Here is a 72,089-nt window from a genome sequence, read left to right as displayed (position 1 = left end):
GATTACAAAACACTTCACACAAGTCAGATCTAAACAACTGGAAAAATCTTAGTTGCTCATGGTTAGTGTAATAGGAAAAAATCAGATATTATATAGATATATATTTTAAGGTGTGGTCGCCAGGAATCAATAATTCAGATTGATTCCATAATTAAAATAGACCCAAGTCAGGATTGATTTTATGGTAGTTTATTTACAATTAGGAAGGTAGAAGGTAGGGAAATAGAGAGAGAGAGAGAAAGAGAGAGAGAGGCTGGTTCAGGCCGGCAGAGGCCCAGACGGAGAGTGTAACAGGGGACTTGGAAAGATGTAATATGGGGATTAGGAGAGTGTAATATGGGATTAGGTAGAATGTAATAAGGAAATTGGAAGGATATAATAGGGAGGATATAATAGGAGGCTGAAGCTAGGGTAATAACTGGTAGGATCAGGGAATAAGTCAAGGCAAGGGACCCAAGGCTGGAGGTAATCAAGGGAATAGGTAGTAGGGAAGGTAGTAGGGAAGTTAAGGCAATATATTGGATGAGGAAAGTTCAATGATGAAGGATGGTAGTTGAGGTGGTAGGAGAAATAAGGGAATGTCTGAGTTTAGGGAGTATAACACTGAGGTAACAAAGGTTGCCAGGGAGAGGATGAATTAATCTAAGAAGGCAAACAGCAGCAGGGAAATAGACTGATCCCTTCAAGTAAAGGACACTATACAGCCAAGTTAGAATCAGCCAAGACAGATTGAAATTGACTCCAGGCTTTAGTCAGTTTCACAGGAAGGGACTTGTATTGAAGTTACACTTCCTTCAAAATGGATACCCTCAGCTTCCCTCAAACCCAGAGAGTATGTTGTTTCTCTTCCTCTTCCTCCCTCTCTTACTAATTAACTAATGAAGTAGCCAAAAGTTCTTGTTTAAACACAAAGGGGTTTATTGTCTTCTAGGATAGATTGACAGGGTAAAGGATCAAGGAAGCCCTAAAAGCCGCTTAGAGAAACCTCAGGTGGGGGAAGGGAAGCAGGAATGTGAGACTGAGAAAGGACCTGCCTTTTCAGCTCTCAAGGTGATTTTGAAATCAAAAGGAATTAGGAAGTTGGATACAAAAACTCAATAGATAACTTGCTGCAAGGGTAGGACTAAACTCTCACAGATTTGAACTAACTCTCTGATTCACTCTCCTATTCACTCTTCTCAGACATTCAGGTAAGGGAAATGAAGGTAGGAAATAAGGTAGGGGAGTAGATTCAAAGGATTTAGCTAAATTAACAAATCTCAAAAAACTGCAAATCTAAGCTAGGTTTCAATCTCAAGAAGGAGCTCAGCTGGACCCTGGTTCCCTCCATGAGTTCCCAGGTCCAACTGAAACTCTTCCAAGATTCTAAAACCTCTTAACTGACATAAGAACTTCTGCAAAAGCAGTTATGCCCCCTCTCTACACCACAAGAGAGGGTTAAAAGGCTAATTAAACTAGGCTACAAGCCATAAGGCCTTAGCAATTAGAGAAGCAAGAAACCTACTTGAGGTAGAGAGTCTGGAAACGCCAAGGTAGGCCCAAGGAAGTCAGCCTAACTTACCCACGTGACAATTCAGAGGGGAAGCTACTTGAGGTCTCAGCTGAGATCCTTCAGCACCAAGTTCAAAGCCCAAACTCCCTCAACAGGAAATTACCATCATACTTTAAGAGATAGTGTCTTTTGTCACTTCCTGGGGGTCCACCTCTAATTCAAGTGGACAAATGGCAGCCTCGACACTGTTTTGGACTGCCCAAAGGGCAGTCCCTTGTTCTTGATGTGTTACTTATTGTCACATGTGGGTAACTAATCTCCCCTCCCCACTAAGGGAGGTGGGGATGACATTATCTCTGGTGGCTAGAGTTTTAACTATGAATGGGCTTGAGCTAATTCCATTTATACATTAGGAAGAGCTAGTATAATAAAAATGACAATTCTATCTAAATTAATTTACTTGCTCAGTGCCATACCAATCAAACCACCAAAAATTATTTTATAGAACTAAAAAAAATAATGACAAAATTTTCATCTGGACATGAACAAAAGGTCAAGAATATCAAGGGAATTAATGAAAAAATTGTCAAGGAAGGTGGTCTAGCATACTATAAAGCAGTAATCCTCAAAACAATCTGGTATTGGCTAAGAAATAGAATGGCAGATCAATGGAATAGATTAGATACACAACATACTGAAATAAATGACCATAGCCATCTAGTGTTTGATAAACCCAAAGATCCTAGCTTTTGGGATAAAAATTCGCTACTTAACAAAAACTTCTGGGAAAACTGGAAAACAGTGAGAAACCAATTTCTTATACTCTATACGGTAGAAAATATAGATAAATAAAGGTAATGGAGACAATGGGGACACCAGGGATATTATAATAAAACTAAGTAATTGTGGGTACACACACTGGGGTTAAGAGAGACTGGACCAGGATGGAAAGACCAGAGTTTACTGGATTCACACAGGAATGTCAGTTAGTCTTAACTGTCACTCAGCTTCCCCTAGGCCAGAGTCTAGAAACAAGCAGGCAAGGTAAGAGGGATTAACTGGTTTTAATTATGTACAACTAAAAAGTGGGATAGGGATGTCTACTCTAAAACCTTACATCTTAATGACAAAACCCACAGGGCAAAGGGAGGACTTATTCTACTCTTATCTAAGTGATCTAACTGGCAGAGCCTAAGGAGCAGTGGAGTCTCTAGAAGGCTGAATCAATCCTGGTGCCAGCCAGTCTTGAAACAGCACAGCTATGGATCAGAGGGGTGTCTTTGAGGGTTCTCACAGCTTTCCAAAGAGGTTCACAGGATGCCAAAATCCTAGGTGGTCCAAGATATCCAAGAAGAAAGAGTGTGCTTGAGAAACTGTCCACCAGGTCCCAAACTTCTCCTCTTCTTGGTGCAGCTCTGTTGTTGCTGGAAATCCACCTCCACTCAGGATCCCAAGGAAATCAGGAAGCAGGATCTGAAATCTCCCTGGGCTGGCAACAGTTTGCCCACCACTAATGGAGTCCTCTCTCAGGGCACACACACACTTCCTCCTCCTTCATTCTATCCTAGAATGCTCCAGCTCCAGCCTGCTAGATGAACCTTAATTCTTAATCAATAACTAATCTAATCTTCCTCACAACAATACCAAGATAAGGTCAAGATGGATATATGATTTAGACATAAAGGGTAATACCATAAGCAAGTATGGGGAGCACAGAATAGTATACTTGTCAGATGGAGAAGGGAAGAATTTATGACCAAACAAGAGATAGAAAACATTACAATATATAAAATGAGTAATTTTGATTATATTACATTAAAAAGGTTTTGTACAAACAAAACTAATGCAACCAAGATTAGAAGGGAAACAACAAATTGGGGAAAACACTTTTATAGCAAATTTCTCTGATAGAGATCTCATTTTTCAAATATATAGAAAACTGAGTAAAATGTATAAGAACGCAAGTCATTCCTCAATTGACAAATGGTCAAAGCTATCGATAATCATATGAAAAAAATCTTCTAAATCTCTCTTGATTAGAAAAATGCAAATTAAAATAATTCTGAATTACCACCTTACACCTATCAGATTGGACAAAATGAAAGTAAAGGGGATATGGCAAAATTGAGACACTAAGGCATTGTCGATGAAATTGTGAATTGATCCAACTATTCTGGAGGGCAATTTGGAACTAGGACCAAAGGAATATAAAACTGTACATACCCTTTGATCCTGTAATACCTCTACTAGGTATATACCGCAAAGATTCTAAAAAGGGAGGAGGGAAGCCTACTTGTACAAAAATATTTATAGCTGCTCTTTTTGTGGTGGCAAAGAATTGGAAATTGAAGAGTTGTCCATCAACTGGGGAATAGATGAACAAATATGTTGGTGATGGAATACTATTGTGCTATAAGAAATGATGAGCAAGGTGATTTCAAAAGCTGCAAAGACCTGCAAGAACTGATGCAGAGTGAAATAAGCAGAACTAGGAGAACATTGTATACACTAACAGCAATATTCTATGATGATCATCTGTGAAAGACTTAGCTACTCTCAACAATACAATGATCCAGGACAGTTCTGAAGGACTTATGACAAAGAATGCTTTCCACCTCTAGGGAAAGAACTGTGAAAGTCAGAATACAGATCAAAGCATACTATTTTCCACTTTAGTTTATTTGTGTTTTTATTTTGGGGTTTTGATCTTATGTGAGTATTCTCTTATACCAATATGGAAGTAAGTTTTGAATTATAATACATGTAAAACCCAGATCAAATTGCATGCCATCTCTGGGAGAGGAAAGGGAAGGGAGAGATGGAGACAATCTGGATCTTATAATTTCAGAAAACATATGTTGAAAATCATTATTACATGTAATTAGGAAAATAAAATATTAAAAAATAAAACAAAACATTAGGCTAAGAAGGGATACATAAGTTTCACCAGATTGCCAAAGAAGTCCATGACACACAAAAAAACCATTAAGAGCCACTTTCCCAGGCACAAAATTAGAGAGATCAATGAGGTAAAAGCAAGCCAAGGAGCTGAATGGAGAACTGGCATCATGGCTTCCTGGCTTTTAAATTGCCAATTAGCTGGGGAATTTTAGAGGGGATTTCCAATATTAACCCAGAATCATCAAACCTCACAAGAAAGAGTTTAGTTTCATATTACATGTGTAGTTTATTATATTCAAGCATTCACCTAACGTCTCTACATTCAATCAATTAAATGTTTATTAGGTACTAACTATATTCCAGGCACTGTGCTAAGCCCTTGCAGACCCAAAGACAAAGCAAAATGTCCCTGACCTCCAGAAGCTTACATTTCAATGACGTGACATGTTCATATGCAGATATATATGATGTAGGCTAAGAGTCTAAGTGGGGTGCATAAGAACCCCAAGAAGGCAAGGGCAGTTGAGGAAGGTTGGAACCAGGATATAAAAGGGGGAACCCCCAAACAGAGTTCACTCTGGGTTTGGGGAGCTGGGAGGAAAGAGGGTGGTGGAAACCAGTCACTCTTTAGCCTAATAAACCTCTGACCAGAAGAGCCTTGTGCTTTCAACCTTGTAGCCATTTGTGGTATCCTGTCCTCACTGAACCTGATTACTACTGCTGCTGAAAGATCTTATAGGCAGTTAGTTGATTCAGATCACCAAACTCTGATGACCTTTAGTCAACATCATCAATAATCCATCTAGAGTTTATTCAGTTACTTTATTTAGCTAAGAATAGTAGCTTTAGTGTAGGAAGGGAAAGAAGATCTCAGCCCTGTCTGGGTGAAGCCAGCCACTTGTCACAACTGATTATCAGAAGAGATTTCCCAATCCCTCTCATCTTCAAACTTCCCTTTCCCTTTGATCCCTCTTGTTATTAAAAGTAATAATATAACAAAGCCAGATAGCATTTGAATCCTTTAGCTGAGAAAATCATAGCTAATTGATTTACCTTGAGACATCCTCAATTACTGAATGTAGAACTGACAGTTGGGATTTCAAGGAGACAGCTGAAAGGGGCCATTCAAATTATATCAATAATCCTGAGCTGTGGACTTCATATTTTATCTAGAAACATCTTTTCCTGTGGAAATATACTTCCTCATAACCATTCCAGCTTGTAGAGGGAGTTTTACTCAGACCTCATAGGGAAGTCTCTGGCCCATTTACTTCAAGTAATTTCAACAGGCACTATATTTGACTGTTCTTCCACCCATCCCCCTCTTGAGGCTCCATGCCTTGCAGCCTGCCTGCTTGATTCTTACAATGACACATACAAAATAGACACCAAGTAACTTTAAAGGGGGAAGATTCTAGTATCTGAGAGGAACACAGTGATGGTGGTGGCAGAAGAGGCATCTTGCTGACAGTGGTCATTGAGCTAAGTAACACTTAGCTTCTTCTTACTTCTGAGGTAAGGTCTTTCAAGCATGGGAGCCAGTTAGTACAAAGGCATGAGATGGGAGATAGAAATGACAAGATTTTTTTGTCTTTCAATCTCTAGAGCCAGGTATAGTGTCTTGAATAGTGCTCAACATAGTAGAATCTTTAATAAATATTCTTTAAATTGAATGGCCCATATTTAAGACAGTAAACTCAGGTGATCAAATCTAATATATTCCTAGCACTATGGAGAATAGCCCCTCCTAGGCTAGAAATTTGGTATTGTTTTTCTGTTGAGGTCCTCCCATTGGAGAACTAACTCTCCCCTCATTCCTAAGGGAGAGAGAGGAGATATAGCCAGAAGCAACCAGAGGATTTTCATACCCCAGCTTCTAGTGGCTTGAGTGAAAACAGACACGAAGAGGTGGCTGGGATCACTTAAAAATAAAAGCATCCACTAGGGTGGGAAGCAGCTTTGCTCAAGACTAAGAATAGAGGAGTAAAAGACTGGGATTACAGAAGCCATGGAAACAGGAGTAAAGCTTCAGGAATGATGTCACAAATGTTGGATTCTGGGACCAAGAGGAATGCCTAGGCGGATCTTGGTTTTGCTGAACTTACCCAGAGGAACAGCCAAGATGATGATTCTATTTCCCCTTCTCTCTTTCCCTTCCCAAAGCTTAACTATTTAATATAGTTTTCTTTAAAAGTTAATATTAAAATAAATCTGTGGTTACCCATTGCATTGCTGATTTGTATGTTTTAATGCTAAAAGACAGCTGAGGGAGAAGTAATGGTTGGTGAACCATAGAGTGAAAGAGATCTAATTACTGCTGGGATTGATTCACATTTGTATAGCTTTCCCAAAGCAAGGAAAAATATTGTCTTAGACATAAAATGAACCTAGCAGTTTCTGGGTAGGAAGAAGGTTGTGAGCAAGTTGGGAGTTGGTATAAATTGGTATTAGCTTTGGGAAGCTTTTCTTCTCATTGTTTCTACCCAAAGTTGGTTTGAAAAGAAAGCCAAGCCATACCTGAGGGTGAAGTCAAATGAGTGGGCTAGAAAGTCATAACCACAGATGGACTAGGAAAGAGTGGCATCTGTGTTATTGAAAATTTGGGGCCTTTGAACTACATTTCCCAAGAGCCCACTGGCTTCCTATCATTATGCGCTGACTAGACAGGGGGATAAAATTGAAGGGTCTGGTGTTGCTAGGTCTTTTTTCCTTCCTATGGCAGCTTGGAGCTGGGAATGTGGGCTGTTTAAACAGGTAGATTAGCCATGGCACATGGGTTTTATTTTGTTACTTATTTATTCCTTTACTTCTAGTGATTACTAATAAATCTTATAAAAAACACAGTATTTTTAAAAATATTATTTTATATTCATTTTAATTTTTACACATCCAAGTACCCCCCACTTCCCCACTGCTATATTAGATCATTGCTATATTTGGAAATAAATTAATCAACCTCCTTTAATCCAAAAGTATCCATTCATTTCACTCTGTACTGTAATATGTTTTTCTGGAAAAAGCATTGGACTTAAGTCAGTAGAGGCCTGGGTTCATTTACTAGCTGTAGGACTAATCATTCTTTAAAGAAGTTTTATTGGTGATAAATGTTGGAGGGGATGTGGCAAAACTGGGACATTAATGCATTGTCAGTGGAGCTGTGAACTGATCCAACCATTCTGGAGGGTACTTTGGAACTAGGCCCAAAGGGATATAAAACTGTGCAAATTCTTTGAACCTGTAATACCACCACTGAGTCTATGTCTCAAAGGGATAATAAAAAAGGGGAAAAGATGTACTTGTACAAAAATATAGCAGTTATTTTTGTAGTGGCAAAGAATTGGAAATTGAGGGGATGTTCATTAATTGGGGAATGGCTGAGCAAATTGTGGTACATGTTGGTGATAGAATACTACTGTGCTATCAGAAATGATAAGCAGGATGATTTCCACAAAGATTTTGGAAAGATCTATGTGTAGTAGAGCTAAATAAAAAGAGCCAGGAGAACATTGTACACAGTAACAGCAATATTGTATGATGATCAACTGTGAAAACTTGGTTGTTCTCAGCAATGCAGTGATCTGGGACAATCCTGAAAGACTCATGACAGAGAATGCTATCTACCTCCCGAGAAAGAACTATTGAGTTGGATGGATGTGGATCAAAGCATACTTTCATATCAGAGTATTAACATGTTTTATTTTGGGTTTTTTTTTTCTGAGTGTGCTCTTACAACAATGACCAATATAGAAGTGTGTTTTGCATGATAATGAAAATAAAATTTGAAAAAAGTTCTTATTGGTTTTTTTATATCACCATAATTTCCTTTAGTTATTTCTCCCCTCCCAGAGAGTGATTCGTATAACAAATATCATTTAAAGACCAGAAAAAGGAAAAAATCAGTATAACTAATTAATACATTGAAAAAGTATGAAAATTTGTGCAATGTACACCACTTATGAGCCTCCCACCTCTGCAAAGAGGTAGAGTGGGATTCTTATCTATTTCTTTGTGCTATACTTGTTCTTTATAATTTTGCAAGATTTATTTTTTAATTTTTTGTTGTTCTTTCCATTTACATTGTTGTAGTCATTCTGCCTATTTTTTCTTGCTCATTTATTTCACTCTCCATCAGTTCAAGTAAATCTTTCTATGATTCTCTGTATTTATCACATTAATCATTTCTTATAGTCCAGTAATATTCCATGATACTTATGTGCAACAAATTTGTTTAGCCTCCCCCCCCCCCTTTTTTTAAACCCTTACCTTCTTAGAATCATTACTATGTATTGGTTTCAAGGCAGAAGAGTGGTTAGAGCTAGGCAACGGGGGGTTAAGTGACTTGCTCAAAGTCACACAGCTGGGGTCAAATTTGAACCCAGGACTTCCTGTTTCCAGGCCTAGCTCTCTTTTGTTTAGGGTTTTTTTTTTCATCTGATGGGCATCCACTTTTTTTCTAATTCTTTATCACAAAAAGCACTGCTATAAATATTTTTATGTATGGAGACTTTCTTATCAATAGTCTCCTTTGGAATCTCTGAGTCAAAGGGTGACATTTTAATTACTTTATTTGCATAATTCCAAAATGCTTTCCCAGTGGTTGTGCCAAGTCAAATCACCAACTATGCACTAGTGGGCCATGATCCCTCCAGCATTGATTATTCTTATCTTTTGTTATCTTTTATACTTTGCAGGGTGTGAGATGAAACTTTAGTGTTGTTTTGATTTGCACCTTTCTCATAATTAGTGATTTGGAATGTTCTTAATAGTTTATACTTCTTTTGAGAACTGCTTGTTCACATCTTTTGACTATTTATCAATTGAGGAATAGCTTTTGTGCTCAATTATTTTAACCTCAGTTACCTCATTTATAAAATGGGGCTAATAACATCTGTTGTACCTATCCCAAAGTATTGCCTTTGCGGAACAAGTGAAAATGTACTTTGCAAATCTTAAAAGTTCTACATGTCAGCTATCATTATTATGCTCTTTTTTTTTCATTCTTGCAACTCAGTATTTTTCATATTGTAGACAACAGAGGAAGCAAGTGACTTTGTGGCCCAGATGTACAGCAAAAGACTCTAACACTAAATTCATTTTCCAAACTGTAGGTTCATACCTCTGAGGGACTAAATACTGTTGGACATTTTCAAGTACAACTAACTGCCCCAGCAGTATATCTTTTTTTTAATTAAAAAAAGTTTAAATGAAAGTAAAGAAAGCAACCCTAACAGTGAATTTGCTCCAACCAACAGTGAAGGCTGCACAGGGATTACTTAATATGATATTCACAAAGAAGGTGTATGGGGGTGAGTATTGATGGTGTGGCAGGTGTTTATCAGGACTCCCACCTGTGTAAATGGAATTAGCTCATCCTCATTCATTCTTTAGACTTTAGCCACCAGAAATAATGTCACCCTACCCAATTTAGAATTAAGTGGGGAGGGGGAGATCTGTGACCCACATGTCACTATCGTGACAAATCAAAAACAAGTGACTGCTCCCTGGGCAGCCCAAAACAGTGTTGAGGCTTTTGTCCATGTGAAACTGGAGGTGGACACAGAAAGTGACGAAAGATGCTATCTTTTAAATATGATGATAACTTCCTGTGGAAGATTTTTGGCACTTTGAACTTGGTGTTGAAGGATCTCTGGTGAGACTTCAGACTGCTTCCCCTTGAATTGTCATGTGGGTAAGTTAGGCTGACTCTCTTTCTCTTCCTTTGACATTTCTGGAGGCTCTAGCCTCAAGGAGGCCTTTCTTCTTAGAGGAGGCCTTGTGGCTAGAAGCCTTGTTTAATTAACCTCTGTGCCCCCTCTGCTGGGGCCTCTGCTTGGGGCCAGAGTTTTTCTCTCATTTTCCCTACCTTCAACCTTCCTAAGTGTAAATAAACAACCATAAAAGTCATCCTGACTTGGGTCTCAGTTAGCCCACCCCCACACCCCAGGGAAGACCTATGAGGGAATAAACTCAAAGAGGTTCCCAAACTGGCAAAGCTATTGTGGGAATGTTAAAGGAAGGTGTTGGGGTTCAGTTGTGACCCTAGTGGGTTGGATCCAACCCTCAGAGCCAAGAGCCAAGAGCCAAGCCTCCCCACTCCTTAAGTTCAAGTAGCTTTACCCTTCAAGATGGTGTTTGTTATTAGTTTTCCCCTCAGCCACAAGATCAATCTTCTTCCTCTCAAAGTAACAGCCCCAAGCTACCACTAATAAACTAATTAAGATTTATTATAAGGATAAGGGAATTCAGAATAACAGGGTAAGAGTTATTTGTGGATTTTGAACTGGAATAACTTTTCTATCAACTATGAACCCCACAAGAGAGCAGTTCTGGTTTCTTCTGTAGCTTGGACTCAGAAACTAACTCTCCCTCTCCTCACAATATCCTATCCTAACACTAGCTAACAAACAGGGGAATAACTGAAAGGGGTACAAGATGGATCAAGGAAGGATTCCCCAAGTGCCTGCTTCCACCGGAGTCTGGGCACTATGGCCAATTATGGAGCACAACTCTCGGTTTCTTCTTCATTGGCAATGAAGTCAGTAGAAAAGTTTAGTTGTTGAAATCTCCAGAATGCTCCTGAATTTTGGGTTCAGAAGAGCTAAATTCCTGTCCAGATCCTCCTGGCCACCCACAACCACCAACCCCAAGCCCACCAGAGAGATTTAATGTCTTCTCAGCAATTTTTGGCAGTTGCCTTCTCCTCAGAATCTTCACGGGAAAAACCCCTTCTTCATTTGCCCCTCCCAAATGGAACTTCCTCAGGCTTCCATGGGGTCAGCTTCAATCCACTTCCCAGATGTGATCCTTGATTTACCCCCAATTCCACACTTACAGAGGTCAAATTTTAGTCCATTAATGTTTCATTTTGACATGAGAATGATCTATCAGCCATTTCAGTGTAGGTTCAAGACACAGATGAGTTATGTTGTCACACTGTTTGCTGCACTTTAACGTGAATTTATATAAACAACATAAAATGTGAAGCATTAAACAACCTATATGGAAGTGAGCAGTTCTATAAAATCCATTATATTTCTCATTTATTTTGGTAAAAATAATATAAGACTTCCCCCAAACCTTGTAACTTCTAAAAAATAAAATTGAAATGACTCCAGAATGGTTATGGCTGAGATGAATATGGTGAGCAATCATAGCTTCAGAATTCTTTTGGTGAAGCAAGTCTTCTAGCTCATGGTGGAAAAATACCAGCCTAGATATATGGGCTAACATTTTCAGATATGGCCCGTTGTAGGGATTAAATTTATGGTTGGACTAAATATAAGAGGATGTGGTCGTCGATTTAAAAATTAATACAGCTCAAGTCAAAATGACTTTTTTTTTAAACCCTTAACTTCTGTGTATTGGCTCCTTGGTGGAAGAGTGGTAAGGGTGGGCATTGGGGGACAAGTGACTTGCCCAGGGTCACACAGCTGGGAAGCGTCTGAGGCTGGATTCCAACCTAGGACCTCCCGTCTCTAGGCCTGACTCTCAATCCACTGAGCTACCCAGCTGCCCAAAATGACTTTTTAGCAGCTTTATTTACAAAAAAGAGGGAAAGAGTGAAAATAGAGAAATGTAAAAGGAGGGTAGGGAAGATATCTGCCCTAACACACTAAATATTTGCTTCGGGTCCTAGTTTCACTGCGGCAGGGCTTGTTAACCCCAGCCAGAGGGCCTAGTGATGAATTAAGCAAGTTTCACCCACATGGTCTCCTCTGAGAGGGAGGTCTCTCCAGTGCTAAATCTCTCCAGAAGCCAGGAAAGGAGGGTCAGCTTTTTTACTCACCCAATCTGAAGTCCAAAGGGAGAAGATCCAAGAGCAATCTTACCAGAAGCAGTTCAAGTCACCAGCCCCAGGTCCTTCATGCTGAAGATTCAGGCTGAAGACCGAAGATGAAGACCTCTTGGGCAGGAAGTTCATCATCTTTTATAGTCCCTTTTTTATGTCCCTTCCTCCACTTTACGGGGACAATTGCAGTCTTTAAATTTGCTTAACACTGCCCAGAGGGCAGTCAGTTGCTTCTGGAGGTATATCTCACTTTAGTAAGTGGTTTGTGAACCTCCACAACTTAATGTTAAGTAGGGGTGTCTTTGCTTTTGGTTGATTAAATTTAAAATTAGGCAAGGGGAAAGTCAATCCCATTTTCACACAGTATTGATTCATTTGCTTAACTTCATACCTCCTTACTATAAGGGGGATTCAGGGGGACTCTACGGTGGGATGTCATTGTAAAGCAATGTTAAAAAAGAGCATCAATAAAACATTAAAAGAGTGGTCATCATCATTTGAAAATTTTCAACAATTTCACATTTAACTGTCAAACATTCATTGTCTCTAATTTCAAAAAGTGAAATAATATCCCTAAGTAATAGATAAATATTTGGCAATTTGAAAAAAAATTCACTGCAGCAGCTAAAACTAAAAAAAAAACAAAAGCAATGAAAGACTAGAGAGAGAATATAAATGGCAAAAAATATGAACATAAAATGAAAGCCAAAATCTAGAAATGATGACCCTCTGTATTAATCACTGAGACACACTAATAACGGAGAGAAAACATTCCTATTTGTTATGTGTGGCTGTTCTAACTGCAAACATCATTAAACCCAATAAATTGAAATGACATCTTGAAAATGTACTTATGATATAGGCAAGGTAAGTTAATTTTTCCAGGGAAAAATTTGATGCTTTCAATAAGCAGAAGCATTTTTTAAAAACCCTTAAGTCAGTGACATGAAATGGATTGCTTTTTTCTTATAATGTTGTTTAAACAATTATTAACATGTCAAAAGCCTCACTGAGAAGAAATAGTGCTCCTTGCATACTTATTGGTATGGTCAGGATGATGGTTGGTCAAACAGCTTGACTTATGATAGGAAGGAGAATTGTCTATATTTCTGAAGACCTTGATGATAATTAACTAAAATCCTACTATTTTTATAAGTGTATGAAGCAATCAAAGAAGTGAAAGATGCTTGATTACATATGGTATGCTGAAGAAGAAGACTTGGTATTTTATAAACTTTTTTTATAAACTATTAATGGCAATAGATTAAGGAATTTTAAATATCATTGACAGATCTTTTCATGAAAATGATTATATTGGAGAACTGAATTGTACTTTGCATTAATTGAGCTCAACTCATTTTAGGAAGAAACATGATCTTTAAGAATGTGCTAAAAAGATGGCAACTTGTATAGTTTGGATATTGAATACTTCACAGTTTCTGGACTGAAAAATCAAAGTGAGAGGTTGGATAAATTTTCTAATCAATTTGACAAAAAAATACAAATTGTAAGTAAATGTAATTATAAAAATTACATGTATATACAAGTTGTTTCCTCTTTAATATAAGCTCCTGGAGGGCAGGGACTGTTTCATTTATGTCTTTGTGTCACCAGTGCTTAATGCAAAGCCTAGAACATAGCAGATAGATAGTAAATGCTTATTAATTGAATGATTAATTGAATTGTGGGGATATAAGCATGATCATTTTTTCTTATCCCAAAGTGTTTGGAGGATGTTCTGAAGCAAATTCATTTGATAATAATTTCCTCCTAAAATGTGTGTGATATTTCTGAAACACTGAGTACTCAGGAAAAATGAAACAAAACAGCAATGTTCTAAAATCTGATCCAGAAAGATAAAATTATTGCATTTATGAAAGAGTGGAATTGTGGGTAATAAGTATATAAAAGAGTATTCTTATATATTTTATCACTAAAAATATTTGCCATGAAAGAAGAAAGCAAAGACTTTATTAGTCACTCGTCTGATCTACAAAAGCAATTCTTGTTTTATTAAAGACCTAAATATTACTATTATGAGTATATAAGGATCCTATTTGCCATGGACAATTATGGTAGTTATTTCATCTGAAGAAGAACAGTTAACAGACTTGTTATAGCACCCTGATGTACATCTTTGATTCTAAAAATCTTATTATTTGGCCACAAGTGAATAAAGAATTCTGATTAATCAAAGTGATACAAATTTTAGTACTATTTGTAACTTCTTGCACAAAAAGGGGTTCTTTGCTGAAGTTGAAACTAATAAGTAGCAATGTCATCAATGAAATCAATATTGAGAAACTCTATGATGAAAAACAAGCCCAGTCATCTCATTAGTATTAGTCATGATTATTTTCACTTGTGATAAATTATTTATCAATAAATATATATGTATATTGTTATCTTAAATATTCAAAGTGTATAAAATTATAGTAAAATTCTTAATTTTATTTGAATAAAATACATGCCAACAAACTTATTTGCATAGATTGATTTATGAAGTATTGTGAGGGGGCAATATTTTTTGGGGAAAAATTTCTACACAAAATTTGGAAAACACTTCTTACTGTAGGCTCAACTCTCACCATTGTTTCCAGTGGATGTCATTTATGGCTAACACAATCCAGATATTATATCCCTAGCTTGCTCCTTCAGAAACTGGAAGATGCTTTAATAAGAAAAAGCCCTAAGCCAGACACTCAAAAGAACAAGCAGTGGAGTGCATCATCCTACAGTCAGTTCCCCATGGAAATCGAACTCTCAAACAATTATCACACAGAACAAGAAATGAAATAGAATTTACATTCCCCTCTGAAACTTTATTATAACAAATGAATCCAGCAGGCAAGGAACACAATCATTGAGTTTACAGCAATAAAGAGAGAGGGAAGGGAAAAAAGAAGGCAGAATAATTTAAAGATTTTGGAAAATCACTGACCATGTAGAAATTGTGAATCCAGTAATGCCAAAGCTGGGGATTACTCTTACTGATCTCTAAACACCTGGAAGGTCCTTCTCACAACTGACTTCAAACCTGGCAGAAAATATTCCAGACTAAAACTAACAATTCTCTCAAATTTTCCATGTCCTTCCCTAAGTTCTTTGCTTTTTGTGTGATTACACAACTGACATTTACCATAGAGAAGTAGAGAGGAGATGACACAGATGGCCTCGCTTGGCTCTACTGGGGCATATCTGTATACCAGCTGGATATGAATTAGTGCCTGTAAGTTGTAGGTAAACAATAATTTAAATTTACTTTTTCCCCTTTGTTTACAGTATAAAGAAACAGACCTTCAGAACAAGAAAGGTCATAATTGGATTCCCTCAGAGAAAATGTATCAAAGTTTCAAGTTGAGAAAAAGTTGTCATTGATTAATCCAGGAAGAAAGATTCTCTCATTTCACTCACCCATCCTTAATACCCATCAACCGGACAGTTTTTCTTACAAGAAAAAATAATCATAAGAAAATGAGGTAGCTCTTCTAGGGAGGAACACTGCACACTGAGAGAAACTTCCCTTCTTAGTTTTGTTCTCAGTCATTCTTTCTCTCAAACTCTACCTTGCCTGTACCAAGGAGTGTTTAGAGAAGACATTGGAAAACAGAGGCAGCCTGAGATCAAGGTGAGATGATAGAAGGGTGGATGATAGATGGATGCCACACAAAAATTATTCCAGGGAAATTTAAAGTCTGGGTCTCAATTGTGAGTTCCAGGGAATAAAAAGTTCAGGGAACATAAGTTTATTTATTTCAGAAACCAACATTCCACTTAAAAAGGCAAGAAAGTGAAAATTCAAGGCCTCTGTGAAAGCTTTTAAGACATGAAAGTTTCCAATTTGTTCCTGAAGAAGTTCAAAATTTCTTCTGTTAACTTCCTATTGGTAACAAGGCTCAGGACCATTTAAAAAGTTGCTTTACTAACTATAACACTATCTAATTACAATTATTCTTTCACTGTATGCATTTTTTTTTGGTCTTTACCCAGAACAGATTGTCCCAATGGCCACTTATTGTCTGATGGGTGAATGATTTAAGTAAAGGACTTCCTGTTGTGTGATTAAATTTGGTGACTCAATTTTATAATAAAGGGCATTATTTTTTCTTAAAATAAGTTAGATTTAAAAGTGCCATGCTGCTATAATGTAGTTTGTCCCAAATAGGTAAAATGAGGTCAGCTGCCACTGAGATAGAGATTATCTTATATAAAACTTGGAAAAAAGAAAAAGTTGGCTTTCTTTCTCAGGGCACTTGCTAGGTCCTAGTACTTTAATACTGATTTTCATAGACTCAGGTTCCTTAATTAAAGTCATCTTTCCCCCCAACCTCTACTGGCTCTGGAATATTTTTCTCAAGAATGAAACTGGGGGGAATTAGATGCTGGAACTGTCCATATACCTGCAGTAGGAAGTGAACTGTATAGCCTGAATAGAATTTAAGATAATGACTGCTTTTCACCACCAGGTGCCAATGTGGAAACATATTATAGCACAAACACCACTAACAGAAGCCAGGTCCATTTCAGCAACTACAAAGAAATCCTTTACTTGTTCTACCCTGAATCTGATCTTTTTCCTCTGGCAGCTACCCAATCAGGACACACATCTCTCATTGCAGCAAAAAAGAATCTTTAAAAAAAAATCATTAAAATAAAAGTCTAAAGTCCTCTCATTTGTATAAAACCAAAGTAATGACACAGCTTACACATTCTAGCCATTTGGCTATGCTCCATGAAAAAGTCTTTTTGTCCTGTTTCAAATAAATTCTATTCCTTCATATTTTACACTCCCAATCCTGGTCTCTGGGAGGAGAAAGTGTCCATCTAGAGTGAAGGCCATGATATAGGTAGCAATTTTGCCATTATCTTCCTCTGATTTCAGGGCCACAATGATTTGGTCATCTGTGTTAGGAATGAATTTAAAGGAAGAGAAGCCATGTGTTGGGGTTATTTCCCCAATATGGTTCACAGAGATGTCTCCAAAGTCTTGAGCAGAGTGGAGGAGAAGGTTGGTACCCTTGTGTTCATCTTCCTTTTCATTGTAACGTTCATGGCTGGCCCGACGGGGCAAGAAGAACCATCGCTGCAATGTGTCACTCCAACAAGCGGACTCATGAATTAGGTAGCCTAGGGACACACATAAAGGCATATGGAGTTAAAGTCAATGAAAGAGGTAAATGGATTCTGGGCTCTGTCTATATAACCTAGCAACTGAATGCTGTTCCCTACATCTCCTCCTTCTTGCCATTAAAAGCTACCTACACTCATATCAGCTGCCAGTTCCCTGATTGCAGAGGAATAAATGTCTGAATATGGAATCCAAACTTTCCTTGGACACAAGTATGACTTTTTTCACAGGTTCAAAGACCATTTTGTTACTGTACTAATTTGAGTATTTTTCCATTAGCCCCAGCTTTATGTCACATTTTTTTCAGGAAGATTTTATACTTTGGCTTTGTTCTTAATTACCCAGGGCAATAAAGAGCAGGGAAAAGAGGACAATTTAAATTTTAAAATCATATTATTTTAGTCATTAGTTTGAATGATCCCCCCCAAAGCAGCTAACCCCATAAATCTAGAATTTTCCTTTTGTTCTATTCCCATATGTTATTGGAGGTGTGGAGAAGCAAGGAAAGAGTTGTGAGGAGGGAAATAGGGATAAGAGAGATCCTAATTTGTGATGTGGGAGAACAGGCTGCAGTGAGATACTGGAAAAGCAGCCCTAGATCAGGCTGTGGAGATAGATTACCAGTCTAGGAAGTTTGTAAAAGAGGATCATTACATTCATTTTTACAGACAGAAAAAGAGTCAAGTAACTTGCCTAAAGAAATAAAAGGGATCAATAGCAGTTGGCCAGAACTCAAGTGTATCCTAACTTCAATCCCAGAGACCTCCAAAACATAATGAATGAATGGAGCATTTACTAAGGGCTTACCATGTGCATATACAAACAGAAAAGATAGTCACTGCCTCCAAGAGCTCACATTCTAACAGGGGAGACAAAATGCATGGAAGCTGAAATATTGGATGAAAAAGTGCAGTGGCCCTTAAGGTGCAGAGACAAAGTAGATGGTAATGCCTCTTCTTTACCATCATTTACACTGATAAAATCATCGTTTCTGATGTAAAATCACTTGATGCTGGGTTGGAAGCATCATTATTCAAAAAGCTCTTGGGTTAGGGGGTAGAGTTTGGGTAGAGACAGCTCCTGGGCTGTCTCCATCAAGGTCTTAGAAAAGATGGTGATCAAGGTGGTGGTGCTTTGATCTACTTCATACACAGTACCTCCTATCTCTACCCCTGAAAATTCAACTAGAGCTAGGCTGGCTTGCCTTTGCTGTTTGTGATATTTGATGGGAAGGGTTGGCCCCTTATCCACAGGGGTTGCTTTCCTGAACAATGGCTGGGAAAACTAAGCTGGAAGCAAGACCAAAGGTTGAGGGAGGAGGTCTATCACTCCTGGGGCTCCTGCAGATCTAAGCACTGGTGGTAGCTGGCTATTAGCTGTTTTTCATGGCCCCTTTTCAGAAATGATGGGTAAGGAGTTTGTGCTGGATGTACGTCCAATGGCCTAGGAAACACCACTATTCCCAAGGCTTTTGGGTTCAGGGCCCTGGGCTATTTCCATCAAGGTCTGAGGGAAGATGGTGCTCAAGGTAGTGGAGGTGGTTGAACTTGGCCCAGTTCTTCTGCCTCCTGTCTCTCCCTTAGGGTGCCTTCCTTCAGGTAGGTTTCTCTGTAGGTAGTGGCTGGCTCCTCATCCTCAGGAGCAGTTTCTCCAGACAGTGGCCGTGAGGGTTGGGTCAGAAGCAGAACTAATGGTCTTGGTGTGTGTTAGTGGCAGTTGGCAAATAATGCTGATAAGTAAATAAGGACAGATAAGGAAAGTAAGCCCTTTCTCCACAATGATTTCTCCCTTCATTGGTGGCTATGGGGGATACTGCTATTCCTAGGGCTCTTAGGGTCCTGGACTGTCTCTACCATGAGGAAAAAAGGTCTTGGGAATTATATTAAATGCATTCCAATGTCTATGAAAAACCAGATATGTTTAAGCATGAAGTTGCTGAGTTCAGATTATTATTTATTAGTTAAAACAAGATCACAAAAGACTTAAAAGGAAATCAGCTTTATAGAATGGATAATGAAATAGGAAATGAGAAAATTTATTTTATGGGGAAAAGATTTTCAAACAATCCCTACCAACTTCATTGACATATAACAAGACAATGGTCCTGGGTACCTACTTAAAAACATTTTGGCAAAGAAATCAAATAATTATTTTGGCTGGGATCACAGAAAGAAGCTACAGTTTTCTTTTTGGCCTTCTGGCTATCCGATCCAATTCAATTCAGAAGGAAACTCCTAGAATATCTTACCTGGGGGGCGAATCCCAGCTGCATCTCTCAAAGCATTGTAGTTAGATACCCAGTTTTCATGATATACATTGCCTTTGTAGCCAATCACCTTCACCCACTCAGGGTTTTCATTCATCACTTCACCAGTAGTGGTGGTCCACTCCTTGCCCAGGCCTCCAACATACAGATGCTCATCTTTCACAGCCAACCATTCTGCTTTAAAACCTAGAGACAATGACATTCAGCGTTATAGTATCTCTATTGAGCTAAGTAAGTTGCCTTTTAAATATTTACTTATTGTTCTAATAAGGCAAATTCCCTTGATCTTAAGGAGCCATTAGTATTAAGAAGTCCACAGAAATAATAGTTTTCCGTTTATTTCTATGGACTTCTTAGTAAACTTGGAACGAGTGGCTAAAAGGAGAATAATCCCTTCTGGTTCTAGCATATACTGATCTCAGTCCCTTTCTTCCTTTCTTGATGCCTCTCAATATATGACTATTAGATGGACAGAAGCACCTTCCAAAATGGTCTACTGCAATCTGTTCTTGGAACACCAACTAAATGTGTTTATTTATACATATACATTATACATCTATTTAATACATATATGTAATATGCATACACACATATCCTGATTGCCTGAATTCCATGTTTTGTTGGCTGGCCACTGGGTGGCACAGTGAAAACAGTGAACCCAGATACTTAGTAGCTGTGTGATCCTAGGCAAATCATTTTATCTTTCTTAGCTTCAGTTTCCTCATCTGTAAAATGGGAATAATAACAACATCTGCCCATCATAGGCTTGTTCTGTGGATTAATAAAGAGATAATGGTATTTTGTAAGTCTTAAATTGCTATGTAATGCTAGCTATGATGATAATATTGGGGCAGGTAGGTGGTGCAGTTGAAAGATAATCTGCCTGAGTTCAAGTCTGTTCTCAGATACTAACTAGCTATATGACCCTGGGCAATTTCACTCAATCCTGTTTGTCACAGCTTCCTCATCTATAAAATAATCTGGAGAAGGCAGTGGCAAACCACTCTAGTAGCATGGCCAAGGAAACCCCAAATGGGGTCACAAAGAGTTGAACACAACTGAAAAAAAAAAACACAACTGAATGACAATGACAATGAGGTTACTATCTCTTGCAAAAAGGTCACTAATAGCCTGTGGTCTACCACAGTCATTAGAAGAAAATCTTCACAACTTGTAGGCACACTTTACTCATCTCAATATCAAACAAAGCTCCCATTCTCTTTATATAGCTGCCTAAGCTTAAAGATAGGCCTCACTCCTGACAATTTCTTTACTTTCTGACCTAGCCAGGAAAGAGGTGGCAGGCATTGCCACACTTTTCAAACTGAATACCTGTCCTGAACCTTGAGCAAACATAGAAAGGATTTTATGTCCTGAACAGTATACCTGCTACACTGCTTATCACAAAGTCTTTTCATTACAATTGATTTAAATCTGGAGCTGCTCCCATAGAGTTTAACAGATACAGAATTAGAGTCAAGTTGAGTCTGCATGTATGAAATGAACATGTTCCCAATACCCTTCTGCTAAGTCTTTCTTTCCTACAACAGAATAAAGAACCTTTCCCTGTTGTCTTATTCTTTTATTCATTTCATGAACCAGCTTGCTTCCCTCCAGTTTCTTTGTCTAGTCTTCTGAAATTAATCTCTTTTTTAGGGAAGATAAATATACATACACACACATATATATACACACACACGCGCGCGCACACATACATATGCATATATATATATTTTAGGAAACATGGTCACAGAGCTATCATTCATTTTATGGAAGTTCAATTTTAACTAGATAGGATTATAGGATCATAGGATCATAAATTAAGAGCAGGGAATGATCTTTAAGATCATTAGTCCTTATGAAAAAGAATGCTCTCTGCATTCAGATGAAGAACTGTGGGAGTAGAAACACAGAAGAAAAACAACTGCTTGAACACATGGGTTGATGGGGATATGATTTGGGATGCAGACTCTAAATGACCACCCCAGTGCAACTATCAATAATATGGAAATAGGTCTTGATCAATGATACATGTAAAACCCAGTGGAACTGCTTATTGGCTATGGGAAGTGGGGGAAAGGGTTTGGAGGGGAGGGAAAGAACATGAATCATGTAACCATGGAAAAATATTCTAAAAAAAAAAAAAAAAAAAAAGGATCATTAGTCCTTAATCAAAGTCTTTAAAGATCATCTAGTACAATCCTCTCATTTTTGGGGTGAAGAAAATGAGGCTTAGGGTGTGACTTGTTCAAGGTCACACAGATAGTAAGCACTGAGAGAAGATTTAATCCATGTCTTTGGATTCCAGAAGCAATGAATGCTCTTTCCACTGTAACAGATGTCTCCCTATAACAGGATCTAAGATTTTATAAACATAATACATATATGTGTGTGTGTGAGAGAGAGAGAGATACATATATTTTTTGGTGGGCATAGAAAGGAAAGAAACAAGCCTCTTACTTACACAAGGACAGGATGGGGGAAAGATCTTGCAACGTATCTAAGAACAATTGAAGCCCTAACCTGAGAACCAATTTAAAACTTTGTTTTTAGGCATATGTGGCACTTCCTGGTTTAGATGGTGGCAGAGTAAAAAGCAGCTGCTTAATCTCTCCTAACCGAAACATATAGGACTTCTCAAGAAGACAAAAAAACAAATCCAGAGGAGCGAAGGGACCCCACAATAGGGCACAGCATTGGAGGTACGTGGAATCGGGGCATTTCCATGCTATAAAGGGGTGAAAGAGCTCTCACTAAAACGAGAGCTGAGCAACCCCTTCCCCACCCCACCTACAGTGCCAAAGCCAGCCCAAAAGAGCTAGAGCAAGTTTGGGGCATGCATTAAGTCCTTGGCAGTTACCTGGGGTCACCTGGGCCTGCTCCTGAGAGCAGCAAGACTTAAGACCCCAAGAGGCTAAAGAACGCACAGACTGTGAACAAAGACCCTGAGAACAGGCACGAGTGCGGGCTCAGACACAAGCCCAGACACAAATCCTGAGTGCAGGTGAGGACTCGGATCTTGAGCGCAGGCGCGGACCTTGAGTGGGGACCCACTGCAGAGGGGTGCATGACTGTGGAAGCAGCTCCCTGAGACTGTTAAAGGAGCCTCAGGCAGAGGAACAAGCAAGGGGATCACCAAGGGGCTTGACCTTGAGAACAACTAGACCTGAGACCTCAGGAGCCTAAAGAGCGCAGACAGACCCGGAGTGTGAGGATGAACCTGAGAGGGCGAAGGTTAACAATGGCAAGCCAGAGACAAGAACCCGAAAAGAGAAAGATCATCAAGAAGAAATCTGTAACACTTGACAACTTTTACACAGATAAAATCCAGACAACAGAGCAAACAGCAGAGGAGAACAAACAAGTGATCATATCCAAACCTTCCCAAAATAATGAAAACTGGCCACAAGATATTGAAGAGTTCAAATCTGAGATGATGAGAAAGATGGAAGAGATCTGGCAAGAAAATAACAGTTTGGAAGGCAGAATTTTGCAATTGGAAAGTGAGGCTCAGGAATCAAATAAACTGATAAGCAAATTGAACACCAGAAATGACCAGACTGAAAAGGAAAACCAGTCCCTAAAGGCTAGAATTGAGCAATTAGAAGCTAATGATCTCTCAAGACAGAAAGAACAAATAAAACAAAGTCAAAAGACTGATAAAATAGAAGGAAACATGAAATAATTCAACGAGAAAGTGACAGACCAAGAAAACAGGTCTAGAAGAGACAATCTGAGAATCATTGGTCTTCCTGAAAAAGCAGAAATTAATAGAAATTTGGACTCCATACTAAAAGAAATTATTCAGCAAAACTGCCCTGAAGTTCTGCAACAAGAGGGCAATATAGACATTGAAAGGATCCATAGATCATCCTCTACACTAGACCCTGAAAAGACAACTCCCAGGAATATAATAGCCAAATTCAGAAGCTTCCAAATAAAAGAAAAAATTTTACAAGAAGCCAAAAAGAGACAATTCAGATATCAAGGAGCACCAATCAGGATCACACAGGATCTGGAAGCCTCCACACTAGAAGACTGCAAGGCTTGGAATATGATATTCAGAAAGGCAAGAGAACTGGGTCTACAACCAAGGATCACCTACCCATCAAAACTGACTACATACATCCAGGGGAAAGTTTGGGCATTCAACAAGATAGAAGATTTCCAAGTATTTGCACAGAAAAGACCAGGACTAAATGGAAAGTTTGATATCCAACCACAAAAATCAAGAGAAACATGAAAAGGTAAATAAGAATCAGAGGGGAAAGAAAGAAAACTCTTATTTTTAAAATTTGCCTCTTTGGGGCAGCTGGGTAGCTCAGTGGATTGAGAGCCAGGCCTAGAGACAGGAGGTCCTAGGTTCAAATCCGGCCTCAGACACTTCCCAGCTGTGTGACCCTGGGCAAGTCACTTGACCCCCATTGCCTACCCTTACCAACTCTTCTACCTATAAGTCAATACACAGAAGTTAAGGGTTTAAAATTAAAAAAAAAATTTGCCTCTTTAAGGGCTTCAATATGATCTAATTATTGGTATTCCTATGTGGAGAAATGTTATGTATAATACTCTGTAAGGAACTCTAGTCACTATTATGGTATTCACTATTATAGTAATTAGAAGAATTACTCATAGGGAGAGGTTGGAATACTAAATGGTCTAAGATGATATGGGGGTGGGAAAGAAGGAGGTGAATAGTAGAGGACACCAAGAGAAATGTGGGAAGCCAATAAGAGAATAGATAAAAATCTGAGACTCCTCTTTTGACCCCTTTTGTGATCCTTGTGATTTCTTCTTGAAAAGTATTATGGCCTTACTGAAAAGCTTTAAGTTCCTATCAAGCCTGAATTTAAAGGGTTAACACTTAACACAGCAAGGAATGCTGCTGTTATAGCTAAGGCCAAGATACTCCCCAACTTGGCTTTCTGATAAGAACCTAGTCAAAATTCAGTCTTGACCTTGGTCTATTCTGAAGCCAATGTTTTGTGTTTTGATGTGACATAATTTGTAACTTCTGCGCATCTGCAAAGTTTCAGGGGGGTTCTTTTGTGTGAAATGAGTCTTGAAATATATATAATAAACTCCATGCTCCTGGAGCCAGAGCTGGAAGCATGAAGTAAAAGACATTTCCTTTGTCCTGTCCTTATTTCCTTATCAACTAAACTGTCCTTATCAGAGATGATAAAGAGATCTTCACAGAGAAACTTGAATGAATAAGAAAAACAGGATATTCTATTACACACAAAGAGGGCATGGGAAGGGGAAGAGATGAATACTATTATAAGAAGGAGAGGAAGAGAGCATTAAGAGGTAATATTTAAACCTTACTCTCAGTGTAATTAACCCTGAGAGGGAAGAGTAACTTCAGCCATTGGGATATAAAACTCTATCTAATCCTACTGAGAAAGTCAGAAGGAATAAACCAAGGGGAGCAGGGGAGTGGGGAGGTCAAAAAAGGGAGGGGAGAAGAAGGTGGAGGGAATTCATTAGGAATTCATTAGGCCTTAAAAATAAAAATAGGGGAGTAATAAGGGAGGGGGTAGAAAGGGAAGTAAAATCAAGGGAGGGGACAAGGGTTACTGGCACAAAGCAAACCACTGGTTTAAAAGGAAATAGTGTAAGAAGAAGAGGTAGAACTAGGAGATGATACCAAAATGTCAGCAAATACACAACTGATAATTATAACTCTGAATGTGAATGGGATGAACTCGCCCATAAAAAGGAAGCAAATAGCAGAGTGGATTAGAAACCAAAATCCTACCATATGTTGTCTACAAGAAACACATATGAGGTGGTGGACATACACAGGTTTAAGGTAAAGGGCTTGAGCAAAATCCTTTGGGCCTCAAATGAGAAAAAGAAGGCAGGAGTGGCAATTATGATTTCAGATAAAGCCAAAGTAAAAATAGATATGATTAAAAAAGACAGGGAAGGTCATTACATCCTGATTAAAGGCAGTATAGACAATGAGGAAATAACATTGCTCAATATGTATGCACCAAATGGCATAGCAACCAGATTCGTAAAGGAGAAACTGGCAGAGCTCAAGAAGGAAATAGATAGTAAAACCATACTAGTGGGAGATCTAAATATCCCTCTTTCAGATCTAGATAAATCAAACCAAAAAATAAATAAGAAAGAGGTAAGAGAGATGAATGAAGTCCTAGAAAAATTAGATTTAATAGATATGTGGAGAAAAATAAATAGGAACAAAAAGGAATACACCTTCTTTTCAGCTGCACATGGTACATTCACAAAGATTGACCATGTAATAGGGCATAGAAACATTGCAAACAAATGCAAAAAAGCAGAAATAATAAATGTAACCTTCTCAGATCATAATACAATAAAAATAATAATTAGTAATGGCACCTGGACAGGCAAATCAAAAACTAATTGGAAATTAAATAATATGATTCTCCAAAATCAGCTCAAAGAAGAAATCATAGAAACAATCAACAATTTCATTGAAGAGAATGACAATGAAGAGACATCCTACCAAACTCTGTGGGATGCAGCCAAGACAGTACTCGGGGGAAATTTATATCCTTGAGTGCATATATAAACAAATTAGGGAGGGCAGAGATTAATGAATTGGGCATGCAACTTAAAAAATTAGAAAGCGAGCAAATTAAAAATCCCCAGATGAAAACTAAATTAGAAATACTAAAAATCAAGGGAGAAATTAATAAAATTGAAAGTAAAAGAACTATTGAATTAATAAATAAGACTAGAAGCTGGTATTTTGAAAAAACAGATAAAATAGACAAAGTACTGGTCAATCTAATAAAAAAAAGGAAAGAAGAAAACCAAATTGACAGTATCAAAGATGAGAAGGGAGACCTCACCTCTAATGAAGGGGAAATTAAGGTAATCATTAAAAACTGTTTTGCCCAATTATATGGCAATAAATATAGCAATCTAGGAGATATGGATGAATATTTACAAAAATATAAATTGCCCAGATTAACAGCAGAAGAAATAGAATAGTTAAATAATCCCATATCAGAAAAAGAAATTGAACAAGCCATCAAAGAACTCCCTAAGAAAAAATCACCAGGGCCTGTTGGATTCACAAGTGAATTCTATCAGACATTCAAAGAGCAACTAATCCCAATACTATACAAATTATTTGATATGATAAGCAAAGAAGGAGTCCTACCAAATTCCTTTTATGACACAAATATGGTACTGATTCCAAAGCCAGGGAGATCAAAAACAGAGAAAGAAAACTATAGACCAATCTCCCTAATGAACATAGATGCAAAAATCTTAAATAGAATACTAGCAAAGAGACTCCAGCAAGTGATCAAGAGGATCATCCACCATGATCAGGTGGGATTTATACCAGGAATGCAAGGATGGTTCAACATTAGGAAAACCATCCACATAATTGACCATATCAACAATCAAACAAAAATCACATGATTATCTCAATAGATGCTGAAAAAGCCTTTGACAAAATACAGCACCCATTCCTATTGAAAACCCTGGAAAGTATAGGAATAGAAGGACCTTTCATAAAAATAATAAACAGTATATATCTAAAACCATCAACAAGCATCATATGCAATGGGGATAAATTAGAAGCCTTTCCAATAAGATCAGGAGTGAAACAAGGATGCCCATTATTTCCTCTATTATTTAACATTGTACTAGAAACACTAGCAGTAGCAATTAGAAAAGAAAAAGAAATTAAAGGTATCAAAATAGGCAACAAGGAGACTAAGCTATCACTTTTTGCAGATGATATGATGGTCTACTTAAAAAATCCTAGAGAATCAACTAAGAAGCTTGTAGAAATAATCAACAACTTTAGTAAAGTTGCAGAATACAAAATAAATGCACATAAATCATCAGCATTTCTATATATTTCCAACACATCACAGCAGCAAGAGGTAGAAAGAGAAACACCATTTAAAATCACCCTAGACAATATAAAATACTTAGGAATATATCTACCAAAACAAACACAGGAATTAAAACTTTGCTTTTAAAATAAAATGATTTTGTGGCAATAATACCAACAATATGACTTTCAGGGAAGAAAAAAACCTATTACTAGAAAGAGTTAAATGACATTAAATTTAGCCCTGGATAGTTTTCTTGAAGAATTATTTTATCCTGAGAACAGGCCACTATTTATTCTTGCTTTGTTTCTGTAGACTGAAATAGGAACAACAGGCTCTTCATCATGTACCAACTTGGTTTTTTACTACAGATGGGCAAAACTCTTCATCCACCGCCCCTAGTAACCCTCAGGAAACAAAATCTGTTCCCATTTACCTTTTCCCACTGTACCATCTCCATCTGACAGGATCACCCAAGGCACTGTCTTAGTGCCTTCAATCTGGTATACTACTCCAGTTCGGTCATCCACTGAGTAGAGCTTCCCATTGAAAACAATCAGCTCTGAGAGTTCCATGCCCCTCCCTTTTTCAGCCAGGTGGGATTCTAGGATACTGTCCTCTTTATCCCATTCCACAGTCACTTTGTCTCCACTTTCTGATAGGGTCAAGTAGCCCTTTTTCAGGTAACTGAACCAGGTATTTTCCTTTTTGGCCCTGGATTCAGTGTCCAAGTCAGCGATAACTGCAATTCGGTATTGAACTCCATTGAGAGTTTTCTGGGGTGGTGAGAGAGGGTAAGTGTCATTGTACCGGTCACCTGCAAACTGACTAAGTCTTCGGTTGTGGATGTTGGTCTGGACTGGCCTTCCTGTGGATGAACGGTGGAAGCACAGCAGCAATAGCACAAAGCCAAAACACAGGGAAGATACTACGATTGCCTTCCAGCGGAGTCGAAAACGGGGGTCAGCAGCTTTGGTCATGGACGCAAGGACAGGAAGTCCACCCACACTTATCCGAAGGGAGTGCATAGAATCATTCCATTCCAAGTGGTCATAAGGTTGGATGGGCATCAGACTGAAAATCAGCAGAGACCTACATATCCACAAAGAGAAGGGAGATGTTAGTAACTCTGAAAGGTACAGTCAACTTTCAATGATTTCAAATTAGATTCCTTCCATTACAACTTTTTCAACTAAAGTCTTGTTTTTAATACTTAGCTAACACTATTGACTCTTCTTAATTAAATCCTGTGAAGACATCAGTATGCGCCCAATATATTGACTTTTGTCTTATAAAGAAGTGGTGTTCTTTTAAAGCAAAACAATTTTCTTTCCTTTGTCTCAGCCAAGAGTACAGTCAGATTAAAGAGAGCTGTTCATGGGCTAGTGCCTTTGCATCATTGGTACAATTTGAGCAACAGTAAAAGAACTGAATAAAAGGGCACAAGAAAGGTGAACAGTCTTATGGATTCTCTTGTCTCGTCTTCATTATGGTTTCATTGTTTTATCTGAACAACAGCCCTGCAAAACCTTACTGCAGAGTTTCTGACAAATGGAAAAGGGTTTAGAATCCTGAGGTTAGTCAGTTGACCCGGGGGAATCAATGAGAGTAGAAGGGTCAACTGAACTCTGTCCTTTAGACCGAAAACCTGGCCTATATTCTGCAGTTTTTCTCTTAAAATTTGTTAGCTTAAATATTTCCTTTAGATCTCCCTAACCTCCCTTATTCCCAATCATCATTTTCCCCTTCCTAAATTTCTTGGGGTTTTGAAAGGAGGGTGGATCTTGGGGTTTAGCTTTCAAACTTGGTAGACATAGTTTCCCTGCAGTCAAATAGGGCTTATCCTTGTTACAAATTATCTCTTGAATCATTGTATCCAACTTTCCTAATCCTATAGGCTACAAAGCCCTTTGGGGTGAGTTAGGCAGGTCTTATCTCAGTCTCACATTCCTGTCTCCCTTCCCCACCTGAAGTTTTCCCTAGGCGGCTGTTAGAGTTACCTTGTACTCCTCCTCCATCCCTTCCAATCAACCTTAAAAATCAATAAACCCAGTTTGTCAAGTAATCAAACCTTTGGCAAGTTCATTAGTTGATTGATAAGAGAGAGGAAGAAGGGGAGAAAGGAATAACATCGTTCCTGGGTCATGAAGGGAATTGGAGGTGTCCATTTTGGAGGAAGTGCAATCTTAATACTTCCTCTGAGCTATTCCTTTGTGAACCTGAAAAACTGACTAGAAGCTCTCTAGTCAGTTTCAGGCCATTCTTGGCTGGCCCTAACCTTTGTCTGTAGAAGTGCCCTTCCTGATTAAAGGGCTCAATCTGTTTCCCTTTAGTGTCTCTGTCTCAAATCTGTGTCCAAATCTGTGTCTCTCAGGCTGTAGCTGTCTGCCCTTACAATTCTTTATACCTCCGTGTTTATATTCCCTAAACTTAGTCATTCCCTTACTTCTCCTACCACCTCAATCTACCACCTTCACCATTTTATCTTCATTATCTATTTACTGCCTTAGGGATCCACAAACCCCTATCCACAGTGCCTTATCCCTATTCACATTACCTTTAGTCCTTTACCTGCCTTATCCCTATTACAACCACCTTATTACCCCACTAGCTTAATCCCCTTATTACATCTCTGCCTAAATTCCCTTATAACACTACATATGATCAAAATCACACAGTTTTTTGTGTTGTTGATCATATTGCTCTCCTGCATAATGCTGTGAAGAGAATACTATATAATTTTTAAAGTGCTATTTGGATATCAGCTATTATTATCAAGGAGTGACTAGATTCAGATGATTTCCCACTATCTTAAGGGCCACAAAATCTCTATTCAGTCTTCACCTTTTAACATAGACAAGGTTTAGCTCCTTCTGAGAAGTTCCTAAAAATTGATGACCAAATATTGAATTTTGTGTTATAAGAAGAAATACAGGTCTTCTGGTTAAGATGGCTGCCCAAAGAGAGGCAAGAAAGTTCAGCTCCCATATCTTTACTCCAGGAAAAAAACTCAACAATTCAAGATGGAATAATAATCAAGAAATCCAATAAGCAAGTACAATAAGTGACTTTCTCTACTCCAGAATTTCAAAAAAGTAAGCTGGAAAAAGCAAGCACCTGTGGTAGTCTCACAATGTGCTGGAAATTGGCCAGACACTGGACAGCTGCAGGTTATAAGGCTCTGTATCTGGAAGAAGCAAGAGTAGAAGGCTCCCCACAAAGTCCCAGGGCAGTCAGAAACTCATGGTGGGGACCTTGGAAGCAAGTTGGAGTGACAGTGCTCAGATTAAGGTACCCGAGGTTGTTGACTTCCAAAGTTTATAGCATTTGGTTCCAAGATACTTTGAAGGGCTTTGATAGGGCTTTGAAGATCCAGCACTCTGAAGTTCAAAGATCTAGGAGTGGGGTGTAAACCCAAAGAGGTTAAGGTCACTGTAGGAATCCAAGTAACCCAGGTCAAGAACAAGCAGGATCAACTATCACACCCAAAAGTGAAACAGGAGGCAGAGCCTCAAAAAGACTCAGGTTAAGAACTAAAGCTGGAGAGATGTAATAAAGCAAAGAAATGGAAAATTATAAAGAATTAATGTATATCAAAAGATATTCCAAAATTTAAGTGAGAAAGAGACTAAGTCTGTAAAAACTCAAATCAGAGACTCAAAGGGGAAAAATGCATTTTCTATAAAGACTATATGAAAACCTAGAATAAATGAAATAAGAAATAAAAAATTATATGAAAGTTCTGGAGAAACAAATTTATATGACAGCAACCCTATAAATAAAAAACTTCTCTAAAAGACTTAAAAACCCTGACCAACAGCATCTCAGGAAGTTCTTTGTTCCCCATCTCTCTGACAGAAAGAAGATGGCCTCAGGTATTATAGAGACATATATTTTTCGATATAGCCAGTGTGGATTATTTTTGCTTTACTGTGTTTATTTGTTCCAAGGGTTTTTTCCCCTTCCTGGTTGTTGGTTTTTTTTTAACTCTTCCTTTCTTAGAGTTGATGCTAAGTATTAGTTCCAAAGCAGAAGAGTGGTATGTGCTAGACAGTTGGGGTTAATTGACTTGCTCAAGGTCACATAGCTAGAAAGTGCTGAGACCATATTTGAACCTAGCACTTTCTGCTCCAGACATGGTGCTCTAGCTACTGAACCACCTCACCCCACTCCTGTTTTTAATTAGGGGATGGATGGGTAAGAGAGTGTTGATGATGATGCTTAAAAAAAAAGAATAAAAAGGCAGAGGGCCACTGAAACATTTTAAAAAGTACATAAAAGAGAACAGAAGAAAGTTCAGAAGGAAGCAGGGTAGTTTTCAAAATAACATGTTGAATTTGGTACATACTTTTGAAAAAAGCAAGCAGTATAGAAGAGATTTTTACTTTTATGTACAATACCTTTAAAAACATTTAATTAATTTAGAATACTTTTCCATGGTTACACAATTCTTATTCTTTTCCTCCCTTCTTCCCTCTATCCTCCCGCAGCCAACAAGCAATTTCACTGGGTTTTACATGTATCATGTACAATATCTTTTTAAAAATTAATTCTACTTTGTTTATATAAACGCTTCTTTGATATTTGTTGAATTCAGAATAAAAGAAATTAAATTTAGAAAAAGAAATTAAGTAACAGGGTTGAGAATTAGACCCTCAAAATCTTCACCTCACCATAACCTCCAAAGCACACAAAGCAGAGTAGAGCAATTTACATGGCTAGAGAGGCTCCAGGCCAGAGTATAGCCCAGGGTAGGCAAACCTTTTCTGAGTTCAGGTGCCCAGAGGGCAATTCAAGCTGTCAAAGAGCCCCTGGAGAGCTTAGGGAAGAAGTGCTTGCTTTGGACAGAGGGGTGGGGCATGCAAAAAATGTCCTCAGGCACTGGGAAGAGGGGGAATGGAGTAGCTCTCCAAGAGAGCCAAGTCTTTGCCCATGCTGGTATAGCCTAAGGATGAAAAGCTGTCTTACAGCTGACCACAAGAAAAGAGGCATGCTGGCAACATCCAGGCAGTCCTAGACTGGAAGGCAACTATAACACCAAATTTGCAATAAGACCAGTTAACTCCCTCTAACTTCTCAAGTACTGACTCTACTTAAGTCCCAAAGAAACTTGTTCCTGTTAAGCAGTTTTTCCTATTTCCTCTCTATTCTTCCTTGTCCATTGTTTTCATTGGATTTTAACTCTATGGTTAAGCTGAAATTCTAATTGGGAAATATCTAGAGACAAGTAGAATTGGAACTCCCCCCTGATTGACTCTAAATCCCATTTACTCCATACTATCATTTCTGCTAACTACTAGCCTATATTTTTCTTCTCTTTTTTTAGCCAAATTCTTTGAGAAATCTACCTGCAATCTGTGCCTCCATTTACTTTACTCTGCTTTCTTCTTAATCTTCTGCTCAATCTTATCACTCAACTGAAACTGCTAAAGGGTTATTCTCTTAACTACCAAATTCTATTCACATTCTTGATCCTTATCCTTCTTGACCTCTCAGCACCCTCTGACATGTTAACCACTCCTCCTTGAAACTCTCTAGGTTTTTGTGACAAGTCTCTCCAACCTTTGTTCTTTTACCATTCTAATGATTCCTTCTCAGTCTGGTTTACCATTTTCTTCATGCCCACTAACTGTAGGCATACCCATGTTTGTCCTGGGCTAGCCTCTAGGATCAAAAATTCTTTTCTGTTTGGCATTTAAAACTCTGTGCAACCTTGACCCTCCCTGCCTATCTTGCCTACTTATACATTTTATTACTCACTACACTAGGTGGATCAGTTCATACAGGCTACTTGCTGTTCCTCACACCTCAAGCTCCATCTCATACTGTCACTGGTTATCTCCCCTGCCTGAGAATGCTCTACCACCACTGTTCTGCTTCCTGGAATCTCTGGCTTTCTTCAAGATTCAGCTCAAAAGGCACTTTCTACATGAGGTTTTTTAACTTGCATCCTCCACTATAATTTTTGCTTTCCTTTCCTGGGTCACTCTGTATTTCATTTGTTGTGCATTTTATATGTATGCATACTTGTGCCTATGAACATGCTGTCTTTCCTATTCCAATGTTGGCCCCCTGTGAGCAGGGATCATTTTGTTTTCATTTTTATATCCCTAGCACAATTAATTGAGTACAGTAGGTGTTTAATATATGCACGTTGATTGAATGAAATGATATTATGGGGGGGCACTCGGGAATTGTTGCAACAGTTCAAAACAGGAATTCCATTCTTCTGCCCCACTCCCCCAATTATTCAGATTGTAACTCATAAGATAAGATTCATCTTGCGCTTGTTTGAGAAATCAAGCTTTAAGACTCTTTCCAATGATCCAGGGCAATACCGAGGAACTTATGAGAAAGAACGCTATCCACATCCAGAGAAAGAACTGTGGGAGTAGAAACACAGAAGAAAAACATATGATCTACCACGTGGTTTTATGGGGATATGATTGGGGTTTTGCATAATCCAGTGGAATTGCTTGTCAGCTCAGGGAGGGGGAAGGGAAGAGAAGTGGGAAAAATCATGAATCATATAACCATGGAAATATATTCTAAATAATAGTTTAAAAAAGTCTCTTTCCAGTGAGGCTGCATAGGACTAAGGAAAAAGCATTGGCCAGTTCTGGAGTCAGAGAACCTAGGTCCAAATTGAACTTCTGTCATTTGTACCATCAGTGTCTTCTTGGACAATGAGAGCTTTTTAAGGTTTGCAAAGCACTTTACAAATATTATCTTTTTTTATCCTCAAAACAACCTTGGAAGGTGGACACTATAATTCCCATTTTACAGATAAGGAAACTGAAGCAGACAGTGTTTAAGTGACTTGCTCGGAGGCCACACAGATCATAAGTTTCTGAAGGTGAATCTGAATTCAGGCCTCTTTGACTCCAGGTCCAAAACTCTATCCAACCATTTATCCTCTGTTCTTTTCTGTAAAACAAAGGGGTTGAATCAGATTGTCCCTCAACTCCTTTCCAGCTCTCTCTATATGATCCATTAATGAGGTAATAGGGCATTTTATAGTGAATAAACATAAATAAAGTAAAAGGCTCAGATCTCTCTGATGTAATCAAGCATGCCAATGGTTTCTTGCAGCCCTTGGAGAGCACTTCAGGGCTCTAATAGGATAAGTAGGTGGGAAATCCAGTAAAAAAAGCAATTGCACCAAACAATATAGAGATAAGATGTCTGAACTACAAGTGTCTCAGTTTTACAGACTTGCTTGTTAAGTTTTTCTTAATGGTGTGTTATAGATATATATATATATCCCTAAAATGAATTTCTACCATACCATGTAGGACCTAAACAATTTCCCTTCAAGAGGAAACCAAAATTGGCCCCATTCTTCCTTTAGTAGGTTTCTGCCTTCTCTTTAGTGTCCTATGAAATTACTTTCCTCTATTAGGTCAGAATGAAAAAAATTATTTCACCTATTTATAACTACTCCAAAAAGCTCCCAATTATATTTCATCTCTTTTGTTCCACATAAGCATATCCGTTGAGGTTACTTAAGTGTCTTGTACTGTGCTATATTTGTTGCTATAAGGGCTGGATAAGGTAGAAATGCTTGTATTTTTATTCAAGAAAGAACTTTTAATGTATTTTTATGAGCAAAACAAAAAAGAAACCACTGGAGGCCAGGAATGAAACAGGCAAAGTAGTTGCCCAACTTTTGCTCACATCCCTTAAACTACCAAACCACTCATTTATGTGTGAAACCAACACAAGAAATGTATTTGTAAATATCACTGCTCATCCAGTTCTTTTTATCCAACAGCCCAATAGTGAATACGATGTTATCAAGATGTAACAGAATAAAATCTTGGAGGAATATAGATTGCCAAGTCAGCTGGGTCAGATGGATCTGAATGAGACTTTCTGCTAGCTATGAAACACAAAAGGACTAAAGTTCCACTGGCATTCTCTTCATATTGTGCAAGCCTGAACAACAAACATGGTGATAATAACTATAAACACAAACAACCTGAGTTGATCTGTAGGCTAATATGTCCACTACTTCATCAGGAAACTGTATAATAAGTTCTCTCTACTACTCCTATATAAGTTGGTTTCAGTTAAACTAATATTTCTCTGTAAAACTTGCCTAAAACAAGAACATATGATTTTGGTCAGCTTGTAAAAACAGCTGTTCTGAAAAAATGCACAGGTCCAGTCATATCAGATCAATTTTTTTAAGTCCTTAGTCTTAGAATCAATACTATGCTATAGTTCCAAAACAGAGGAGCAGTGGAGGTTAAGTGATTTGCCCAGGGTCACACAACTGGGAAGTATCTGAGGCCAAATTTGAACCCAGGATCTCCCATCTGTAAGCCTGTGGCTCTATCCATTGAACCACGTAGCTGTCCCATTCAGATCAGTTTTAAGATACCCAAAGCAGGGTCCTGTATTGTGAGGCAAAGAGGCAAAAGAAGGAAGCAGCTTTCATTCCCTCTAATGTACAATGCTGATGACTACACAAAAGAAACCACAACCCATCTCTCCTTGCCAATGAATGAAGCTCTTTCTACAAGGACTATGGATCAATCACTTGCCTTCATGGGATCCAGAAGGCTGTTACCAGACTCTAAGAGCACAGCAGATTAAAGTCATCAGGACTACTTTACAAGTCCTACCTCCTGCTGTTTCCTCACAGCTAGTGCTATGGTGTTGTCTGACAGGTGGCAGAATATCAGCTCAAAGGAGTTAACCAAGAAAAACTCCTCCCCTTCCAGGATCTAGGCAGTGCTAAGGAGAGACATACATCACTGAGATAACAAGTCTTCCACACTCCCAACTAACTCTGCTTCCTCAAAAAGATTGGCCCAGCTTTCTATTCCTATGCAGCCAGCATCTCCTAGACGCACTGCTTCCATCTTAAAGGAGACTCCTTATTTCTCTCCTGACTCCACGATACGTGCTGATGTGTGTGAGACACAAGAGCTCAAGTTTAGAGATCAGACCAGTCTAAGCTTTTTCTTTTTAAACCCTTACCTTCCATCTTAGAATCAACACTGTGTATTAGTTCCAAGGCAGAAGAGCAGGAAGTGCTAAGCAATGGTCACATAACTATGAAATGTCTGGGGCCATATTTGAACCCAGAACCTCCCATCTCTAGGCCTAACTCTTTATACACTGAACCCCCCTACCTGCCCTCAGTCTAAGCTTTTTATTCAGTTGTTTGCCAACAGACTACTTCCCTGTTGGATGATAAAAGCAAATCATGTTGACTTTCATAAAGTTCCTAGGAATGATGAAAGCAAATGCCAAGAACATCAAACCAAACAACTTTGCAAAAACCCTCAAACAATTATCACCAAAGAAATTTTCTGCTTTGGATTTGCTGTAGTTCAAACCTAGATTTGTATTGGGGATAGTAAGGATTAGAAAATAAGAATTATTGATGGAGAAGAGTTGACGATAGAATGAATTGTCTCTAAATACAAGGACAGAGAAAAAGAATTTCATTTTCTTTCCAATATTTTTAACTTCATATAAACCATTATCTATTTGACCCTGTCACTTCAGTGACAAAGCTTCTCAAGTCTAGGATTCTGGTTGACAGTTTCACAATTAAAATTTATACAGACTATAAATAAATAATAAATAACAGGGCTGTGGTTTGGCCAAAATGGATATCTATGTTGGTAATATCCTCCTCACTCTTAGAAGAATTTAAGCAAATAGGCATTCTTATCAGCTACAAATGGCTCCACAAAGAACACTGCCACATTAAGTCTAATTAAATTGCTTTATATACAGGGATTGAAAATGAGGAAATAAGAACTTCTCATTCCAAACAAAATGATCATGTTCACAGTAGAAATCAGATGGGAGTTGAACAAGGCTAGCTTCTTATCTTTGCTTTCTTCCCAATTAGAGAATCATAGTAATCATAGGATTATAATTGAAAGAGATCTATCTTCAAGGTCATATAGTCTAACTCTTAGCCAGTACATGAATATTATTTACATTTAACCAGCTATCCCTTTATATTTGACTTTTGCATCTTAACATCACCATTCATTCTTGAATCCAGTCTTACGTTATCTACTAAACATTATCATTATGGTGGATTTCATCCAGTATTTAATTTTCCTTCCTATCTCCCAAGCCTACACATTTTCATTTTTCTTTTTCTCTCTGTCTAAAACCATCTCATTCTTCAATTAACTACTTTACAAAATGCAATTACCTCCAATTGCTTGTACACATATTTCTATACTTGTTGAGTTTATTCATAGCAAACTTTGAAATGCTATGTGAATGTAAGCCATTACATTCCCTGTATGTCTACTTTAGTCAGTATTAGACTTTAGTCTTAGATTTTAAGTGCCATTTTCTTATAAACTGTAAAAATCTATGCTCATAAAAAAAAACACCAAAAAACTATCCAGTGATAAGAGGAATGGAATGGAAATCAAAGACACAGGGTCGATTTAATTGCTGGATTTATAATGGGTGTAAATTTTAAAAAGATATTTTGTTTTAATCATCTAAGATCTACCTTTTTATCCTCTCACATCAACTCCCCATCCCCAATGGAGAACATAAGAAAAAACAAAACTCATTACAAACACATAAAATCCATAAGAAAAAAAATTCTAAACTGGACATGTTCAAAGTTACTTGTCTCATTCTATATTCTGACTCCTTCCTTCTCTATAAGGAAGTGAGTAGCATGTCTCATCATGAGTCCTTAGGAATCCTGGTCGATCATTACATTGAGTTCAGCACAAAAGTAAATATTCCATCATATTTACATATCATAACTTGCTCATTCATTCCTCAATTTATAGATACTCCCTCAGATTCCCATTCTTTTACACCTTAAAAAGCACTAAAAATATTTTTGTACATCCTTAAGAATTTGTTTTGTTCAAATCTGGCCTCAGACACTTCCCAGCTGTGTGACCCTGGGCAAGTCACTTGACCACCATTGCCTACCCTTACCAATCTTCCACCTATACACAGAAGTTAAGGGTTTAAAAAATTTAAAAAAAAAAAAGAATTTGTTTTGCTTAGGACTAATTCCTCCCTTAATCTATCCTTCCTCTAATTCTCCCTCTCCACTTTCTCCTCTTTCCCTTTTATTTCCCTGGTTTGTGAAATGTATTTCTGTATTCAAATCTGTTCATATGTATTCTTTCTTCCTTTGATCATATGATGATAGTAGGGTTCAAGTGTCAGCTACTTCTCTTCTTTCTACTTGTGTATACTGATTATGTGAGATAATTTTCTCCATTCCCCCCTCCCCCATCTCCATGCAGCATATTCTTCCTTTCCTCCTCTCTTTCCATTCTTTTCTTAAAATCATCAAAACATAACAATTATTCTTGGGTCTTACCTGATTAAATTTTCTATATGATCTCTCATGATGCCAGTGTTTAGAAAGGATACAAGTATCATTTCTCTATATTTGAATGTAAGCAGTTTATCTAAATTAGATATGTGTGGAAGTTTTCTATTTATTAAAGATTCATTTTTTTATCCTATAACATTATAATAATTTTCCTGGGTAAATTACTCCTAGACTATAAGCCCATACATATTCTTTCCTGCCTGGAATATCACATTGCAAGTTCTCTACTTCTTTATAGTGATGGCTAATAAATTATATGTGATCTTGACTGTGGCTTCTCAATATTTGAATTCTGTATTCCTGGATGCTTGTAGTATTTTTTCTTTGAACTGAAGCAATTGCTGAGGTTCCGGGTATTTATTTTTGTACTTTGACTTCTGTCACTAAGAGATCTGGGCACTTTTAAGATTTCTTGAACTATGATGTCTAGGCTCTTTTCTTGGTTGGTGTTGATAGTTCAATGATTCTTAAATTTTTTTTTCTTTGTTGCAATTTCTAAGTTAGTTGTTTTTGCTGTGAGATACCTTAAGTTTTCTCCTATTTTTTTCAGGCATTTTATATCATTGTTTCTTGTGGCCTCAGGAAGTTATCAGTTTCTATTTGGTTCATTCTAAAGAGAAGTTGTTGCTTTGCTTGTGCAAGGCTTTGTACACTTGAGTCAAGCTATTGATTCCCTTTCCAATTCTTTTTTCCATAGCTCTCATTTCTTTTCCATTTTTCTCCTCAAGCACTCTCATTCCATTTATAAGAAAAAATTCTAAACACTTAAAAAATTCTTGCTTTATTTCTCTTTCACAAACTAGTTGAGTTTGTGCCTAAGATGGGTTTTTCTCTGAGACATTGCTTGTAGATGTTTTGGAGTCATTCTTTTCTTCTGTGTTTGTGCTTTGAGTAGCCTTGCCACCATATTAGTTACTGCTATTGCTTCTTATGATGAGGTCCTTTTTTTGTTGCCCGTTCTTTTGGCCCATTTCCTAACTTTGGATTTGTTAGAGGCAGGCTCTGCCATAGTTCAGGAGGGAAAGTCTGGGTTGGTTCTGTTGCTGTTGTCTCAGGGTATTGACTGTTATATTACTCCAGATTCTTAGGGACAGGCTTTCAGTCCTCCCAGAATGGTCTGATCTAGAGCAGTGTCTGCTGTCCTCAATATGGTCTGAACTCTTTTAAGTTCCTGACCTAGATTTAGTTCCGTAAAAGAGTAGATTGCTGCTGGTCTCTGTCCCCATTAGCCAGCTATAAAGCTCTGTTGGTTCAGAGTGACAGAACTTTAGACCTCTTTTAGTTTGAGACTCTTGCCTTGCTTATTCCTCTTCAGGCTGAGCTTGGTGCTGGAAGTGAGACCCTGCTCTGAGGCTGGGATCTGAGTTACATGATAGCTTCTGCTGAGTTCTAAACCTCCTCTCCTTTCTCCATACATGGCTTAAGGCCTTCCTATCCAATATAACAAGCCCCCTTCTCTTTCTGCCTTAGATCTATGACTTGGAGCTGGGAAGGGGTGACAAAGCTGCCACTTGGCACCTGCCCCTGTTTCAATGCCCTTTGTGGGTATGAGAGTGTCTCAGGGTAAGTCTGAGTCCTCCACTTACCTTGGTACACAGCTTCTCTCAGGACACTGCAGTGGCTGGGCATACTGTACTCTTAGCCCAACCCCTTTCCCAGTGTATCCAGCCCTCTGTCTAAGTCAAGATGATCTAGACAAATGACTCGTAATGGCTTTTTTCTTGATTTCCTCATCAGGATTTTAATCTGGTACATTTTATAGTTCTGTTTGGAAGATTTTTGGAGGGGAGCTCATGATACAGCTTCTTACTGCTCTGCCAACTTGGCTCTGCCTGTGAATATACATTTAATATTAAAATAAATCCATTGAAAAAGATAAGGCTGAAATTCTTCAAATAAACAGAATTTCTTAGTTATCAGCCAATATTTTTTTCTTCCAAACTAAAAAGACATATTTGAAGATCCATAAGCTGCTCTAACCAGAGGGAAAGCATTTTGAAAGTTGAAACTCATCCATAGAAAGTAGTCAAGTTAATCATACATTTAACAAACTATTAGTGAAAGCTCTCCAGCAGATTTCCAACTGTCCAAGAAATCATAGAAATGGAATCATGTAAAACTTAGCTTTGAAAAATCTGAAAAAAAAAAAAAACCCACTAAAACAACTAATCCAATCCTTTCATTTTAAATATGAGGAAATCAAGATTCAAGAAGCTTAAGTCACTGGCCTTACTGAGTTAGAAGACCTAGTACTACAACCAAGCTCTCCAGATTCCCAGACCAGGGCTCTTTTGACTAAAACATAAGATGTATGATATTTCATATGGCTTATTTGTGCCTGCCTGTGGTAGAGCATTCTGAGCTCATATTGGTCTGATCAGCCAAAGTCAGACACATTGTACATTGACCCCAAATACAATGTTACTTTGGTCCTCTCTGAGTAAGTACTATCAGACAACAATCACCACCAGATATTTGAAAGGATGATCTTGTATTCCTGCCTATACCAATGAATTATTTCAGGGTTAAGAGCAAGTCTTAATCTTCTTAAGAACACATCTTATAATATAAATATAAGTTCTGACCAAGTTAATAGCTGCAAAGTACTTTGAAATTCAAATGAAAGGAAGACCTAAATAAAAATACAAGTTGTGTGCAAGTAAAAAACTAGCTAGCATTCACATAGTGCTTTAAGATTTACAAATGGTCTACAAATAACTAATTTTATCCTCACAATCACCCTGAGAGGTACTTCAATTTACTGATGAAGAAACTGAACCAGATAGGGTAAGTGCCTTGACCAGGTTAATTCAGCAAGTCTAGTAATAAACACTGAAAATAGTGCCCTTAGCAAATGATACTATTTTTCTATAGTCTTCTGTTATCCTTCACTATTATTTCTCATTAGTACCAACATGACAATATTGGTAAGTATGGCAAGAAGGAGGTATAGAAAAATGGACAGAAAAAATTTTGGAGGATAATGGATGCTCTAATCTGCTGGCAAAGCAGTTACATACTCTGAACATATGGTTTAATTATATCTGAAGAAGGAAAGTCAGCCAAATGGTATCCACTAATGGGCTTTTCCTTTTAGATGGACCTGACCTAAACTAATGTAGTATGGGGGTGCATCTAGGTGGCTCACTGGACTAAGAGCCAGGCTGAGAGAAAAGAGGTCATTCCTGGGCTCATCTAGCCTCAGATATTTCCTAGCTGTGTGACCCTGGACAAATCACTTAAACCCCATCGCCTAGTCCTTACCACTCTTCTGCCTTGGAACCAACACACAGTATTAATTCTAAGAGGGAAGGGAAGGATTAAAAAATAATAATAATGTGGTATCTGTATCAAATCTGTATCAAAATGCTTTATCATCTCAAGGAGGGGGTAAAGGAAGCTTGGAAAGAATGTGGAACTCAAAACCTGAGAAACATGTTTAAAATTGCTTCTACTTGTAATGGGGTGGTAGTGGTATAAAATATTATTGAAGAGAAAAAAAGAATGTGATACATACAAAGAAGCAAGCATTTGCTTAACAACATTAGTCTATGATGGGCAAAAAAAAAAAAAAAAAAAAAAAAAGGAATATGGTTTTGAATTTATTTTCCTAACAGTGGCTTCCCCTGAAGACAGTGGTAGCTTCCTGGAATTCTTTCACCAGAATAACTCTCTGCAGATGGCCTGTGATGTATAGGGTTGGAGGTCACTGGACATTGGTGGAGCAGGGAATATGCCGTTTCTTCAATGTGCCTTTCAGCAGGGAGCCCAAGGCACGAATAGAAGGCTCATTCACTCAGAGAGTAGTTGGGGAGAGACAGTGCTTGCTCTCTCAGAAGATCCACCCTAAGCAAGGTCTTAGGAAGCATTGTTCTGCTCAAGAGCTCTTGGTGTGAAACACGGGCAGGGGCTGGCCTCAGTGACTGCCCCGCAGCTAGGGAGGATCCTTGTGGGCAAAGCTGAAGAGGGCTTCAACCAAGAAAGTGTGTGTGTGTGTGTGTGTGTGTGTGGTCTTTACTACGTGTGAAAGTGAAGTACTGACTCAAGTTCAAAGAGTGCCCTCTGTCCCTCACAATGCATCCACAGACTCACCTATTTGAAGTCACACCTGACAGACTCCATGCTCCTGGGCTGGCAGGGAGAGGAGCCACCTATCTAAGTTGGTGGTAGTAGTAAGAGCTGTGGGTCGGGGAGGGGGATAAAAAAGCAATGAGTTTCCTACGGCGACTTGGAGAGAAAAGGGCTTAGAGCAAAGCGTCAAGTAGGGAAAGGAAGAAATGAGTGAGTAGTTCTGAAAATAGGAGGAGATAGATGGTGCTGGGCTCTGCGAAGCCAAGGTGCAAAGGGAAAGTGTCAGTCGGAGAAAAAGTGTCAATTGGGAGGATGAGGGGGCAGACAAGGTAATCCTAGTAAGGGAAAAGGAGATTCCAGGTGGGCTTACTACAAAGTATGTTAGTGCGTCCGAAAGGAAGGAAGGGGTGAAAATTCCGGACAAGAAGGGAGGGGGATGGGGAACCAGAACAGATGTCAGGGGGAGTTGAGGAACGAGATGGACAGGAGAGGCAGAGGCCTGAGTCGGGGGAGGTGTTACAATCCTGGAGAGACACGGGTGGGGACGGGAAGAAGACAGCCCAGGGAGCGGGGTGCAGGGAGAAGGGGGGTAGGGGAGAGGTGGGAAGCGCCTGGAGCAGGATTGGGCTGGGGGAGGAGCCGGCAGGCAGCATGGCGGCGTCGGCCGCACCACCGCCACTCACCCTTCTCGGTGCCAGCTCGGGCGGGGCAGCCTGAGCGGGGAGCACGGCCGGTGGTAGCGGAGGAACCGCGATCCGATCCGGTAAGGGCAGGAGGACGCGGCCCGGGAAGTCCGCACTTCCGCCCCGCGCATGCCTCGCCCCCTCTCCTGAAGAAACTACAACTCCCGAAAGCCTCTGCTTTAAGACTCCATTGGGGGAAAGAGCAGAGTTCCAGGGAATTGTAGTTCTATGGACTCTAAAGGCCAAGAATTGAGAGAAAGGTGTAAGCCCTCTGAGGAATTGATCACAGATGTTGGAGTTGGAGGAGTCCTAACATCTTACTTGTAGTTGAGGTTGTGGAGGTAGGATATTGATTAGGATAATACTGTTCAGTTTATTCTCCTTCCCCACCACCCCAAGCCATTAGTTGAATCACTGGCAGTAACAAAAAAGTTAGCTCTTGTCCTAAAAGTGGTGGCATTTGAAGGCACTCGGCCTTTGACCAAGGCACAGTACACTATTTAAACCCCAGTGGAGGTACAGTGTAGCCTCCTCCTAATTAGAGGAAAAAGTCAGCGAGGGATTAGGGTCCCAAGCCCTGGAAAAGAAATAGGTTCTCATCTCTGTAGTGGGAGAACATTGCTTCATCATCCTCTGCTTTTTCATCCTCCCATCTTAGCCTACACTGGCCATGGTGTCTTGCCTTGAAGCCATTCTCCTAGAAGAGAATATTGTATCCAACAAGGACAAGATGAGTTGTAAGTTGAGAATTCAGCTTTGAGTTGAGAAGAGAGCCAGCCCTGGGTCACCAAGAGTTGAATTGTGGAGAGGAATTGCTGAATGACCTGAGAAACTGGAGAGGCTGAGACCAAGGAGAGTAGCATAGTAGCATCCTTTTCCTCAGGAAAAGGAAATGGATCCTGAAATTCAGGAAGTGTGAGTTGTTTTGGCCCCACATGTTTTCCACGTGTTTCTCTATATTGCCTCTGTCTAGTGTGACACTTGTAATGTTATGGGAAGGCAAACACCAAGTTTTTGGAGAAATTTTTGATTACTTTTGTTTTCAAGAATGCTCTCAGTAAACATCTGTGTTTTGAACTATTTGTATTTACTATCCTACTATTAAAGGCAGGTTCTGGGCAGCTAGGTGGCATAGTGTATATAGAGAGCACCAGGCCTCCAGTTCAGAGGACATGGTTCAAATCTAGCCTCAGATACTTTCTAGCTGGGCAACTCTGAGCCAATCACTTAACCTCAATTCCCATACTTTACCATTCTTCTGCCTTAGAACCAATGCTTAGTATCAATTCTAAAACAGAAGGTAAGGGTTTATTTAAAAAAAAAAAAGTGGTAAGCTCACTGATGATAGCTTGAAATCTATGATTTTTAGAAGGGTACCTTGAACTTGGAGGAGATATCTCTCCCGGACTGTCAATCTTCAAGTACAAGTTGGGGAATGGCCTCAGAATGGATGCTACATACAAATAAGAAAAATGACTCCTGAAGTGACTAGGCTTTCCATTTCAAATGCAAAATTGTTACTATGCTGGAATGATGTGGAGGAATTACTCAAGATTCTGGGTTCATTCTCCCCTTCCATCATATTGTTTCAATATACCATCACAGAACAGTGATTTCAATGTTTGGGAAACTCCTTTCATTTATTGTTTTAGAGAGTTGCCTGAAGTTCAAGATAGGTGAAGTCACTTGACTATGGTCACATAGTAAATTGATTCTGAACATAGGTCTTCTTCACTCTAAGTCTTATCTTCCATCAGCTATCCTATGCTTCCTCTTTTCCATAAAGTTGTTGGAGGTATTTGGCTCTACAAAGATCACAGGATTAGGAATCAGTGGATCCAGGATGAAATCCCATCTGTGCTACTATGTGACCAGAGTCATATCACTTTTATTCTCTCTGTCTCTGTGACCCCATAGAAATCGTGTATTTCTTTTCCCTCCTAGAAGTGTAACAACTGTCTTTCCCTCCACAACTTTTAAAATTACTCTTTGTGGGATAAGGGAGCTTCCTGCTGGCTAGATAGCTCTTCTGTTAAACACAATGGCCAGTAGGAGGGGGCAGGAGAGAGAAATTCCCTCCTCCCTAAGCATAAAGAATGACTCTCAATTAAGATATGGATTCTTCCTCAACTCCTAACTTCTTTCTGGAATAATTACAGCTCTAGCTTTTTAAGGAGAAGAAGAAGCAGGGTCAATAATTAATAAATAATATTTAAGGCCTTCATATTTTGACACCCAGTTTACCCATTTCCTTATCTATCTTTTCCTTTTTGTGATTAGCTCTAGGCTGATCCCTGACCAATCCCTCTTTTCCCTCATCCCATATATACTAGGGAGTTATCCATGTATTTATAATAATTGACCTCATGGGAGCTAGAGGTAAAGGGAGAGAGAGGGAGAGGGGGAGGGAGACAGAGAAGGAGAGAGAGAAAGAGAGATTAAGACAGATAGAGATAGAGAGCAGGGTGGGATAGGGAGACAGGCAGACAGACAGACACACAGACACACAGAGACAGAGAGGGAGGGAGGACACAAAGAGAAACAAAAGAAAGCCCAGAATAGGGTTTTGGAGAACTCTTACCTTTAGAAGGCAGGAGATGGAGGATGAAGGCAAAAGAGTCTAAGGCAAGTAAGGGAAAATCAGGAAAGAAACATTCCACAGAAGTAAAGGGAGGAAAGAGTATCTGAAAAGAAATGGGGGTAATAATGGTGGTGGTAAATAGTATTAAAAGGTCAAGTGAATGGATTTTAAAAGGCAAATAGGCCTGAAAAGAGACCTCTATGATCACTCCCGATTTTGCTGATGAGAAAACAGACTCGGAGAAGTTATTTGGTTTGACCAAGATCAAATGCCTAGATTATAGGAATTACATAGATAATGTTTTTCTTTCTCCAAAAGAAATCATTTCTCCAGCATTAAAAAATCCCTTTCTCTCCCTGGAAGGTTTGATCCCAGAGTTCTTGAACTAGAGAATTTCTGAAGGTGGGCCTTGGCTGGGATTTGAGCTTGGACCTCATCTGTGTTTTGTTGGCTGTTGCTAAATCACTGATAATCTTTGAAAATAGATTCAGTAGAGTGTCTCTCAGGGTCACAAACCAGATGGAAGTGAGTGGGAGTGAGGCAGAGGAGGAAAAGAATGCATTAGGATCAGATCAGAAAAATCCCTTTCTGGGGATTTTAAGGCCAACACTCAGCCCCACAAATACATTCTTTATTTCTTTGACAATAAAGTGAGTTTTGTTTTCTGATAAATTATCTTGGGATAGTATCTCAGAGAAGAACAGCAATGACATTTTGTAAATGCTGAGAAAATTGTTAATATGAAAGAGTGTGCACTTTCACGTTGGGCTGGTTAACTTGAGCAAAATTATATAGGACATGGAGCTTTAGCCTGGGGCCACTGGTTCTGGCAACCTTAGAGTTAGGCTTTGTGATCCTGGGGCCTAAGTATTCTGTGTTTACTCTATGCTCTAACCATATGATGGCTCTCCATCTTTTGATTGGTACACTAGGCATTAGCTTGGTTTTTAGGTTCTTGATGGTCTTGTCTCAGGCCTCAATGGCTTTGGCATTGTTGGCTTGAATTCTTCAATCCTTTTTTGTTGTGTTTCTTTTGTAAGGGTTAAAATTAATTGTTGAACTAAATATATAAAAATGTGGTTGCTGAAAATATATTACTCAAGTCAGCATGACTTTTGATGGTAGTTTATTTACAAAAGGAGAAAGAGGGAAATGAGAGAGAGAGAGTAGATAATTACTCTGCCAGATGTGAACCAGGCAGGGCTTCAGACACCCCAGCAAAGGGGGCAGGGCAGAGGTAAATTAAACAAGGGTTCTAGTCACGAGGCTCCTCCAAGACGAGGGGTCTCTCTGGAGGCTAGTACCTCCAGAAAAGCCAGGAAAAGGAATCAGCTTTTTCACTCACCCACATGGTAGTTCTGAGGGAAGATCCAAGTTCCAGATCCACGAAGCAGATCCTCCACCAACCTTAAAAATGCTCAAAGAGAGCAGCTGGGTAGCTCAGTGGATTGAGAGTCAGGCCTAGAGACGGGAGGTCCTAGGTTCAAATCCAGCCTCAGACACTTCCCAGCTGTGTGACCCTGGGCAAGTCACTTGACCCATTGCCCACCCTTACCACTCTTCCACCAAGAAGTCAATACACAGAAGTTAAGGGTTTAAAAAAAATTTTTTTTTAATGCTCAAAGAACTGTTAAGAACTATGTGGAATCCCCTCACAAGAAGTTGCAACTGTTTTTAAAGATGCTTCTTTGCGGCACTTTCTGTGCATTCCTTCCACTTTATGTGGGCCAATTGTAGCTTTAGCTTTGCTTAGAACTGCTCGGGGGCAGTCAGTCATTTCTGATTTGTCACCCACTATAGCGCATGTGAGTCACAGACCTTCCCCCCACTTAAGGATAAGAGGGGTATATGCAGGTCTAGTAATTAAATCTAAAAATAGCTAGGGGAGAATTAATCCCATCTTCACACTTTGCAAAGTGCATGTTTCTCAGAAATTTGGAATCAACTCTTTTCAGAGATTTATATTTCTATAACCTAGAGATTTCTTGATGCCATTTTTGTGATTGGTTATAGGTGATATAGTTCTTAGATTTAACCATCTTTACACTACTGCCTGAGGAACATGCCAATAGATGAAGGTTAGGAACTTCTAATGAGACTTTTGTTAAAATCATTATCTGGGACAAGATGGATGCCACTTTGAATGACAGGACTGGCAGTTGAGAATCTTGGAATGTTCCCAGATGCTGTGAGCCAAGGGCAAAAAGCAGTTGGACCCAGCCCTATAAATACCCCCAAGTGACAAAGCAGTAGGGCTCGTTTTGGAGCAAGGACTTGGGAAGGAGGGAGGTTAAGGGTGAAAGAGGTAGGCCTGAAACCTGTGACCTGTTATCCTACTGTGAGAGCTAGTGATCAGTCACCATCTTTGTTATTAGAGCTGAGAGAGTTTACTGATTCATCTATCAACATCATCAATAGCCTTCCCTAATCTCTGGCTTGGCTGTGGCCAAGTCAGGTCAGTTAGTGAGAGGGTGAAGAGCCTCCAGTGTCTACTAAGCCTAGCAATCTCCAGACCTTGATCAACAACCTAGATTAATAGCCAATCAATTAGCAATAGGGTTCCTAAATCCTCAGTCCTGTTACCTTGTTTTCCTTACCCCATCAATAGATCCAATATAGTGTTTTACCAACAAGTACCTTTCCTGAGTGGTTATTATACCAAAGCCCTTGGGAAGGGGAGATCAATACGCAGCCAGATTATACCGTTTCCAATAGCCAATCAATAGCCCTTATCAACAACTAATCCAACCTCAGGTTGGGACCTAGAGAGGCTAACCATCCACACAGCCTCTCAAGGGGTCCCAGCTTGGGCAAACTGTTAGAAGGAATGTTATGATGATAATAACATAATTTGGAGAAGCAGATAAATGTGTCAGGGCCAAATAGAGCTTCAAGTCAAGAGCCACAGATTGACAGGCTTCAGTGAGGAAAGAGGGGGCTAAACACTCCTGGCTCTCAAACCCCTCCCCCTCTAACAGTTGCTGTTTCATTTGGGTATGAAGACAGGATCAGATCCTGGTAAGTTTCTGTTATGGCTGAAACCCAAATGATGTTCCTTTTCTTTAATTTATATTCCTCACAGGTGAGTTAGATGAATAAGTAGAAGCTAGTTATCTAACTGTTGAGGACAGAGAAGATCTTCTTAAATTGGCAGCAGACAGGATTCAAACTAGATGTCCAGACTGAGTTGTGAGTATTCCCCAAATAATTTCCCAGGCACCGATTTGAAGGTAATGGTTATATTAGGAAATAACAAGGAAAACTAGAAAGGTTAATGAGGGTTTTAGGATAATGAAAGGTGACCCTGAACTGTGAGATTGAAGCTGCCCTTCCCCCCTCACAGGAGGGGATGAGACACTTAACTAAAACTGGCTCTCTTGCTATTGATGAATATCTATTAAATATTTGTTGTAATGAAGTTGATATAAACTAACCCTACTAAACAGGCTAGTCCTTAAATAGTAACCACACTGGCTATGCCACTATGGCTTCTCAAGTGAAGCCCCAAGTGAGGAGTAGTAAGCAAGGTGTCTGCTCACTTCACCCTCCACAAAGTAACTGTCTCAAACCCTTCTCAACTGCCCTCTCACCCAAAGTTCTCCAGGATATCCCCTGGAGAACTTTGGGTGAGGCTATCCCTATATCTTTGCAGGGATTCCATGATTTGCATCTCCATATAACAGGGAACAACTGACAGGCTTAATCAATCAAGCCTGTCAGGGAGGAGAGAGAGGCATAGATTACATCAACCACAACTGTGAGAGGAGAGTGTGTTTCTCCCTCACTGCCTGGGCATACAATCCTTCTTCCATCCATACTATCTCTGAGATCCATATATACAATCAAATCTCAAGAAGATCCAGGAGAGAGATTGAGATAGAGATAGATATAGTCTATCCACACATTTCTTTTTAACACTTCATATAAGCACATATTTCCCTTAGTGGTACCTATGCGCTTGACACACATAACCTTCAGAAGAAAATGGTGCCCTAATACATGTGTAAGGATAAGTGATAAGGGATAAGGAGAAATTCATAGATTTTTTTTAAGAGGAAAGGAGGAGAATTTAGATACAAACCCTGGAAGAAGATTCTGGAGGGAGAAGAGGATTTTAGGAGTTGACTGTTCGTAATTGTCACTCCTAATCTAGCTTTCCACCAAGCTGGATCTTTGCTCTGGCACCTCCTTGGAAGAACTAATCTTCTGGAAAGATTAGGGATTCCTGGGTTGGAGAATTGCCTTGGAGTAGACTGCCTTTTCCCTAGAGCAGTGATGGGCAAACTACAGCCCATGGGCCAGATGCAGCCCCCTGAAATGTTCTATCCAGTTGTGGGACATTATTCCTAATCTGATGAATACAATGAGTAGGGCACAATACAATGAAAATTCGAAAGAGTTGCCTTAGAAACAGACTAACAGATGAGCATTTCCTTTTCTTTGGCCCCCTCTTTAAAAAGTTTGCCCATCACTGCCCTAAAGTACAGAGATCAGCCTGTCTGAGATCAACTGGTCAGAGATCAACTGGGCTAAGGTAATCCCAAACAATCTACCTCCATTTGGAGGTAGTCATCTCTTTCACATGGTCAGTTTTTGTGTATGTGCTATATACTGCTGAAAAGAAGGTATATTCCTTTCTATATCCATTCAGTTTTCTCCAGAGAAACTCTATTAGTTCTAACTCTAGAACTAATAGAGGAACTCTATTAGTTCTAACTTTTTACAAATTTCATTCTCTTCCTTCACTTCTTTCTTATTTATTTTTTGGTTCAATCTACCTAGATCTGTTATTTCAATTCCTAAAGCTCATTTAATTTCTTTTAAAAATCTGGAGGCTATACTGTTTGGTGAATATATGTTTAATATTGATATTACCTTTCAGCAAGGTGTAATTTCCTTTCTTATCTCTTTTAGTTAGATCTATTTTTGCTTTTGCTTATCTGATATCATGATTGCTATTTCTGTTTTGTTTTTTTTTTTTACTTCAGATGATGCACAATAAATTCTGCTCCAGCCTCTTACCTTTACTCTGAGTGTACTTCCCTGCCTCAGATGTGTTTCTTCTTCTTTTTTTTTTTTTTTAGTTAGGTATTTTTTAATTTTTTTAGAAAAATTTTTTCCATGGTTCCATGATTCATGTTCTTGTTCCCTCCCCACCCCTACTACCTGTAGCTGACGCTCATTTCCACTGGTTTCTTCATGTGCCATTGATCAAGACTTATTTCCATATTATTGATAGTTGTATTAGGGTGGTCATTAAGAGCCTACATTCCAAATCATGTCTGCATCAACCCATGTGTTCAAGCAGTTGTTTTTCTTCTGTGTTTCCACTCCTGTAGTTCTTCCTCTGAATGTGGGTAGCGTTCTTTTCCACATATCCCTAAGAATTGTCCTGGGTTGTTGCATTGCTGCTAGTACAGAAGTCCATTACATTTGATTTTACCACAGTGTATCAGTCTCTGTGTATAATGTTCTCCTGGTTCTGCTCCTTTCACTCTGCATCAATTCCTGGAGGTCATTCCAGTTCACATGGAATTCCTCCAGTTTATTATTTCTTTGAGCACAATAGTATTCCATCACCAACAGATACCACAATTTGTTCATTAACAACATACTATAGGATTCTGTTTTTTAATCCACTCTTCCATCCTTTTTATGGATGAATTCATTTTATTTACATTTATAGTTATGATTATTAACTGTGTATTCCTGTCCATCTTATTTTTCTCTTTTGAGCCTACTCTTTTTCTATCCCTCTTCATAAGTGTTTTGCTTTTAATCATCACTCCCTATATCCCCCTCCTATCTGTTACCCTCCCCCTTGTCTTATTCCCCTCCTACTTCTTTATAGGGTAAGGTTGGATTCTATACCCAGATTAGTATTGTTGTTATTCCTTCTCTGAGCCAATTGTGATGAGAGAAAGGTTTAAGCATTGCCTAGCACCAACTTCATCTTCCCCTCCACTGTAATAAATTTTTTGCACCTTTTAGAAATAATTTACCCCATTTCACCTCTCCCCTGTTCTCTCAGTGCTAGCCTCTTTTTCACCCCTTAATTTTTTTGCATATTATATCATCTTAATAAGCTTACTTCCATACTTTTTGTCTATGAATACTCTTTCTAATTGCTCTAATACTGATAAAAATGTAAAGAATTACAATTATCATCTTTCCACATAGGAATATAAATGACCTTATTGAACCCCTTAAAATTTCTCTTTTTTAATTACCTTTTTTATATTTCTCTTGAGTCTTGCATTTAGACATCATATTTTCTGTTTAGTTCTGTTTTTTTTTCAACAGGTATGCTTGAAAAATCTTCTTTTTTATTAAATGATCATTTTTTCTCCCTGGAAAAACATACTGAGTTTTGCTGGATAGGTGATTCTCCATAAGAACCTAGTTCTTTTATGCTTTAGAATATCATGTACCAAGCCTTCTGATCCTTTAATGTGGAGGCTGCTAAGTCCTGTGTAATCTTGACTGTAGTTCCATGATATTTGAATTGTTTCTTTCTGGCTGCTTACAGCATTTTCTCCTTGACTTAGGCACTCATGAATTTAGTTAAAATATTTCCAGTACTTGTCATTTGGGGATTTATTTCAGGAGGTAATCTGTGAATTCTTTGAATTTCTATTTTACCTTCTTGTTCAAGAATATCAGGGCAATTTCCTTTGATGGTTTCTTATAATATAATGTCTAGGCTTTTTTTTTTTTTAAATCATGGCTTTCAGGTAGTCCAATAATTCTTAAATTGTCTCTCCTAGATCTATTTTCCACATCAGTTGTTTTTTCAATGAGATATTTCATGTTTTTTCTGTTTTTTCATTTTTTTGATTATGTTTTGTTTCTTGATGTCTCATGAAGTCATTAGATTCTATTTGCCCAATTCTGATTTTAAAGATATAATTTTTTTCTGTGAACTTTTGAACCTTTTTGTCCATTTGACCTATTCTGCTTTTTAAGCTATTATTTTCTTCTTGCTGTGCTTTCTTTTTCTTCCTCATTTTTCCTCTGCCTCTCTTAATTGATTTTTTGAAATCCTTTTTGAGCTTTTCCAAAGCTTGACACTAATTCATATTTTTCTTTGAGGTTTTGTGTATAACAGCTTTGTTTTTATTGTATCCTTCTTATTCTGTGTCTTACTCTTCTTTTTCTCCATAAAAATTTTATATGATTAGGTGTTTTTTTTAAATGTTTGCTCATTTTCCCAGTTTTTTTAAACTGTTACTTTTATCTTCAAGGTTGGCTCTGTTCTCAGAGTAGAGGGGGGCACTCTTTTAAACATCAGTTTTTCTTTGCTTTTATCTTTAGCTCTATTTCTGGGTTTTTGCACTTTTAGTGTCTGTGGGTTGGGAGCTCTGAAAACCTGAAAACCACTTTCCACTGTAAGAGGGAAAATTTAGCTATTTTATAGATATATATTTAATATGTGGCTGCCAGGAATCAACAATTCAGGTTGATTCTGTAATTAAATCAGACCCAAGTCAGCATCGGGTTGAGGCAAGTTTATTTACAATCAGGAAGGTAAAAGTATAGGAATAAAGAGAGAGGGAGAGGCTAGTCCAGGCCTGGTCAGGCCTGGACGAGGGAGAAGGTTAAAAGGCTAAATAAATGAAGCTGCAAGCCACAAGGCCCAGCAACCAGATAGGCTTGTGCCTACTTAAGGCAGAGTTTAGAAGAGGCCTAGGTAGGCCAAGGAAGTCAGCCTTACTTACCCATGTGACAATACAGAGTGTAAGCATTCTGTGGTCTCAGGAGAGGTCCTTCAGCACCAAGTTCAGAGCAGGAACTGCCTCCACAGGAAGTAACCAACTTACTTAAAGAGATAGTGCCTTTTGTCACTTCCCGTGGGTCCACCTCTAATTCAAACGGACAAATGGCAGTCTCTACATTGATTTGGACTGCCCAAAGGGCAGTCCCTTATTCTTGATTTGTTACTTATTGTCACGTGTGGGTAACTTGTGCCCCCTCCTCACTAAGGAAGGTGAGGGTGACGTAATTTCTAAGTCTAGGTTAAGTAGGAGTCTAACTAGGAATGGGCTGGAACTAATTCCATTTACACACCACTGCTAATTTGATTACCACCACCACCACCCCGGGACTGGCTTGCAGAGCTCTGAGAACTATGGGCTAAGCTGTGCTGAGTCTCAGGGTCTAGCCTCAGGCTTGGCCAGGGACTTTGGGCCTCACTCTGAGCTTGATCAGGTTAGGAACACTGTAGACTGCTTTGCCCTGGGGCTTGTGACCTTACCTTGAGCTTGGGTAGGAGCCTATCCAGACTAGGATACTGTGGATTGCCTTTGCACTGGCATTTAGTTCCTCAGTGCAAGCTTGAGTTAGGGCTCTGGATTTCAGCATGGGCTTACACAGGCCAGGCTCTGTGAACTGCCTTGAGCTGTGGTTCTAGGCATTGCTCTAGGCTTATACAACCTAGGTCAGTGTTGGCGAACCTTTTCAAGATTGCATGTCCAAACTGCAACTTCAAGCTGTCTGTAAGAGAACCCCACATTATCTCAGAGAGTGGAGGGAGGAAGTGCTCACATTGGTGACTGGACAGAGGAGTAGGGCATGCAAAAATGTCCTCAGGCACTTGGAGAGGGGGAACAGAGCAGCCCCCTCTGTGTAGTCCTGGCACCCATGCCATATCTTCACCAACATGGACCTAGGTGCACCACATGGGCTGGCTTGCTCTGAGATTCAAGACCTCAATGTAGGCTTGAATGAGGGCTCTAAGCATCATCTTGGCCTCATGCCCACTAGGCATCTTGCTGACTGCCTTGTGGCTGGGGCTTAGGAACTTAGTTTGTACTTGGGTTTTGGATTCAGAGCCTCTTTCTGGTCCTGCACCAGCCAGATACACCATGGACTGCCCTATTCTTGGGCTTGGAGCTTCACTGTAGGCTTGGACTAGGGCTTGGAACTTAAAGGGGTATATGTGAGGCTGCGTGGCTATTGGGTTAGGCAGAGTCTCAGGGTCTTGAGGTTGGCTTGGACCAGGTTCAGAACCTGGAACAGTAAATGTGGAGGGGGGGAGAGGCTTGTGACAGTACTCTTTGGAGGGGCCTTGCTATAGGCTGTTCTCCCCTCTCACCCCTGCCTACCTTTCCAGTTGTTTTCTGCAGGAAAGCTGTTTTATTCCATCCCCTTTTTGGTTCTGTTACTCCAGTATTTGTTTTGAAGCATGATTTTAAGGTTGGCTGGAAAGGATTCAAGTGGTTTGAACTTTCCCTGCTTCTCCTCTACCATCTTCCAAGCTCACTTAGTGTCAATTGTAAAACAGAAGGTAAAGGTTTTTAATTAAAAAATAAAAAACAAAACAACATTATAGTGAAAAGCAGCTGAGAAAAAAATCACATCTGCAAGAAACATGTCATGAAGTTCAGCAAAGCCATATGATCTTGAAAGCAAAAGATCTTGAAAGCCAAAGATCTTGAAAGATAAAACCAAGGCAACAAACAACTACAAAACGGAATATAAAACGTCACAGAATTTTTTATAGACATCTATTTTAATTGGCAACAGTATTGGAATTATCCTGCAAACTACTGCTTCTCTAGCCAATGAATTATAAGAGTGTAGTACATGAAGGGCCTGAGTTTGAATCATGGGAGCATCAAGACAATGAGAATGTAATAGACTATGTGATAGCAAAAAGAACCTTTATTAAAGGTGGTAAAGATAAAAAATTAAATAGGGAAGTTCATGTTTCCAGCAGCAAAAGAAAAACCTTGCAAAATCCCTTCAAAACAGCAGCCTCTATAGGACTCTTCTGGCATTTCTGGCTGAATCTAAATGGGGAAATTCCATAAACATATAGACAGTTGGATTCAAACTGTAGCCACTAGCTGATTTGACAGGGTGATGGTTATAGTCTGCTGGCTAAATTCAGATAATAGTGGTTACCACTGTGAGCTGAAACTAAGAGTAGCTTTTTTCACTCTGTCTTTCTGATTAGAGTCTAACCCCTGAACAATAGGCTCTAATAGGTTTTTAGTTTCCTAACATGGGATTGGGGGGTAGATATTTCTGTACGCAAAGACAAGTTGAAAATTTTTCATCCATTCTCCAGGTATAAATCCAGCTGAGTCCATTCTCTTTGTAGTGATGTAGACAGGCTTCAGGCCAATCAGTGATATCATTTTCTATGCCAGTAGATAGGATAGAGAAGTTAGTGCACCAGAATTAAGTCTCATTGTTACCTTCTACAGGAGATGATACAATATATAGAACTATAAGGTTGACATTGTCTCTCCTCTTTTCACAATAGAAGATTAATTCTTATGCACTCCTGGGGGTAGAATGTAGTCATTAGTCATGGGACAAGGTACCCATTGTGTTGGGGAAAGGGACCCATTTTGGATTATCTATATTTTATCAACACCTCTCTGCTGCCTGTTGCTATGAATAACAGTGTTCCTTTAGGATGACACAGCAAATAAGGAGTGCCCTCACTGGCAAATTGCTTTATCCATACTTACAATATGGTAAGTCCAGGTATCTCTTCTGTAAAAAGGAAGAGCAAGCCCTGAAATTTCTGAAGAATTTGGCAGTTAGAATGTTGGAGGAGGAACCCAGTGTCCATTGGAGGAGAGGAGAAACTTCTGGGAAGGAAAAATATGGAGGAGGGGCTTTTTGGGGTAAGCCAGAGAAGGAGGTTGGAATGAGCTGGCTTTGTGATCCCCAGAGTGTGGCCTTTGGGTTTCCCAGACATAAAGAAGACCTATTTTCTCCTGAGACATCTTGTTTCTAGAGTATCACTTGTATCATCAACTGGGCCAACAGGGTTTTGGGGTTTTCTGGACTTCCTTTGAGGGAGCTGTTCCATGAACCTCACCTGCCTTGGGCTTTGCTCAGCAGTACCCCTGAATAGATCTAAAACAGCCATAGCTTTAGGATAAAAAATAGAGGGCTTAGGGAAAGTGAAGCTGTGTTTGGCCTTTAGGTCTGGGACTCCGTGGGTCCCTGGCATAGAGACAGACTTTTGGGATTAGGGATTACCTTACACCCCCTTTTCCTGTTGAACCCCTATTTCCTTTCCCCTTTGCCTTGTTTTTCCTGTAATAAACACCAAAGATTTCCTAGATCAGATCTGCGTGATTCAGTTGGAGGGAGGCATACTGGTAGGGATAGTGAAGGGAGTCAGATTGATCTCCATTTTAAGCCTGACCCCTTAGAGGGGAAGTTTCTGTGTACCCCAACTGGCACCAACATTCAATTGGGGTGTCACTCATTTCTCCTGGAGGGGACAACATTCCTTTAGCCCCTCAACCCCAGCACATACTTCAGGGGTTCCCATTTTCACAAGGAGATCCCCATTTGTCTCCCAGTAAAGAAGGAAGGAGGGGTCTTTCTATTCCTTACTAGCTGGCCCACAACTACACCCCAATCCTCCTAAACACCCCACTCTTTACACTTCCCTCTAGCTATGTTGGTCATCTGTCCACTCTTTCAGAAGCATCCCAATATATAGTATGTTAAGTGTCATTAAGATAACCTGGTAAGAGGGAAATGTAGGGAGAAGTCTTTTTTCCAGATAAATACTGCAGCTGTGATCTCCTCCCCCTGCTCCATCAAGGTTTCTGTCTGTGGGAGTTTTTAAAGCATGTGTTAGCACACCCACTGAACTGAATAAAAGCTCTGTGTCTAGGGGGGTACACTTACTACTTCTAGGGAAAATAGTATAGAACCATTTGGTCTTCCATGAGGAATAGTTTGCTAGATAAGGAGTAGTTATTGATACTAAAGATTGCTTCTCCTAAAACGGGGAAATATTAGAATGGAAACAGAGAGTATTAGTCTTTCTGTATGGTCTCCATTTACCATTTCCATAATTTTCCAGACCAAGGTGCCACTCCCTGATCACTACTCCCAATTGTGTGCTGTTTCTCTCATTAGAATCCACATTCCAGGTAAATTCAAGGCAGCTAGATAGCACAATGGATATAGTGCCAGACCTGGAGTCAAGAGGACTTGGGTTCAAATGTGACCTCAGACACTTTCTACTGTGTGACCTGGGACTAGTATCTTAACCCCAGTTGCTTAGCCCTTGCTGCTCTTCTGACTTACAACTGATACTCTGGTAAGGGTTAAAAAAAATTTTTTTATAATAATAAAAAAAGAATGTTCCTCGAGAGAGGGATTGTCATTGCTTTTATATTTGTATCCCCAGCACTTAGCACATAGTAAGCAATTAATAAATGTCTTTTAATATAACTATATTTGAATGTAGATCTATTTTAACATAAACATATTCAAATACATATGTATGTATAGAGATTTATTCTTAATACTGTATCATTTTGATTTCTAATACTGTTCTATAATGTAGTTTTTTAAAAAAACTTATCTTCCATTTTAGAATCAATACTAATTATTGGTTCCAGTGGCAAACCTTATGTATTTGGGTGAATTTTTTCTTCTTTTCTTTTTGTCTTTAAAAAATACTATTCGTTATTTGAGATGGCTCTGTGAGAGGAGGAGGAAGAGGAGTTCTAGAGAACACCATGATGATGTAAAAAGAAAAGTAAGCTGCACAAAATGAAGGTTCTCAGTTTCATGTGGCTTCTCTTTTTCTGTTCTATTATATGTGTATATGTAAATCATGTATATGTAAAATGCCCATTTTATTTTGTGTTAAGTTTATAATAATAATTGTTTGTAAATAAATAGGAACCCCTCCCACCCCTCACTAAAATAGAGTTCTTTTATTTCTTCAGATGTAAAATATTTGCACTATGGGCTCAGGTAAAGTGAGAAATAACGGTGTCATATTAGAATGGTGTCAAGGGGATTCGATATTCAAATGAGCTGAAGATGGTAAGTATAACAAAAAGCTTACTGCCTGCCTGCCTTCCTTCCTTCCTTCCTTCCTTCCTTCCTTCCTTCCTTCCTTCCTTCCTTCCTTCCTTCCTTCCCTCCCATAAATTTTTGGTCAGTTGATCAAGTAGATAGTATTAATTGATGTTCATACAGGGCTTTTATGTTTGCAAAACATTTTACACACATTATCATATTTGGTTCTCACAATAGCTCCACAAGATAGATACTACAGGTATTATCATCCCCATTTTACAGAAGAGAAAACAGGTTCAGAGAGATTAAAATATTAACCTACTCTCATATAGCTAGTAAATTTTGGAGGCAAGGCATTAAGTCAAATCCACTGCTCTTTCCATTATATTATCTCTCTACCAATAATAGATAAAAATAATGATTAATTGGGAGAAGGCCAAAATTTTGAACTAATTTTGTTTCTGTTTTTAATCTTCCAAGCATCATGATCTTTGGAATAGGCAGGGTGGGACAAATAATTAGTTAACAGTAAAAATCCAAGGTAAATAAGTATATTTATATATAAACAAAATCTTCTAGTTTTCCTCCAGCTGAAACCTCCATTCCTGGGTGAACTATGCCCCAGGGTACTGAAAAAATATACTGGTTCTTGTGATTGTTTAACCTCTCAATAACTACTGAAAGATTATGGAGAATTTTAGAAGTGCTGGGCTTTCATATTGTCACTGCTCTCTCCCAGTTCTCCTCCTGCCTGTCTGATTGTTCCTTAATCTTCTTTGCTAGATCATCATCATCGATATCATGCCCCTATGTTATGGGCCTCTCTTATGCCACGGAATCTATGAAGTGAAGGATTGAGGTAAATGAGGAAGATGAGGTAACTGGTATTTGTTGGTTTTTCTCTGCCTCCATTGTTGCCATATAGATTGTTGCTTTCCTGTTGTGGGTCAAATGAATGTTAGTCAAATGCTTGTAGCCACAACAAAATGCACTCCTAGGAATGGTGAGCTTCCTCTTACTACTGGGAGACTTCAAAAAGAGGTTGGATGACCATTTGTAAGGGCTGTTAGATAAGGAATTCATTAATTAAGTATGAGTTGAATCAGCTAATTTTTGAGGTCCTTTTCTAGCTCTGCTCCTTTGACTCAATAATTTTCAGGGGCTCTACTAGGTGTGACTAAAGTAATATAATGAAATAGCCTGTTCAGTCTGTGTAGTTACCAAGAGTAAGATCCACCTGCCCTGAGACTCCCAGAACATTAGCTTTACCATCCCAGGAACAATGAGCATGGGCGGGCATCCAGGGTAGTTTGAACACACTGCCAAGTTTCCACTTTTCCATTCTAGCTCTTGAAATTCAAAGTAGGACTCTCCCCACCCCTGGCTCCTTGGCAGAGGGACAGTACAGTCTCAGTCTAATGGTCACTACCCTTCAGAATGGAATTCAAATTTTCCAATATGGGCCTCTGCCTTCATAAAGATGATTGGATAATCTAGTCTAGCCCAGCCCAAAATAGCTGGAAAAGACAAACTGTTAGGGTCACAGTGCAGATAATAGAATGTCGCTCTTATGAAGAACCAAATTCAAAGTGTTTTAAGGAATCCTAACTGTGCCAAATACTTTTTTCTCATGGGGAAACAGATATAATGACTAGAAGTAATTTGTCTAGGATTTGTGAACAAAAATAGAGATCAAAATACAAAGGGAACTCCTGTCTTCTGAGACCATAGGTGGTCTCTTTTTGCCCGTGTTATTCTACAAAGTGCTACATCCCAGAGATGTACCTCTTGTTTAAGCCGTTAGATGGCCCTTGGTTTGGGGGAATATTTGAGAACCCCTTAGGGACTTCGGCATAGTAATCACTGTATTGGAGGTACAGGCTCTTGGGGGTCTCCAGGTTGAATCTCCTAGAACATAGGTCCCCAGAGAGGTACTTGGAGGAGGGAAAAATGTAGTGGCATCACTCTTTGTCTTGACCACAGACATCATAGAGCTGATGAACACAATATGAGCCATAGGGCACCATGCCACTATTTCTGCAATGGCATTAACAGAGATTCTTAGGATACAATATAGGAGAAAAAAATCTTTCCAAAAGAAAATATCATTAATATGTCCTTGGTCATTTAGACTGTACATAGTGATTAAAATTATCATCTTATGCAAATATTTCCCCTTCTGTATTTGCCATCATGAAAAAAATAAGAAAGTATTTCTAAGATAAAATAAAAGTTGATATTGGCATTTAAAGACTTTCACAGGTTATATGCCTTTTACCTATATGGCATAGTGGACAAAGTGCTAGAAGACAAACTTTGCATGACTAGGGTTTTTGATAAAGTAATGGTCTTGGAGAGGCAATAACCAATCAGGGAAGCAGAACCCAGGATAGGGGTTTCTCCAGAGTGAGAAAACAACTAACAATAATATGGAAGAGATGGCTGTAGAGTCTAGGGGAAAAGTAAAGCATGAGTAGGACTTTTTTTGAAGTAGTACAGAGCAGCTCATCTCTCCTACAAGAATGAAAGAAAAATGACTGCATACTGAGGTTTGATCAAGAAATTAGAGGAGAAACTATAGTAAGGGCATTTTCCAAGTATAAATCTACATAAAGAGCTAACCAGAAGTCTGTGGGAATTAAGAAGTCTAGCTAGAAAAATCTTGACCTAGGAATAAAAGATGGAAGCTATCCAACACACAGACCAGGGTCAAGTCAGGGAAGTATGAATCCCAAAGCCTTTGCTCTGAATCTATATTAGGCCTTGGGGGCGGTTAAGACCCTGAGGAACTTAGACCAGGAGGGGAAATTATCAGGTCTTGCCCTGAGTCAGAAACCCTCACCCCTTCCCCCTGGCACAGTCCACTGAGAAGAGGGAGAAGTGGCAGAACTCCAGATAATAGTGATCTAGACAAAAAAAGCCCTTGTCTCTTTCAAGAATGATGCAGTCTGGACTTGATGCAAAGTCCCAGTTCAATAAATTAATCTGAAAAAAATGAATAAAACAAATGAAACATAGATTTTTTTCCTTTTTTTTTTTAATCAGGTCTATCTTGTCCAAACTGAAAGTACAATGGCTACTCATGGGCCTGATCCCATTTCTGATCAGGATAGAAACTTTATAACCTTTGTTTTCTAATTTGGGTCACTTCACCCCTAATTAGTTAGCCTGATAGTCCTGATCTCCTAGGGACTCACTGTATTTGTGCACAACCTAGTTTGGACCCTAGACCAACTTTAGCCCTACTACAGTTCAGAACTTCCAAACTCTAGTGATTTATCAACTGCAACATATCCCAGTAGGAGGGGTGACAGGCATGTGCTACAAATCTAGTCCAAAGAAAAGTGTTAAGAAATATTATGGAGTTAGGTACACCTACAACACAAACTCAGAAGAGAATAATTCCACATAATCTACATCCTAAACCTCAAACAAAATCACAGGCTTACCATAATCTGCTAGAATTCTTGGAAGAAGGAAACAGTTTTGAAAATATGAAAAAATATAAGGTATCTGCTAGAAACTTTGAACCACATTTCAAGAAATCATAAATTAAAATTGCCCAGTTCTATTCGATCTGGAGGGCAATCTGAAACAACAAAGAATTTTTTAGGTCAACTTCTGAAAGAAACCTCAAAATCAAAACTCCCAGGAAAAAAACTGAGATTCTGGACCAAAGGAAAAAAAAATACTTTAAACATCCAGAAAAAGATTTCAAGTACCAACAAGTCACAGTGAAGATAATACAAGACCAGAGAGCTACTACTATAAAAAACTAGGTTGGAATATGATATTCCAGAAAGCAAAATATAAAAGGCTTAGAATAAAGAGTAGGAGAAGGGAATAAGCATTTATATAATGCCTGCAATATGCTAGGCATTGTGCTAAGCACATCAAAAATAATTCATTTGACCACTACAACAATCCTGTGAATTATTATTCCCATTTTACAGTTGGGAAAACTGAGGGAAACAGATTAGATGATTTGCCCAGACTTATCCAGCTAGCTCATGTCTGAGGCCACATTTGGCCTGACTTCAGTTTTCTATCTACTGTGCTAACTAGATGACCCAGTAGCTTACCCAGAAAAACTGAATATAAATATACAGTCAGGAAAGTGAAGCCAAGAAGGCACAAGAAGAGGCACAAGTACAGCCTGGTTTCCTCTAATGCATCTCTTCCATACAAACCTAGACTGAGTCCTTACTGGGAAATCTAAGGACAAAAAATCACAGTGAATTATTTTTTCCAATTCAGATTGGCATAAGGAGATAGACTGAGGGATAGCTGACATTGTGGATGGGGTCCATCTAGAAATGTCTGCCTGGGACATTCTAGCACAGGGGCTAGAAGAATACAAGGGCTAAGCATTGGAACAATATGGGGTCCCAGACATATACAAGCCTGACTTTGTATAGTATGCAGGAACAATTACAAACTAGCAGCCCTATTGCTCACTATTCAGTTCCAGATCACAGATTCAAGGTGAAATAAGGAGACATATAACAAGGGGGTGGCATTGCAGGATAAAGAGAGGTCACAGGCCCTGGTCTATGTACAGAGGAGGGCTTATTCAAGGTGAAATAAGGAGACATATAACAAGGGAGTGGCATTGCAGGATAAAGAGAGGTCACAGGCCCTGGTCTATGAACAGAGGAGGGCTTATATTCAGAAGCAAACTAGCTCTGTGACTGATCTTGGGAGCAGTGACAGGAGGAGGGGTTTCCCTATTTCTAGCCTCAAGCCTAGTCTAAAGTTCATACAGGTAAGACGGTAGCTTATGTTATATTGAATCTCCGGGAGCTTGAAGTTCACCTTTGATTGACAAATAAGTCAGTTGGATGGAATGTTCCCAGGGAAGTCATGCGAAAGGCAGGAGGAGGGGCAGTTAAGAACCCTGAGCAGAAGTTCTGGGTCTTTGACCTGTGCTGAGGCTGGAGATTGGTGGATCTTGGAGTGAGAGGGTGCAAACATCTCTCTGCAAACTCTTCCTGTACTTGAGATACCGTTCCAACCTATACCTGACCACCACCTTGGTGTCCACTGCCCCTAGATATTAGGAGTTTCATCATCTAGATATCTAGGTTTCCCAGGGCCCGGGAGGGATATGGGAAGTGGGCAGGAGACGAAGAAGAGGGTGGAAAGGGTGGACATAACTCAACTGTAAGGCTGAAGATCTATTGAAGAAGAAGTCAAAGATATCCCAGCAGTGTACCTACTCTGGTTTAGTCCTGGCCAGGCTGAACCAAAGGGAAGCTACATTGATTCTTCATCTGCCAGCAGTTGAGATTTCATTAGTAACCATTAAAATAGGGTCTCCTATACCACAGTCCTTTACCCATATCCTTCTTGTTTAATATAAAGTTTAAAGTACCTTCCTAAAGCAGTTTCAAAGCTTGTTTTGGGAAGGGAGAAATTGCAGACAGAATACAAGGTATTATCCTAGCTAAAGAGCCCAAATCAACATATCAATTAACCCCAGGTGGGTCCTGAAGGGATATACCTCTTAGACCATAAGGATCCTGCCTGGGCAACTGTTATAAGGGAGAAGGGGCATCTTATTCCTCTCTGTACATCAATTTACCATCTCAAATAGATCAAGAGACCTCCAATAATTATAACAGTTTTTGGCGTAGCCAGGCTTAGGACCTGTTGAATTAGAGAAAGGATAATGGGAATTGTAAGGATCGCATTTATCCTGGGCACTCTTGCCATGTTTGTTTATTCATTCACCCAGGGAGTGATGAGGCTCTGGTGTTACACAATACTGGAATATCTAGTGAAGTTAGTAAAGATATATGACACCTATAGATATCTAACTATATCACTGGCAGAGTTTCTATCCTACCTGCCAACAGTGGTTGTAGCTTTGGTGGCTTTCCTGCAGACAATTTTGGCTTTAAAGAAAATTTATGCTTGGGTTAGTGGCAGAGCAAGAACAGATACAGAGAATGTCATGTCTTTAATGAGGGATCAGTTGAAGATGATGATTGAGATTAACAATAAAATCAGACTTGGACAGGAATTGGACAAACACACCATCTTACAATTAGAACTAATACAAAACATGTATCTTCCTAAAGAAAATAAGGCTAATAAGACAATGGTTGACATGAGCACACAGACTGAAAATGAAGCTGAGGCAGAGACTGGTGTGGCTACTCAAACTGAGGAGGGGGCAATGGCATCGGCTACTGTGACATTGTTTCCCATTGTGGACCAAACTCAGTTTAGGGCAGATGGTGAAGCTGTAAATATGAAAACGTACAAGGCTTTTACAGCACAAGATTTGGAGGTGCTGAGGAAAAGATTTCCCAAGTTTTTTCTCTCACCTTACAAGGCAGCTAAAGAATTAAAGAGGACATTCAGTCTTTTTAACCCATCATATCAGGACGTTGAATTTGTTTTGAAGGAATTCTTTACACCTAGTGAAAAAGCCAGGTTTATTGAGGAAACGAGATCAAATCCTGTATTAATGGACTGGCCTAGAGACCATTCTGGCATTGACTTAAGTTCACCAGAAAGCATGAGGACACTTGTAAAATGTGGATCTGACCTGTTGGAAGCTGTAAAAATTCACACAAAGAGACCTAACAGCTGTTGTAAATTTGAGAAGATGAGGCAGTCTGAGGAGGAACATCCTAGCTTGTTTTTAGACAGACTGATGGAGAATTCTGAAAATTTATTGGGATTTAATAGAGATAGAGCAGATGAGGCTGTACCACATATTAAGAGGCAATTTATAAAAGGTGCAAGTATCCCAATACAGGTATATTTCAGGCAGAGCTGTCCTCAGTGGGAAGAGTTATCCTTGGAGGAAATTAGGAAACATGCAACCTACATACATGAGTCAAGACTAAAAGAAAACCAGATAAAATAGGAATTAGATTCTGAAAAGGATAGGACCATCAGAGATTTGAAAGGTGAACTCAAAGAATCTCATAGAGAGAGAGACAGAGATGAATTTCGCAATTTTGCATTGCAAATTGCTAGGGATAGAGAATCTAAGCCTAGATCCACCTACTACAAGCAAAAGAGGTCAAACAAAAAGATTCCCAAATTCTATCTTTGTAACAAGGCAGGTCACCTTTTGAGGGAATGCAGATTTAGGAATCAGATTGATTTCTCCAAAGATAAGACAGATTCATACAAAAAACCATATACTAACAATAGCTGGGCAAGCAAAGTACAAAAATCTCAAACTTGTTGCCAACATGATTGCAAAAGAACAGATAAGCCATCATTAGAAGAAATGGAAAAATTTTTTAAAATGGGAAGCAGACCGAAAGTAGCATCTTTATGAAGGTTAATTAATGAAACAGATCAAAGAGAAAAGGAATATTTAGAGAGAAAGAAGTGTAGAGGCATGAATGAGGCTAATGTGTTAGTGATGGAAAATATTGAGAGTAATCAATATACTGTATTTGAAAAAAGGAAGAAATCAATATGTGATTTGGAAGTGCAAAATGCTGTACCGGATATGTATAAAGACATTTATGGCAAAGAGATTTCTCTTGTGGAAAACACAAATCCACAGAGGTTAGTGGAGAATTTTGACAGAAATCTAGTGTCAAATGGGTTAAAATTTGAGCTAGAAGGTCAAGAATACATTATTGCGAGTAACAAATCAGAAGTTATGTTGAATAATGAAAGTAGCCATGGGAATCACTCGGAAAACGTTTCCAAGCCCATCAACTTGTGTTTTGCCAGAGAGAACAATAATGTGTCCATAAATGTAACTCCTGAAACCAAGATGGAGGACGAGGGAGTGACAAAGTTACAGGCTCAGTTCTCAAATCCAAAAATCACTTTAGCACCTGTGGAAGAGATACTTTTCTGTCTGAACCCTGAAGCTGAAAGTTTTGAACCTAAATACATTGTAACTAATGATGTGCCATATCATCCGGCAGCCTGTAGAGGAAAATTCTGTGATGGGTTTAAAGTGAGGCTTCAACAGATAGGACCACTCGAGACTGTTAATAACTTAGATTTTAACACTCAAACAGGGTTAAAACCTCAAGTCTTGGTGAGGGGGGAGGATATTACACCTAATCCTGTCCCTGAAGCCATGATTAGAGACTTACAGAACCCTGGAATGGTGGAAGAAACTGTCATGTTTCAGAATCCAGTTCAAGAGAAGCCATCTTGTTCTCAGTACTCTGCAGAGAGGCAGCAAGGGGGAGGGGCAGACTTAGACTCTTACCATACAGAGCATGTGCTAAGAGAAGACACTTGCCACGAAGTGAATTCTTGTGATTACCATGGACCTTTTACTAGAGAAGAGGTACATTCCAAAGCAAGCACTATGCAGCCATTAGAAAAAGAGACAAAGCTGTTACCTTTGCATAACAACAGTGACCGGAAAGATCCTTTAATCACCATCCAGATTAATGGAGAATACATCAGTGGGATCATTGATCATTGATATCAATTGCTTGAGGAATCACCCTAGTGATTGTGAAATGCTTGGTTCAGTCATCATGAAAGGAGCATCAGGCATTCCACAAACTGCACCAAAATTTCAACCAAAAATGGTGAAATTAGGACCAATAGAATTTGACCATCAATTCTTATTTGTTACCACAATGTCCTAACAATCTCATAGGTAGAGATATCCTATGCAAATTGGCAGCTACAATATATTGTGAGCCAAGTGGAGAACTGTATTTACACCTGCCCAAGAGGTCATTGAAACATCATCCTGACTTATGCCTGAATAGGATTTCTGAAGATCACACAGTTTTAGTTCTGGATCAAGACAGTTTATATAAGATTCCAGATACTCTACCAGTAGGAGTATGGGCTACTAGTTCATCAGATGTGGGTAGAATCCTTTCGGCTAAGCCAGTGAAAATAAAAGTAAAAGAAGGAATGAAACCACCTAGAATTCCTCAATTTAAACTGAGCAAAGAGGCAGTGGAAGGAATAAAACCTATGATCAAGGATTTATTAGCTCAAGGCATCCTAGTGCAGGGTTTTTCTGAATTTAACACTCCTATTTTACCAATCAAGAAGGCAAAGTTAGATGCTAATGGGAAAGTACAGTGGAGAATGGTGCAAGATCTTAGAGCAATAAATGATTATGTGGAAGATATCCATGCAGTTATTCCAAGTCCATCACAGATAATTGCAGGGATTACTCCGGACTCTAGATGTTACACCATGATTGATCTGTCCAATGCATATTTTAGCATTCCAATCCACAAAGACAGTCAAAGGTTGTTTGCATTCACCTGGGAAAATAAATCCGTATTTTGGAGGCATCTTCCACAAGGTTTCAAAACTTCGGCTTCTGTGTTTTGTCAAATACTGCAAAAAGATCTAGAATCCATATCTTTCACTGCTAGCAAGATAGTGCATTATGTAGATGACATCCTACTAATGTCACCAACAGGAGAAATCTGTCACAGAGACAGCATCCATCTAGTGGAAGAACTATATAAGAGAGGACATAAAATATCCAGAAACAAAGTACAGTGGGTAAAAAAAGAAATCAAGTTTTTGGGATTCACACTGCAGGATGGAACTAGAAGTATATCAAAGAAGAGAATTGAGGATATACAGAAAATCAGCTTACCTAAAACCAAGAAACAGCTAAGAGCAATAATTGGCATGACTAGTTTTTGCAGACAGTGGATACCTGGGTTTTCTCTAATTTCTAAGCCTTTAACAGAGTTAACCAGGAAAGATATCAAAGAGCCATTGAAGTTAACAAGAGAACACATACATGCCATTGAGAAGTTAAAGTCAGCAATTCTTTCTTCTCCTGCATTAGGCATTCCAGATCACAACAAAGTTTTTCATCTATTTATCCATGAAGATAAGGGAATAGCTTGTGCAGTGCTCATTCAATATTTAGGAAGCAATTTAAGACCCGTAGCTTACTATAGTTCTACACTAGATCCTGTTATCCAGGGAATGGTTTCCTGTTTGAAGATTATTGCTGTTGCCGCTTTGATGGTTAGGAAGAGTTCTAAACTGGTTCTGGGAGGGGAACTCAGATTGTATTCCCAGCATCAAATAGAAACCACACTGAGGAATGAAAATCTGCAGGCTTTCACATCTCAGAGACTCTCTCAGTATCAAGCCACTTTATTAATGAATGAGAACTTGACCTTCCATAAGTGTAAATCCATCAATCCAGCAACTCTTATTCCAGAACTTCCATTGGAAGGGGATAGCCTCCATATTTGTGAGGACACATTAGAAGATCTTTCTGATGTTCCTATGGAAGATGCTGACCTCACACTGTTTTGTGATGGTTCGAGTTATCATTATGATGGGAAAAGAGTGACTGGTGCAGATGTAACTACCCAAAATGAAACCCTATGGTATGCAGCACTTGGGCCAGACATATCGGCTCAAGGAGCAGAAATCGTTGCATTGACTCAAGCATTGATAATCGGTGAAAACAAAGCTCTGAATGTTTTTACAGACTCAAAGTATGGATTTTCGATTGTTCATTCTTCGGGAGAAATTTGGAAGAAAAGAGGATTTATAACATCTAATGGGAAAGTAATAGCATATGGGAAACTAATTAGCGAATTGTTAGAGGCCATACAATTGCCAGCAAAGTTATCTGTAATACACTGCAGGGCACATCAAAAGCTAGTGAGACCAATAGAGATAGGCAATCACAGAGCAGACATCTCAGCTAAGTTTGCAGCCAGATGTGGAGAAACAGTTGTATTTCACCTAGCCTTAGTGGATAGAGATGAAATATTACAAGCCTATTTACAAAAGGAAGTGGAATACTGGAAGAAAAATTTTGGAGTCACTCTGGTGAATGGAGTCTGGATGTCAATCTCTGGAAAACCATTCTTGCTGAAATTATTGTACCACACTGCATGTGCAGCAGTTCATAGAAAAGGCCACTATGGAGTTTTAGGAGTGGTAGATACAATTCACAAAAGCTGGATAGCAATAGGTGTGACTACAGAAGCAAAAAGAGTGTGTGATGAATGTTTCATATGTCACTGTAATTAAAACAAGAGCCTTTGGAGGAAAACCTTTAGCATTCACACCATTTGAGTGTCTACAAATAGACTATGTCACAATGCCTAAATGTCAACAGTATAGGTATATTCTCGTGATAGTGGACAAGCTGACCAAATGGCCAGAAGCGTTCCCGGCTAAAAGAAACGATGCAGCTTTTGTAGCAAAGGTGTTATTAAAGGAGATAGTTCCAAGGTTCTCTATACCATCAGTAATTTCATCTGACTCTGGTAGTCATTTTGCAAATTCAATTTTAAAGCAAATCTACCAGGTGTTAGGGATCAAGAGACACTTGTGTTCCATATATAGACCGCAGTTGTCAGGGGCCGTGGAACAGACTAACCAATCTCTAAAATCAATGGTTGGAAAGTTATGTACAGAGAGTCATCTTAAATGGCCAGATATTTCACCTATGGCACTTTTCTAATTGAGAAGCCAACCAAATAGTCAAACTCATTTGTCACCATTTGAACTATTATATGGTCAACAGCCATGGATGGGAAAAGCTCCATAAGAAACTGATTACCTATCACATTTAGGGATTGAGTGCAAAATCTATGAGTATGTCACATTGTTAAAAGAGAGATTGGATGAATTACAAAAGTCATCTCTGATACAACAAAGAGTACCTCTTGACTTTAGTCTTCATGATTATCAACCTGGAGATAAAGTGTATATTAGAAACTTCACAAGAAAATCAGTATTACAACCAAAATGGTTAGGTCCTCATGAAATAATCTTGGTAACACCATCTTCAGTAAAGATTAAGAACAAAGATTCCTGGTATCACTACACACACCTAAAGAAAGACCTCAGAGAAGCAAAGTCCTCATCAAAAAGTCAGTCTGAAATGCAAGAAACAGAATCTCAGCTAAACAGGTAGTCTCACTCACAAGATACAGAATCTGATATAGAAATAGAACCTCAAAGTTAGAGATTATACTTAGAAAAAGCCTCAAACAAGAAAACATCAAGAAACACATAAATATCAAGAACTTGATACTCAAATCACTTATTTAGATCAAGCAAAGTCATCATTCATGTACAAAGATCAAAAGTTAAATCCATTAGAAAGTAGTAGTGCAGAAGGAGAAACAGAATATTAGGTTAAACATTATATATTTGCATCTAAGACAAGTGCAAGCATAAAGTCTCATGAAGGAATCTTGTGGCAACACAAAATTCTAGCATAACATTATATACAGTCATGCATTGGTTCCTGATCCAGGGATTCTTCAATCAAGTCGACGACAGACAAGATGGGTTTCCAGCAAAGGAGAAGAGAGATGAAATCCCAAAGAGATCCAGAGTTCCAGAGACATCAGGACATCAGGACCAGCGCAAGGACAAGAGGAGACATTGTACTGACAGACTGTACAAGGACCTGAACAGTGACAGAACTGTGACTTGGACATCATCACTGGGAGACTCACAAGAAGAGAAGATCAGTGGATGAAGATTAGGTTTGAATAAGTGCAAGGTTTTCACACTCAGACACTAATCACAAGGGAAATGCACATATAGAATGCATGCAACAGAACATAAGCTGATTGACAGAAGAATTCTGAAGAAGAAGGTGAGTATAAATCCAAACGGGATATGTTAGGTCATGAGTTCAACACATAGTCACAATAGAGTCACTTCACATGTACATAATGTATATAGTTGAAGAAACTACAATGACCCAAAAGAGCAAGAGAGATAAGTTTCCTTGCAAGCATTTCATGAGAACATCACATGGTGTTATGATGATAATAACAGATAGTTTGGAGAAGCAGATAAATGTGTCAGGGCCAAATAGAGCTTTAAGTCAAGAGCCAGAGATTGACAGGCTACAGTGAGGAAAGGAGGGGGCTAAACACTCCTGGCTCTCAAACCCCTCCCCCTCTAACTGCTTCTGCTTCAATTGGTAATGAAGACAGGAATAAGATTCCTCTGGTAAGTTTCAGTTATGGCTGAAACCCCAATTGATGTTCCTTTTCTTAAATTTATATTCCTCACAGGTCAGTATGATGAGTATATAGAAATTAGTTATCTAACAGTTGAGGACAGAGGAGATCTTCTTAAACTGGCAGCCAACAGGATTCAAACTAAATGTACAGACTGAATTGTAAGTATCTTCCCAAATAATTATCAGGCACAGATTTGAAGGTAAAAAGTTATATTAGGAATTAACAAGGAA

General features: G+C 38.9%; 1 protein-coding gene across 1 annotated transcript; it reads right to left on the bottom strand.

Annotated features, from left to right (window-relative positions):
- Positions 1-14,989: 14,989 nt before the first annotated feature.
- On the bottom strand, positions 14,990-28,496 carry CANT1 (calcium activated nucleotidase 1). Its single transcript, XM_044672419.1, has 3 exons — positions 27,863-28,496; positions 19,559-19,762; positions 14,990-17,309 (listed from the first exon to the last, which is right to left on the bottom strand). Exons 1-3 carry the CDS (start codon positions 28,494-28,496, stop codon positions 16,939-16,941), a joined length of 1,209 nt encoding a protein of 402 aa, XP_044528354.1. The 3' UTR covers positions 14,990-16,938.
- Between the last annotated feature and the right edge of the window lie 43,593 nt (positions 28,497-72,089).

The sequence above is a fragment of the Gracilinanus agilis genome, chromosome 4, assembly GCF_016433145.1.
Source record: "Gracilinanus agilis isolate LMUSP501 chromosome 4, AgileGrace, whole genome shotgun sequence".
NCBI lineage: Eukaryota > Metazoa > Chordata > Mammalia > Didelphimorphia > Didelphidae > Gracilinanus > Gracilinanus agilis.
Note: the sequence above shows the minus strand (reverse complement) of the source record. Positions and strands in the feature narration are given on the sequence as shown.

Bases quoted from the DNA above. Each gene is read 5' to 3' on its own strand.
- CANT1 (XM_044672419.1), bottom strand. From the start codon at position 28,496: ATGCCCATCCAACCTTATGACCACTTGGAATGGAATGATTCTATGCAC. The intron at 19,763-27,862 runs GTAAATGGGAAC...CATTGTCTCTAG, and splicing joins AGATGGTACAGTGGGAAAAG to GTTTTAAAGCAGAATGGTTG. The intron at 17,310-19,558 runs GTAAGATATTCT...GTGTGTCCCTAG, and splicing joins AGCTGGGATTCGCCCCCCAG to GCTACCTAATTCATGAGTCC.